Source organism: Rhineura floridana, chromosome 22, assembly GCF_030035675.1.
Source record: "Rhineura floridana isolate rRhiFlo1 chromosome 22, rRhiFlo1.hap2, whole genome shotgun sequence".
NCBI lineage: Eukaryota > Metazoa > Chordata > Lepidosauria > Squamata > Rhineuridae > Rhineura > Rhineura floridana.
In genome coordinates this window covers 7,056,497-7,127,769 of record NC_084501.1, presented here as the reverse complement: position 1 = coordinate 7,127,769, position 71,273 = coordinate 7,056,497, and the positions used below count along the sequence as shown (strand labels likewise).

Below are 71,273 nucleotides of genomic sequence, written 5' to 3'. Positions count from 1 at the left end.
ACCACGTTGTGAGCATTCCGACGTTTTATTCGCTGCATGGCGAGGTCGGGATGCCTCTCCTAATCTTCTTTGTTTATAGGTGGCTGGGCCGCTCCACACATGGTGATAATTCAGTTTGTTCCGAGTCTGACGAGTCAAATGTGAAAGTGGCTGTCCGACTCTTGCATTTTTCGCTGCTTGTATTTCGGAAGTGCTCCCTGCCCCCCCAAACTGTGGAACAGCCTCCCCAAGGAGAGGCTCGCCTGCCACCTTCTCTATCATCTTTCTCAAACACCTTTAAAAAAAAAAAAAAACCACACCTAGGCTTTTTGTTTTCATTTCGGGCTGTTTCATGCCGTCTCTGTTGTAACAAAAGCATGCGCGTGTTTTGATGTCTTTATTGCTTTTAGTTAATTTGTTATGCCGTATTTTTTTTAACATCGCTGCGCTTGCAAGACACCGAGAACATATTTATCGATGTATATAAATCTAATAAAGAATAATAATATTGACGGGTCACAGTCACGGTTCTTTCAGGAACAAACGCACAGATTTGGACGGGCCATATAGCTCAGCCGTGCGCAGAATCCGGTTGGCATGCAGAAGGTCCCGGCATCTCCAGGATGGGCTGGAGAGAACCCTGCCTGAAACCCTGGAGGGCCACTGCTGCCAGTCAGTGTAGGCAATACTGGGCTAGATGGACTGTGTATAAGGCAGCTTCCCAGCTCCCTTGAGAGGGGAAGGGAAGATTCCTCAGCCCGCCTCCCCACCCTGCGTTTCCCAGCCTTCACCACATGCTCTCCTCTTTCTCTCTCTACCCCCACGAAGGGACCATGCAGCTGCAGCCCCCCAACATCCCTCACGCCTGCCTGGCAGCTGTGGTCATCGTCTGCACCATGGGGGCGATGGACGTCTACCTGGTGGAGCAGAGCACCGGGGCTCGCCGCCTGGGCGTCGGTGCTCTCGCCCTGGCGGGGGACCTCTTCTTCCTGCTCGTGCTGCGCTACGCAACAGTGTGGATCGGTGGGGAGGTGCGGCCGGCCCAGCGCGGATATGCCACAGTGCTGTGGTTCCTCTTTGCCTTCGCCCTGGAGATCAAGCTCTACTTCATCTACCAGCACTATGCCACGGAGGGGAGGGCGCCCGACCCGCTGGCCCGGCGCACCCTGACCCTCCTGCTCTCCGTCTGCGTCCCTGCCCTTTACACGGTGCTGGGGGCCACTGAGCTGGTGCCCCAGGCCTCCGCCAGCTTCCGGAAGAAAGACGAACTACGTGGGCGTCTCTTTTGGGTGGTCCTGGACCTGCTGGACGTGTTGGAGATTCAGGCCAGCCTGTGGGAGCCGCAGCGGCGGGTGCTGCCCCTGTGGGCCGAGGGCCTGACCTTCTTCTACTGCTACGGCCTCCTGCTGGTCCTGCCCTGCGTCTCGCTGAATGAGCTGGGGGTGCAGGGAGCCCACCCTGGCACACTCTACCCGCTGCTGAGCCTGGCCAGCGTCAACGTGGCCACCATCTTCATTCGCGGCGGGCTGCTGCTCCTCTGCCACGACCAGCGCATCTCCTCCATCTTCATGGGAAAGAACTTCCTCGCCATTGCCCTGAAGTGCTGCGCGGCGCTGCAGCACCACAGAAGCACCCGGGCTGCAGGGGAAAGGGGCCACGGACACGATGCCGTAGGCAGTCACGGCCTCAGATGCACCCAGCCAACAGGGGAGCAGCTCTGCAGCTGCAACAGAGACCCAGGGGAGGCATGCCACAGACATGCTATGCCAGACCAGCCTTGTGGGTGTCCTCGGGCCTACAGATATACCACAGGTGACCAACCGCAGGGACACACGCGGGCGTCAGCCGAAGTCCCCTACGGACACCCGCAAGACACAGGTGAACAGTCCCAGTGGCACATCCAAACCACGAGCCGCCAGCTCCACAGACACTGCCACACTAAAAGCCAAGGGTCCCAGTGTTGCAGGCACGCTCCCCAACCCTCGCTAAGGACACCACCAGCCACTACTGGCCCTTCCACTTCCAGAGGACTCAGAACAGGCCATCACGTGCAACTAAAGTCTGTCTGGGGCGGTCCATGAGATACCTTTTCTGGGATGCTGCCTGGCAAATAGTCTCACCTGCCTCTTGCGTGCGCCCGCTGAGCTCTGTCTAGAGCAGAGGGCCAAAAGTGCCACAGGTGGATCACCAAGGGTGTCACAGCAGACCTTTGGGGAAGGGAAGGAGTTGCCTCCAGGTTGGGCATTTAACTGTCAAGAGAGCCACGCTTTGTCAACTCACTTTCTAGGGGCATCTGCATGATACCGTGATCAAAATGTCTTGTTCCCCTATTCAGCTTCCTTTTCTTTTACGGAGCACAGAAAATCCAATTTACAAAAACATTTTCTCAGGTGTAGATGACCCATCAAGCAGCTGTTCCAGCTTATGCAGCCAGTAATGACCTGTATAGATTGTGCTCTAAAAAATTCCTTCTCAGTGGTCCGTCTCTCCTCTCTAGGAATTATATTTGTTTCTCCTCCCCCCACCTCCCACTGGAGCAGGACAGCATGGGGGGGGAGTATTTAACCCTACACGCACACACACCATGGTCCAAATAACTACCTCCCCATAATATTTGAGACAGGGGGGAAATGGACTGATCATCTGGCCTACAGAATGTTATTTGGGGTTGTATCCAATGTTAGACATGACTAACTTAGGACCATTAATTTCACTGGGTCTACTCTGAGTACAGCTTAGTTGGATACAACTCTTGGATTCCAGAGGTCTGGAAGCAGAGCGACTATTCCACTTCTGGGTTAAAAGCAGGATAGCAACGACTGGGTGCTGCTAAATTGTCCACATCTGGAAGCACCCTTGGGCATCCAAGCTTAGCAGGGACGGAAGCACCATGCTCTGCTTCACCACACTGTGTTCTCCTCACAGTACAGAGCACATATATTTGGTTCACCTCTGCCTGGGAAGAAGCCAGCCCCTCTTGGCCATTGCTGCTGCTCTGACTGGTCCCAATGCAGAGAACTGAGGAACTACCAGGCCACCTCCAGTCCACTTATGTCAAGGGTTCCCACTTTGTTTCAGAGGTTTACCTGCACCCCACAAGTTCAGAATCAGCAGGATTAGTTTTGCTGCACGTCTTAGCAACCAACTCTTGGAGCATGTGCTATTTTGTACTGCAGAGGAAGTCTGGTAGAGGCAATGCTACTGCCTAGGAAATGGTGTTTATTTTTCTCAGTCCTGTAGCCAAGTTCATTTCCCTCTTCTCTTTTCAAAATTACTGAAAAGGCCCAATTCTTAAAAGGAAACCACCATCTCTGTGTCCCTTTTCCTGAGAAAAGGAGCTTAGCGAAATGACTAATCAAACTACGTGGGTGTGATTCCTCTTGTTTTGCCTACAACTGGATCAGGGTGGTATTTGAGTTGGGGGGGGTGTTAGCCCCAGAACATGTGAAGCAATAAAGAAGAGAGTGCCTCTAATCATGTCAAGAGTGTTTTTAACCACAATCAACCCCTACACACATCTAGGATTAGACAGTAGGACTATAGATTGTCTCAAGTTTCAAAAATTAGTTGCTGATTCCATGCATATTAAAATATATTAACAATGATGTGCTCTTCTGTGCCCTGAGTGGACCTGCTCACACAGAGTGTATCACTCATCTTTAGAACTTACTGCCACAGGACTGGTATGGGAAACGGGGGAAAAAGATTTAGAATAAATCTGGCATATGCATGCAAGCTAAAAATTAGGGAGTGGGGTTTCCAAGCTAGAGGATGCAGCTGCCAGGCAGATCTGAGCCCTGGTATTGAACTGCCCCTTTCCAACCAGCTAGCCATACCTTCGTTCCTTTCATTATGACAAATACCCATGAGAATCCTAACCAAATACAGAGAAGAAAACAGCACACAGAGACTTTTTTTTTAAAGGAGCTGACTCATACCCTAAATGTGTGGCCAGCTTGTAAATGAAATTTCCTCAATCATCTAGCTTCAAACTCCAATTCCAGCAGACCTCCCTTTCACCTAAGCCTCTCCCCATTCATACCTGCCCAAGGGCAGGCCCTAAGGGTGGCCCTGGAACAGCCTGCCCAGCTCGAATGATTGTCCGGATCACATTTCCAGGCTCCACCTTTTGTACCGCTTTGGCAGCTCGGGAGATCTTCGACATGGTAATTCAAGTCCTGGTTAGATCTGGATTGGAAAAGCAGAAGTTGATGATGATGATTAAAAAAGATTTCTAGACAATGTCATCCTTGGGAAGCTTACAAACATTCCACATACAAATCACACACACACACACATTTCACAGCTAAGGAACAACAACTATATGTAGTCCAGCATAAAGTAATCCAATCTCCCCCAACCTTGTATCCTCCAAATGTTTTGGACTACAACTCCCAACAGCCACAGCTAGCGTGACCAAGGGTCAGGAATGACGGGAGTTGTAATCTGAAACATCTAGAGGACTCCAGGTTGGGGAATGATGAAATAACCAAACAATCTAAAAACCGGCAGATTAAAACCAACATTCTGAAACAGCAGTGATATTTAACTAAAAGCCAACTAGAACAAGTGGCTCTCAAGCGATCAGTCACATATCCCTAGGAAGGGAGTCCCATAAGTGAGGGACCAGCAGAGGGGTATGGATAAGGAAGGAATTTAGTACAAATGGATCCTAGAAAATTGTAATCTTACAAGAGGGAGGTGAAACATATGCACAGAATATCTGAGAAGGAAAGAGTTAGGAGGCAGATTCAACCCCACGGAGAATGCAGTGTATAACTGAGAGAAGATGAGCTTGATTTGCATTAGTACTCAACCTCACAATACACACGGTTATAAAAGAGATAAACACATCACTGTGGATGTATACAATGCATTTCCCCCACCATCAAATAACCACAACAACCTCCCAAACACCTAGAACCTGTAGGAAGGTTTCCAGATCACACTTGAGCCCCATCACCTCACATTTCAGTGATTAACTACTGAGGAAAATACAAGAACCAGGAAACTGACAGGCAGTTGGGATAGGTGGGTGAAAGGAAATAGGTTGGATTAAAGCAGAAGCTGTAGGTAAGGCTGCTGGGCTTAGTGACTAAGGTTTTTGGAGGGATGGGAGCAAAGAAGAGGTAACTCTGCAGGAAGATGAGGTTATAAACCAAATTGATTCCTCTCAGAGAAGAAAGGGTTCACCACCAGATACATTTTCTGAGATGAGCTAGGGAACTTGGGGGTCCAGGCAAAGTTCCAGGAAATGCTGAGGACAGAGGTGGGAATTTATTCAATACCACATCTAGAAAAATTATCTCCCTACAGTTATTTATTTTATTTATAAATATATTTGTATATCACCATTTCATTTAAAAAAAAATCAAAGTGATTTACAACAAAAAAATCCATACAGTAAAAGTAACGGTCAGCTATCGTAAAATGACATTTAGGTATAATTAACCCAGAGCAACTACCAATTCCTGCTTCGCAAACACAGACTAGAATCTGGGCTTCAAGAGGAGAAAAATGTTTGTGGTGGTGTCCACCCATATAGTTTTTTTTACTCGTGATCATACAGAAAGACTCAGAAACACTCTGTTGTGAAACCACAGAGGAGTAGCTAACTGGTACCTTCCAGATGTAGATGGACTACAACTCCCAGCCCACATGGCCAATAGTCAAGAATGATGAGAGTTGTAGTCCAGCAACATCTGGAAGCCAACTTGGTACCCTTCAGAGTTTGTTGGACTCCACCTCCCAGCAGCAGCTGCCACCAGTATGGCCAGTGGTCAGGGATGATGGGAGTTGTAGTCCAGTGTGAGGCGTCCTTCCCTGGCTCTCCCTGTCAGGTTCCTACCTGCGCGTGGCTACTGCCTGTCACTAGGCACCACCAGGGACTCCACCAGTCCGGACCGCTCTCTCTTATGGTTTCTCTCCCCGCTCTAGCACACATCTCAACAGATCCCCCTGCTAGGCAACCACCAGTAACGTCCCAATACTAGTATTCCCAGAGACTCTGAATACTGGTATTGTTATTCTCTTCACCGCTGCCACCCTTTGTTACAGTTCCCCTTCAGCCTTGGTCATTACCTTACCCTCCCTTCTGGTCTGTGAAACCCCAGCCAAGGATCAGGCCTTTGGTAAACCAAATTAAGTATTTATTACAGATAACAAAGCTAACAAGATTAACAAGGTTTCTTCTTAAGGCACATAAGCATATGGTTTTACTCAATACTAATCCGAACTCCACCTCCCTCCTTCTCCACTCTCTCCTGTCAAACAACTCTCTAAACCCCACCAAGCAACCCACTCAGTTCTCTTCTCCCCCCTGATTCCACTCTCACTCTTCCTTTTATACGTTCAGCCATTTTAAACACTCAGCCAATCATCTAGCATTCTACTGCCCATTCACTCCCCCTCCTCTTTCACTACTTACCATATATCTTCTAAACAACCAACACTTACCATATATACATTAATATAGGAACATCACATCCAGCAACATCTGAAGCTCCACAGGTCCCCTGGTGTATCCTGTGCAAGACAGCTTCCTATAATATCCCTATTTAAATCCTCATTTCTTTCTTTGTTGTTAGGGGGAAGAGTCCAAGGGTAGAATATATGATTTGCATGCAGAAAGTTCAATCCCCGGCAGCGCCTCCAAGGAGGGCTACGAAAGACCCATCTGAAAACCTGGACAGCCGCTGCCAGTCAGTGTAGGCAATACTAGACTAGATGGACTAATGCTTTGCCATGGTATAAGGCAACTCCCCCCCCTTTTCTGCCCCACGAGCATCCTCTCCGACTCTCTTTGCCATTCCTCACCCAACTTACCTTCCAGTCGCTCAAAGCGTCTCTTCCGCCTTCCTGGGCGCAGCCATCTTGGGTCACGGCGGTCAAATGCGCACTGCCTGCTGGGAGGGTTCAGTTCCCGGCGAAGCTAAGCGGGGAAAAATGGCGCCCGTTCCCATAGCAACCAGGGAGCTCAGTGCTCAGTATAGAGATAAGAAAAAAGAAAAGAGGCACGAAACGTGACTTGCCACTTCCAGTTCTGATTTTGATTTAAAAAAAGGGAGGGGGGGAAATCCCCAGGGCGGAAATGAGAGTTGTCCATAGAAATCAACAGAAATTTTAAAGAAGGAAATTTGAGGAGCTAAAGTTAGTAGGTTGACTTTTTCTGCAACCTTAGAGGGTGTCTTGTATGGGGAATGTATGGCTGGAAACCCAGCAAATCAGCCTCAGCTCCCCTTCTGATCTGCCGCAGTGTCAATAGTGGACTGCACTGCAGGGCTGTTGTAAAGCTACTGTCAGCACGGCCTGCCCAAAAAAACTGTAATTGGAGTATATCAACAGTGGACTACAGTGTACAGGGCCAGGGTAAAGAGGTGCGTCTTCAGCATGTAACAAAAACTGAATTAATGAAGGTGCCAGGCGCACCTCTGCGGGGAGAGAATTCCACAGCAATGTGGGGTCGGAGGTCTGACAGCCCTGGGAAACACTGCAAGGTTGTTGTAAGCTACCCTTTCAGCCACAATCTCTTATAGAAGTAGAATACTACTGGCCTACCTTACAGAGCTGGTCTAAACCTCTCCTTTAGCCTCAGCCTGATCCACAACCAGGTGTAGTCGTCCAGAGTCTCGGGTGGTCTTAGGCCCCTTACTTTTTTGGGAGCAGGATCCCAACAGGATTCCTATGTCTCCAGCATCCTACAAGCCAATTAGCATGAAAGGGGGGTGTGTTAGCCACTGAGAAGAGTCTTCTAACATGCTTCCTTGTCCTTTGCTGCTGACTGGAGCCATTCAGAGTGAGTGAGTCAGCCACAGAGAAGACTCTTTTCAGTAGCTAATACTCCGCTTTCATGCTAATTGGCTGCTAGAGACATTTGTTGTTGTGGGAGAAGACATTAACAAGGTTTGCATTCTCAACTCATCAGCAAAAACGGGGGAGAAGAAGGGAGCATGGCTATGACTAACATGAAGGGAGCCTGCTTTTCTGAATTTGCCACTACACTACTGTCCACAACTGCCAACTTTTACAAGCCATTCCTAGGCCCCTTCCAACTTGTTGTGCCAGAACAATGGACTCAGTTTGCATTGACAGGGCAATTTTTTTAAATGTTGAAAAACATTTCAAAAAAATCAGTGGGCAATTTTTTTAAATGTTGAAAAACATTTCAAAAAAATCAGTGGGTGCATCCAGGTGACCTGTTTAGTAAGCATTCATTTTGAATTATTTGCAGGGAGGTTAGATGGCAAGAGCCAGTGTGGTGTAGTGGTTAAGGTGCTGGACAACGACCTGGGAGACCAGGGTTTGAATCCCCACATAACCATGAAGCTCACTGGGTGACCTTGGGCCAGTCACTGCCTCTCAGTCTCATGAAAACCCTATTCATAGGGTTGCTGTAAGTCGGAATCAACTTGAAGGCAGTACATTTACATTCAGATGGCGTTGTGCCAAAGCAACTGTTTTCCCACACTCCAGTGCATTCTCCCATGACTTTCCTTGCCACAAAAATCCCAACCTTTCAGGGTTTGTTGTGCAAGACCTCCAAGTTGTGCAATCTGGATTTGCTGGTATGTGATTGAATCCCACCCCAAAATAGTGAGTTGAGAAGCACTCTTTGCGATAAGGAAAGTCACGGGAAAATGCGCTGAAGTGTAGGAGAACGTTTGCGTAAGATACGTTCACGTGGTTTCCACTTAGCGGCCAAAAAGGTAAAGTGTTCTTTTTAGAAAGGTTGGATCTGAGCATGCCTGAAGCCTGTGCTTGCAGGGGATGGTTCCAAGATGGATTACAAACTGAGAACTGTGAAAAAAAACTATGAAATAAACCCAGTTATTGTTTGCATCTTACTGGTGTAGCCAACATATATTGGCGACAAAGGTAAACTGGATGCATGGGTCTCCTGGATTTCTTCACACATTGTGAGTAGCAGTGTGATAGGAAAATGGCTGTTTATGGACTTATGAAGGAGTTTGATGCTGATCAGGAGGACTGGGTGCTGTATACAGAGAGTATACTTTCGTTCCAGTACTTCATTACTAATTATATTAATGATGATAGCAAGAAGCGTGCTATTTTGCTGAGTGTTTGTGGAGCAAAGTCATATGGACTGATGAGGAGTTTGGTTGCTCCTGAAAATCCCAGTGCCAAATCCTTTGAGGACTTGACTGGGATTGTCTCAGATCACCACAACCCCAAGCAATCTGAAATTGTGCAGCGATTTCAGTTCAACAGTTTTTCACGCTCTCCTGGGATGTCTGTGGCAGTTTATGTAGCAGAACTGCGTCGCCTGTCAGAGCATTGTGAGTTTGGAGACACCTTGAATGCCATGCTGAGGGACCGGCTGGTCTGTGGCACCAATGATGAGAGGATTCAGAGGCGCTTATTGGCAGAATCCAGTTTAGACTTTTAATAAGCCCGGAAAATTGCACAAAGCGCGGAGGTTGCAGCTCAGCACGCTTTAGATTTACAGGCACTCTCTCAACGTCCAAGTGATGCCCAGGCACTTACTGCCACCATCCATAAATTATCCAGTACCACATTGGCTAAAAAGGACTGTTCAGGTAAAGAGAGAAACCACTTACATGGTGCAACACCCTGTTTTCGCTGTGGAGGGAAACATGATGGCCACCCATGCCCCCACAGAAGCAGCAAGTGCTGGTTTTGCCATCTTAGCCAAAAATGTGTCATAGAAAAAGGGCGCAGACAAAGGGGAAGGAAGTTAGCAAGAAGTAGATTCACCAGATGGCAAGCACGGTAGGGCCGCACTCATATGGCAGGTTACGTTCCAGACCCCCGCCGAAAAGCAAAACCTGCCGAAAAGCAGAACTCATTCAATAGAATGGCGCCCGACACCCGAAAAACGCCATAAAAGCGGAGCAAGCGCCGTATGAGTGGGGCCTTACTCTAATTGAAAGCTGCTGGATTAGCGGAACGCCGCAAAGCAGGGCCCTACTGTACAGGATAGCATAAGGGCACAGATGAAGTGTACACTATGTACAACATTGTTAGACAAGACTATAAAGAAAAACCACTGCAAGTGGATGTTATTGTTAATGGGAAAAGCATAACCATGGACGTGGACATAGGAGCTTCTGTGTCTATAATTAGTGAAGCCACGTAGAACTGTTTGTGGCCAAAGAATAAGGGGTCACAGTTGAGACCACTGAAAATGATGATATGCACATATATTGGTCAAGAAGTCCCAGTGAGAGGCAGTATTAATGTAGTACGCAGAAGAGACATTTCAATTGCCTTGTATTTTAGATGTATTGTACCAGTGAAAATACAAATAATTGTACTTCTGGGTTGTTGTTTTTTTAAATGAAACTTACTGGTAGAACAAACTGAGCATGCCCAGTTGCCAGGTAACAAGAGGGAGTGGAAATGTTAAATTATAGGGCGTGGTCTTTAGGAAACTGCATGATCGATGCTTCCCCTTAAGTGTGACTGGAAAACACCGTGTTTGCAGCTGGTGTTGAGCCCTTACTGTGGACGGTGCAAACAGAAAACGGAGGTAAAAACAGTGTCTTTAGCACAAAATTATGCTCCCGTGTGGCTAAGCCCGGAATCAAATTTCTCCCCCCACTCCTACCAAGAAATGCTTTCTCACCTTGGAGTCTTCGAATTGCTGCCTTGCTTTGCTGATCCCTGGAGAGGAGGAAAATCAGACTCTGGAAACTAGGGATGCAAGTGCAGGCACACCACAATTAAGGTTTCATTGCAATACCAGCGTTATGTCTCATAGTGTGCTGCCTCACCTCACCCCCTCCCTACATTTCCATGCTGACCAGGCTAGGATTCCAGGTTTCATATAGCTTGAGATCCTTCAGTTACTCATAGAATCATAGAAGAGTAGAGTTGGAGGGGACCTATAAGGCTATCGAGTCCAACCCCCTGCTCAATGCAAAGATCCAACTTAAAGTGTACCCGACAGATGGGCTGTCCAGCTGAAGTCACAGGGATTACCAGTTGTTTTGGTGGGTTGTATTCAATGCCAGCTATACTCAGAGTAGCCCCACTGAAATGAATTGACACTTAGGCCCATTAATTTCAGTGGGTCTAGAATCATAGAAGAGTAGAGTTGGAAGGGGCCTTTAAGGCCATCAAGTCCAACCCCCTGCTCAATGCAGGGATCCAAATTGAAGCATTCTCAACAGGTGCCTGTCCAGCCGCCTCTTGATGGTGTCCAGTGTTGGAGAGCCCACCACCTCCCAAGATCATTGGTTCCATTGTTGTATTGTTCTAACAGGTAGGAAGTTCTTCCTGAAGTTCAGCCGAAATCTGGCTTCCTGTAAGTTGAGCCCATTATTCTGTGTCCTGCACACTGGGTCTACTTGCAGGGCTCCTTCAGATGATCTGATTTGCTCGCACAAAGGTCACACAGAGGTTAGATTGTATCTGGACTCTACTGAGCATTCATTCTGATTTGTTTGCAGAGTGATTATATGACAATGAGCATTTATCCTGCATTCATCCCAATATGCTTGTGGGATGTTTATTTATTTTAATCTGTTTATAGCATTTATACATATCCTCCAAGGAGCTCAAGGTGGGTTCTCCCCGCTCATTTATCTTCACAACAACCCTGTCAGGTAAGTTAGGCTGACAGACAGCAGTCTCCCAGGCTTCATTTCATGCTCTTCTGTGCATTTCCTTATTGCTTCCTTAACCGCAAAAAAATTCTGTTCCTTTTTTTTCCAAGTGGATTTGTTGTGTTAGAGGAACAGAGAGCTTTAATCCCCTTTAATGGTGCAAAATTGATGATGCTACTGTAATTTTTCTGGTATGCGCTTGAATCCTTCCCACAAAATACTGACAGTCTGGAGGTCCTCTGAGGATAAAGGAGATGGATATATAGCCCACTGTATTGCTTTTGTCACTTTTCGTGATCATTGTTTGCTCTACGTTTCTTGTTGATATCCACTTGGGCTCAATTGAGGAAAAGCAGAATATATTGCCAAAATAAAGAAACAAATATGAAAGGTTCACTGCGAGCGGCATCAGAGGAGGCCCAACAGGAACATCAGCTGACCTCACAACTGCCTGATACTGAGTCAGACCATTGGTCCATGTGTTGGTCCCAGGCTATGGTCTGAAGGCACATGAGGCCAGCACCCTGCTGAAGCTAAGCAGGGTCAGGTCTGGTCAGTGCCCGGATGGGAGACCACCTGGGAACCATATGGAAGCCACCTTGGGTTTCAAACATGAAAAGAAAGACGGGGTATACATGAAATAAATAAATGTTGTTGGCATGGACTCTCCAATCAGCAGCAGCTCTGCAGGGTTTCAGCCCTACCTGGAGACATCCAGGACTTTTGCATACACAGGAAATGCTCTACCACTGAGCTACAGCCCTCAAGATCTAAGATAAGCAGCATTTTGTGCCAGCCATGTTGGCTCTATAACTTAAAGAGAGAAAGCTGATGGAATATCAGAAGGGGTCAGGTTCTCCTTTCAGGCCCAAAGCCAGGGTGGGTCTAGGGGGCCTCACACTCCTAAAATGTCCCTATATATTTATTTTTTTTTACAAAAAATGAATAAATTTATTACAGATTTCCATACACACATACACTTTTTTGGCTCCCCCCAAAACCTATAGGCCGGCTACGGGTCTTCACAGCACATCACCAAACACTTCACCAAAAAAAAGACAATGCAAGTTATATAAAGAAAAGATATAATATCCAATATCTCCTGACGTACTCTGCCAGTTTTGATATATTATAAAAGGAGTTCCATCGTCCCTAAGGCTGTGTGTGTACACACCATACCTTTAAAGCACATTAAACACCTCCCAAAGCATCCTGAGAACTGTAGTTTGTTAAGGGTGCTGGGAATTGCAGCTCTGTGAGGAGTAAACTACAATTCCCAGGACTCTTTGCGGGGGGGGCAATGTGCTTTGAATGTGCTTTAAATGGTGTGTACGCAGCCTGTGTTGATTGTCTCTCTCTCTCTTTTTTTTTAACCAGAGTCCTTTGGAGAAGATCATATTGTTTTACATGATCAAAGTGGCAGATTTGTCAGAGTTCTAACATTCATAGCAGGGGCTGAAACCTTTTGGAAGACACCATAAGAAGAGGCTTCTGGATCAGGCCACTGGCCCAACTAGGCCAGCATCCTGTTCTCACAGTGGCCAACCAGATGCCCGTCATGGGAAGCCCACAAGCAGGACCCCAGCACAAGAGCAACTCTCCCCACTTGTGATTCCCAGCAACTGGCATTCAGAAGTATGTTGCCGCTGAAAGTAGAGGGAAAACACAGCCATTGATAGCCAAAGGCATCCAAGTTGGCCGCCATCACTACCTCTTCTGGGAGTGAATTCCACAGTTTAACTATGTGCTGTATGAAGAATAACTTTCTTTTGCCTGTCCTGAATCTTCCAACATTCAGCTTCATTGGATAGGTCCGATCTCTACTACTGTGAGTCTACCTGGATATTGGAGGGCTTGGAGAACTTCTCTTGCAGCCTAAACCGATGTGTGCATAATTATATTACAGTGTTCTCTGAGCCAGTAGATGGCGCCCTGTTATCATGCCATAACTGATATCCCAAGGCAGTGGAAGATCCGGTGATGGAAGATGAAAATTCATCAGGAGGATGGATCACCTTCCTTATCAAGAAAGGCAGGAAGTGTCAGCTCTTCACTGAGACAGCAGTGTTGGTGGGGGTGCAGGCAGGGCTGGAGATTCCTTGGTAATTGCCAGGCCGTAAGTCCTCAGCCGGCAGCTTGGCTATAAATCTGCCAGGCTAGCAAGGAGGAAGCAAGATAAGGGCAGAGGCCGTTCAAAGCTTACGTGCCAAGCCAGAAATCCAGAAGAGACGTCAGTGAAGAGATCAGGGCCAGCTCCAAAGGGCGGCCAGGTGGGGCCCTGGCCAAGGGTCCAGTGGCCCACAGGGCCCCCTGAAGGGCCCCTCGTTATGGTGGTGGAGGACAGGATAAAAGGCTTCTAAGGTCATGATGAGTGATGTGGAGAGAGTTAATAATTCTAGCTCTCCTGCGAAGGAAGATCCTTGGAGAGGCGGAGCACCCGGTGCTATTTAGCCCAGTATTGCCTACGCAGACATAAAATGGAACAGACAGGCAGCAGACACACAATGGACATAAAGCAAAACAGTCATCTGTGATTGCTCTATGGGGAAGCTCCGTAGCAGAGCAGCTGCTTTGCATGCAGAAGGTCCCAGGTTCAGTCCCCAGCATCTCCACATACGGAGGGAAAGACTCCTTCCTGAAATGCTAGAGGGCTGCTGCCAGTCAGTGTAGGCAATACTGAGCTAGATGGACCAATGGTTTGACTTGGTCTAAGGCATGTTCTTTTAAGATGGGAAGGGACGGAAGTACGGGAGGAAAATGTGAAGTCCCACCTTCATTCAGGCTTATGGGAAGGGGGAGCCAAGGCATCTTCTACATCTATACCAGCTTCACTAGCTTCTTCCTCTCCTCTTTTCCTTCACAAACAGATCCTGCTCCTGCATTGGATATAGGAGTGTCCATGTGTGTGTATGAACTAGGACAAATTTGACAGGAAAAAGGGGGAAGGTTATGATGGGCACACAAGGACAACCCTGAACATAGAATCATAGAATGGTAGAGTTGGAAGGGTCCTATAAGGCCATCAAGTCCAACCCCCTGCTCAATGCAGGAATCCAAATCAAAGCATTCCGACAGATGGCTGTCCAGCTGCCTCTTGAAGGCCTCCAGTGTTGGAGAGCCCACTACCTCTCTAGGTCATTGGTTCCATTGTCGTATGGCTCTAAGAGTTAGGAAGTTTTTCCTGATAATAATTTGACATGAAGAAGTACTGAGTAACACACTCCAGGAAAGCCATACCTGAAGATGCCACTGGGGATTGAATCTGGGACCTTCTGCATAAGTTACAAGAAATCTCAAAAACAGCTAACAAGGCTATGAACTTGGGGCTGACTGACAACGACAAACTTGACACTTTAAAAACAGCAACTAAGGAGGTATAGAGATACAGGTAGCAGGACAGGAGATCAGGCACGTAGAGGCAACCTTCGTATCCCGGGATCTCAGAAAAAGAGGATGGGATAGATATGATCTCCTTTTTTGTGGACTGGCTTAACGCCTTTGATTTGGGTCTGGCACTTCAAGAGGGCACATAGAACTTTTGGGTGCTCATCCCAAACCTGATGGCCCACCAAGAGACATCGTCATGGAATCTGAATGGTATAAAATGAAAGAAAAAGTGTTCAAAGCATTGGCAAAATCTTCCAGAGATAACATATAATAATAGTGCTATTGATGTATTTCAAGATCCATGCTCTGACACTCTCCAAAGGAGGAAATCCTTTTAAGCCTTATACAGCAGCATTACAGGAGGCCGGAATCTGCTATAGTTGAGGGTTCTCCTTCAAAACGGTTGTCCTCTGTTGTAGAATATTCCTGATGGCAGGCATGACGAAGCAGGCAGAGAAACGTTTGCGTGACCTGTGGGTCGCTTATGCAAGAGATCGTTCCTGAGACAGACCAGATCTGGATCAGAACGTTGAGGAAGCTCAGTGGGAGTGCCAGAAAAGCAAAAAAAGATAAATGCAAGAAGAAACAAGCTGCTAATAACCTGGGAGCTGAAGCAGGATGCAGCACATGCGCATCTCCTACTCTGGAAAATACTGAAATAGTGAAATTATTGCAGCTTCACCATTTGATTCTACATACTATGAAAGTGAACATCTGATCAATGGCCTGTTAAGGCTATGTTGGACTCCTGTAGTGGGAAAAGACCTGTTACAATTAATGGTCCCCACTTATTCCCCTTTTCTCAAGGGTCCTGGGACAGTAGTCGGCAATGTCCATGGTGGCCTGCAGAAGTGTGGCTGTCCCCCCTTGCCTCTTGCTTGTTTTTTGTACGTGTTGACTCATGTCTTATCTAGTACACCATGGATGTTTACACTTCTGCTTACTTCCTATTAAGCCAAAGAGTATACTAGCTTATCCAGATATTCTGCTAATGAGGCAGTGTCAATGAATAACCTTAAAATAATTTATTTGAATGTCAACGGCCTGGGCTCCAATGTAAAACGTGCTAGAGTAACAGCAGTGCTCAAACAATTATTATTATTATTATTATTATTATTATTATTTCTGAGGTGGAACTGGATTGGAGAGCAATTACGTGTGGCAGGCACGTCAAAAGCCAGAGGAGTAGCAATTTTAATAGCCAAGAAGTGTCCTCTAGCAGTGAGTGACTTGCTATCAGATCCAGATGGTCGTTTTATTGCAGTGAAGTGCATTCTGGAGGGTGAAAAGTTTACGTTGTGTTCCCTTTATGCACCTAATAAGTTGGCCTTTTTGAGCACGATTCTGCCAAAGATTGTTGCCCTTGCCCATGGCCCCATAATAATTGGGGTGATATCAATTGTTGCCTGAATGAAAGGCTAGATCATAAGTCATCGGAACCAGAAAGACACCAAGGGTGTTGGCTTATAGAATTTATTTGCCTCCTTTGCCTTACTGGACTCCTGGAGAAGCTCTCACCATCAGATAGACTACACATTTTATTCATCTAGATTTAAATTGCATTCCAGACTTGATCACATATTCATCTCCAAAGGGTTGTGGGGGCAGGTCTTGAGAGGGGAAATTGGGATAATAACAGTATTGGATCACGCTTAACTAAAAAATCCTCCTTGAGGCAGATATTTTTCTGGAAGTACAGTTCAGATTTGCTCTCCAGGGCAAGTACCATAGTTAATTTAAGTGCTTACTAATTACTTCCAGGAGAATGCTACCCCCAACATTTATTTACATGCACTATGGAATGCTCTGAAAAATGTCACTAGAGGGGACTGTATTAAGGAAACCAGCTTTCTTAAAAGCGAATGACAGTGTGCTATTAATTCCATCCTTGATGATATAACTAAAGTGGACAGGGAATTGAAACCAACAGAGAACTAAATGGTAGGCCAAGCCTTACGTAATAAGCAAATGGAGTTACAAGACTTAGAGATGGGTAAAGGTTATGTGGCCATGGAAATGGAAAATTGATTTCTATTCTGCCCCGTGTTCGTCGCATGCAGCATTGTTTCTGTTCTGCTGCAGATTGGCTTCGGGCAAAAATGATGTTATTTGTCTCGCTATCTGCTGTGACAGAATTTTACATATGAATTAGTTTTACGCAATTCAGTACAGTATTCTACACCATTCATTTCAGTGCAAAGGAAACACAATGCAGATGTAGGGGGAGGGGAAGGACACGCCACCAACTACGTGTCGTTTGTGGTCTGGGGAAAACCCCCTACGAACTGTGAATACCAATCATGTGCGCTGGATTGATTTCCGTTCTGGACATGGGATGTGTTAGCAAAGATTGGCAATTTCCACTCCCCTTTCCGTTGGAAATTCTCCAACATCTCTACCCCACGTGCCCACTTGCTAAAAAAGCAGAACCAAACCCTCAAACACATACCCTTATTTCTAACAGCACAGTTTTTATTTTTATCATTATTATTATTATTGGTGTCCCATTCCTCCTTCAAGAAAGAAGTATTCTGCATTACAATGTCACAAGTTCTAGGACATGTTGAAAAGGGGGAGAAAATAACAGGATACTGGGAGTTGAATCCTGGCGAGTTCTGGAAGGGGGGGGGGAGGAAGAACGGGAAGGGTACAACATTAATGGCCAGCAGTGGGGAGGTGGGGGAGAGAGAGGGGTGCCGTGACACAGCTCCACATGGAGGCTGGAATGTGACAAGCGGGATGGAGGGGTGCAGGCATGCGCTGTGGATTTGGGGTGAAGAGCTGGAAGTGGCAGAGATAAGTACTTGGATGTACAAGCTGGGAAGGAGGAAGATGGCTGTGTACACACCATACATTTAAAGCATATGGTTTCTGCCAAGGAATCCTCGGAACCGTAGTTTGTTATGGGTGCTTGGAACTGTAGCTCTGTGGGGGATAAACTACAGCTCCCAGGACTCTTTCGGGGACACCGTGTGTTTTAAATGTGCTTTAGCACTACGGTGTATACTCAGCCGAAGATGGTTACATGCAAGAAGGGATGGAGAGCAGTGAACCGTTGTCACTGCCTTGTACCAACAAGGGATGGGGCCTGGATCTACTCAGATTCCCCCAACGTCCAGTAACCTTTCCCTCAGAAGCATGGGAGAAATGAGGCCATATCGAAACCCCCAGTTGGGTCTTTTTTTAAAAAAAAACAACACCTGGCTGGTTGTCGAGTGATGGACCCCACTTGGCCAAAGAGAGTTCCCACACTCAGCTGCAGGGCATCTGGAGGAAAGTCCCGCTCGCCCAGATCCCTGGGTCCTGAGTTTTTAATATGGCTAAACATAGCCCAAAATGCCAGGAAAGAGCAAGCGAGAGAGTCATCACTGAATTGGACTATACGATCACCCGCACCACTGTGCTGTGAAGAAGGTGGAAGACTAGGCCCACACTAGTATTGCAAAGGCTCATGGGACATCAAGAAGCTGCTGAAAGCTTCTCTTTAGGCCTCTTGCCCTCACCCTCCCTCGTCTTCCAGCTGCCATGGGGTAGTTCAGGCTGCCTTCAGAGGAGGGTGTCGGGGTGGTCGTAGGAGCCCCCGTGGCGGAAGAGGCCTGTGGAGGGCTGCCCTCCGCCGGTTCCTCAGGCTCTGCTTCCGCAGCAGGTAGCGGGAATACTGCACCTCGGGCATGACCAGTTTGAGGCACTGTTCATCCAAGGGAGCCCCCGAGCCTGGGAGATCATAGCCCACAATGTCCACCTTGGCGCTGGGCTGCCAGGGGCGGAGCTCTTTGTTCTTTATTTGCATGGCTGGGCGCATCAGGGGCTGGTCCCCAAAGCAGCGGTGCGCCAGGTGCTCACAGGCCTGGCGCAGAGAGCGCACCTCCTTCTGGATGCAGTCTTGGCCCACCTGGTTTAGTTTCCGCCAGAAGGTGGTGTTGAAGTGGTCATAGAGGTGGGCATCAAGGGCGTTCCAGGCACGGATCTCGGCTGCCACACGAGCCGAGGTGATGTTGAGCTTGGACTGTGGGCTACGCATGTTCAGCTTGACATAGAGGATGTCATCCAGGTCCCAGGCCAGCAGGCGGCGGAGGAGGACCAATGACTCATCAAAGTACTCAGCGAGCATCACCAGGGAGAAGATGCCCTCCACTTGGCGGATGAACTCGGGCAAATACGTGGGATCATTGGGGTTGTGCTCAGGGTCACCCCCCAAGTCATACACCAGGGTGTTGTGGGCGTACATGGCATACTTCTCATGGGGGCGGTAGTAGCGGCGAGGATTGTCAAGAAAGGCCTCCATGGACCCGTTGGGCACCCGCTTGAAGGCCGGGCAGTACTGATTATAGTAGCTGAAGAGCGACTCAAACATGGCCACCGGCTCGCGCAGAATGGTGACATAGACGGTGTCGTTGGGCATGAGGCGGTGGAGCTCATCACGGTTGAAGCGCAGGTGGTTGGCAATGAGCCGCGGTGGGAGGGTGTACGGGTGCACAAAGCGGGCCGAGAAGTTGCGGGGGTAGCAGAACTGGTGGTCGCAGGTGTGGTGGGGAAGGGCCACTGTCACGTTGTGCCGCTCAGCGAAGCGGAAGAGGAGGTTCTGCACCGTGGTGCTGGCCGTCTTGTGGGTCTTCAGGAAGGCCACGGCGGTGTGCTTGGGGCGCGGGGGCAGTGGGGGTGCGCAGCTGTAGGGGGGCAACTTTGGAAACCTACCGGGCACAGAAGCAAAAGGGTCCAGAGAAACCACACCCAACACATTGAGCTCACAGGCTGTCCCTAGCCTGCCCCCCATCCACTAACACAGCCTTTCCCAACCAGTGTGCCTCCAGATGTTGTTGGACCACAACTCCCATCAGCCTCAGCTAGCATTGCCAATGGTCGGGAAGATGGGAGTTGTAGTCCAACACATCTGGAGGCACACTGGTTGGGAAAGGCTGCACTAACACACCACCAGCCGCCCCCTTCTTTTTCTGTCACAAGTCCCACCCCTTTCCCCACTTATTTTCATTCCTCCCACCCTCCTCCCCACCCTGCCCCCATCACTAACTCCATCCCTTTGGACTCCTCGCCTTCACTTTTCTTACTGGACCACCCTCTCCCCTACCCAGCAATCTTAGTGTGCCCACAGCCCATTCCCACACCCTCTGCTCCCTTTCTTCTTCACCCTCTCTTTTTCTTCTTGTTAGTCTCACCCAAGGCTGGCGCCAAGGATCGGCATCATTGGTCACCTGCCAAGACCCATGCCCTAGTAGGGGCCCACTCCCAATCTCTTGGGCGTCTTTCTCCTTGCTGCCGATGCTTGCTCACCTTCCCTCTGAGTGAGTGAGTGAGAAGTAAGAGAGAGGAGGAGGAGGAGGAAGAGGAGGAGTGACCTCCCTATGCTTTGCTCTCAAAAGTATGCAAATGGGCAGCAGCAACCATGGCAAGGGAGTGCTCCAGGGCAGTGATCTTGAACCTTGGGTGCCCAGATGTTGCTGGACTACAACTCCCATCACCCCCAGCTTAGTCATGTTGGGACTAAAACACCAACGCTTGTAACAAGCAGGGATGGAAAGATCGGTCCATTTTGGTTCATTGTCTCAGTTTTCTCATTTTTCCAATGCTAAATTCACTTCTCCACATTTCTGCCGCAATTTGCTATTTTTTTAAAATCCTCATGAAAATTCTCTAGCATTTTCGTGCAAATTTCTCCTAATAAAGACATTTTTATAGGCATTTTGACTAACGTACATATTTCTGCAAGCAATTACTGGTCAGATGATGCATGATGCATTTTTGAAAGTTATTTTTACTCATATATTCATTTGTAGCACACTTTCCCCTAACTTACGCATTTTTGTAAACACAGGGTTGGCAAACTGCATTGCAAAATTCAAATAAGTGCAAATTTCAAAGGATGGGTATGTTAAGGTTCTCATATTGTTTCAGAGAGTGCAGAGTTGATCGATTTGGCTAGAAATGCGAACTGAATTGAATTTCCCATCCTTCCCTAAAAAGTAACCTGAACCAGTGTTTTTTTGTGTGATAGAATGAAAGGCAGCCAATTCTTCCCTCATTGATTCCTTAGTAACAACTTGTTTTTCCTCAGGCTTTACTTCCTCCCTCTTCCCTTTCTGTGTTAGTCATAGACAGTGCCTGTGAGCGCAAGCCTCATGGCTCTGCGATGGCCACATGTATGTCTTCAGTCAGAATGGCTTTATTTCCCAGGAGAAATAAACCTTAGGTTTCTTTATTCTTTCAACTGCCTTATCAGACTATTCATTTCTGCACTTTGCTGCAATAGATATCAAACTCCAAGAAGCCAATGATTAGGGGTGATGCGCAACATCTGGTGACCCAAAGTTGGAAACCATTGGTCTAGGGCTCACTCGCGGAGGGTGGGAAGAGCATCTCGCCCAAAGGCTCCCCCTAACACCTAGAACCAGTCCCCCACCCTTTTCACTTCCCCCAAGCCTTATTGCTCGGCCCTTACCAGCTGAGATGGGCACTCTGGTGCAGGAGCAACGTGACCGTGCTGAACACCAGGAGGAGGAGGAGGGCGGCCTTTTTGCGCGACATCATCTTGGGGCCAGAAAGGAGCGGCAGGCAGAGCACAGGCTATGCAGGGGGCCCTCTTCAGGCACAGGGCAGGTGCAAGTTCACCCCGGCCTGGGGACTCAGAGCAGGCAGCAGGCAGCGGCTTCCGGCCTCGCATAGGACGGAAAAACTGAGGAGAATCACAGCAGCCACTAATAAGTCATGCGTGTATTTATGCAGAGGAACCACTGCAGATCAGATGCGAGCACAAGTCATGCTTTTTTTGTGAACCACAATAAAATTCGACGCCATGCAATACATCCACTTCACAAATCCATCCCTCTGGATGTATGCAGCAGCTCTAAGGCAGCAATTCCCACACTTTTTCCTCCCACGGACCACTTGGAAACCTTTCGAGGGTCTTGGCAGACCACCTGATGATGTTTTTGCCTGTTGTAGCCATTGTAATGCGGTGTGTTAGATGGTGTATGACTTTGTCGGGAATTTCTTACTGCTTACAGATTGTGTTTCATTGTGTTACCATCTGAATGCCACAGAAGTAAAATAAAAGAAGCAATAAAAATACAATGAAAAATCAATATGAATCTTTAATGAAAAATCAGTATGAATATTTAAGGTGGACCTGCCATGGACCACCTGAATGAGGCTTGCGGACCACAGTTGGACTCTTAAGGGATTGGATGAGGCAGGTTATGCCAGCTCTCCTGCGGCCCTCAAACCCTTGTGCACACTCGCACCTTCCCATCTTGTTCACTAACGCCCCACACACACACTTTCTGGTGCGTAGGGGGCGTGCATGCTTCCTCTTCTCAATTCACAGAGGATGGAAGGGGGGGGGACACATTCTGCTTAGGCTCAGAGGCACTCTCACTAACACACACGGTAAATAAACGTTCCACATATCTGCAGGGACTAACTTTGGCATCAAACACAACGTTTGATTACGAACATGAAGCAGTATATAAATGCCTGAAATTATTAAAAACAAAAAACTGAGCCTCATGCCGCTTCCTCCCACTACAGTCCCCAAACAAACTCTGTCCTCCAAGCCCTGTTGTTGCCTCTTGCCCCCAGCTCCCCCCTTCAACCTAAAGCATGCTCCTTACACACGACTTTCCCCTAGGCTCCTAAACTATTATTTTCCCCTCATACATCTGTTCCCTTTGCACTAAGTGTGGAGGTATTAAGCTTCTGAACTCCCCCTCAAAAACAAAAAAACAAGCGAATTGAGGCTGAGTAACAATCCTCAGAGAGGGTTATCTGGGCATCTCTCACCGTAACCATTAAAGTAGGGCAGGGCCTTCAAAGCGAAAGGACATGGCATGCAGACAGTTCTCTGTTGAGAAGTAAACTGCCAGCTCAGTCCTCCGGGGCAGGGAGTGCGGAATCACAATCCACGGGTCTGGATCCATCAACTTACCTGGGTACAGCGATTCCAAAATGGATGACTTTTAAGGTCATCCAAGGCAAAAAAAAACCCTTTATCTTCCCACCTAGGCAAAGCACCTGTTCCCTTTCCCAGGTACAATTTCCCTGCCTTGCCTATGCTCAGCCCCCAGTTTCCAGCCTGCAGCGATTGCTTCCTCTCTCACCCTTGCTGTTGGCAGCTGAATGAAGGAGCATCCTGCAAACTGGGCACTCTCTCTTCCCCCCTCCCCACCTGCCCTGCCGAGGAAACCAGAGACAGCCACTGAGTTCACCTTTCTCTGCACGGCAGGAGATTAAATGTCCCAGCCTGTGTTGGGATCGTTCCCCCGGCTCTTTCCTGGACTGCTTCCAACTGCTCGCTCACACACGCGGAAGGACGGCACCAGGACTCCTCCTGGGACCCGGCCCGGCTATCACACTCCCTTGGTTGTTGGCTCACAGACCTTGGCCAAGAAGCCACCCAGGGCTGAACAAAGCGCTTGCCAACCTAGCATGCGCCAGATGTTTTGGACTACAACTCCCATCAGCCCCAGCCAGCCCAAAACATCTGGAGCAAATTTGGCTACACCCTGTCATCATCCAGATGTTTTGGGCTGGAGCTAATGGGAACTGTAGTCCAAAATATCTGGAGGGTGCCTGGTTGGCAAAGGCTTGTCCGTCGCTTGAAGGAATGAATCATTATCATTACCCAAAGGTCTCAAAGTATCTTATGACACATTTAACAACAGAGACATAATACATTGGGCGGCATTCAACTACCGTGTCCCATAAGCGCAAGGATTTCTGCTTGCACCAGTGGGGCTCCCCACCCACCCCATGTGTGCCCTGCACCCTCCACAAACCTGCCCCAGAGAAACCATGTTGTATAAGCAGGCACTGCAGAGAGTTAAAGTGAACGAGATAAGGAGACAGGCAGCAAAAGTTCACAGTTTCTGGCATCTGCTAGAAGGACAAAGAAGAAACAAAAAAAAGAATACAATGTCTTTGGGGGGGGGGGAAACAGACAAACAAACAAAAATTATCCCGCTCCAAGTTTGACACAGGAGGCAAAGTCGACCACAAACAGCTTAAATGAACCTAGAATGTCAGCCGAGGATGTTTCCACATGGGCCCTTTCATGGAGTATCTTACATTGGTTTTTTTTTCTCCCCCAATGGAGGTTCAGACTACATTGTCATCCATTTGTAGCCACCCTTTGCCTTTTCTTCCTTTGATCTGTTTTTTTTCTTTGGACACATCATGAGAAGACCTGATTCACTAGGAAAGACAATAATGCTGGGGAAAACAGCAGGGAGTAGAAAAAGAGGAAGGCCAAACAAGAGATGGATTGATTCCGTAAAGGAAGCCACAGACCTGAACGTACAAGATCTGAGCAGGGTAGTTCATGACAGATGCTATTGGAGGTTGCCGATTCATAGGGTCACCATAAGTCAAAATCAACTTGAAGACACGTAACAACAAAGTGGATATCCTAATAGGCACCAATTGAGTGCTCAGGAGGAACAGGAAGGCACAAAGAGGCTAAAGCAATGAAACTGAGGTTATCATACTTTGGACACATCATGAGAAGACCCGATTCACTAGGAAAGACAATAATGCTGGGGAAAACAGCAGGGAGTAGAAAAAGAGGAAGGCCAAACAAGAGATGGATTGATTCCGTAAAGGAAGCCACAGACCTGAACGTACAAGATCTAAGCAGGGTGGTTCATGACAGATGCTATTGGAGGTTGCTGATTCACAGGGTCACCATAAGTCGTAATCGACTTGAAGGCACATCACAACAACAACAACGTGGAAGGTCCAACTTTTATGAAAGATCCTGAAAAGCACACATTTGCACACACACAAAATCCCTCAGGTGTGGGTTTGTGTTTGGGCTTTTATTCCTCAGGTTTAAGTGGGTGTGGTTTTGACGCAGGCAGTGACGATACTGGAGGCTACCCCCTAACCTCCCCTCTTCTCTTCTGGTTGCTCCTCACCTGATCACACCTGAGCCATGTCATTTCAGCCTGCCTCTGTTACCGCTGGGCATACTTTCACCTTCCTGCTCTCTGCCACATTTCTTTCTGCAGAGCTCCTTTGCTCAGGACCTCCACATACCGGGGACCCGGGCAAGTTCTCACTAGCTACAAAAATTAGCTGGAGGTCTTCCAGAACTTTGGGATCTCTTTGTAATAAACCAACATAACAGTTATAATCTTTAGCGCAAGGAGGTATCTGCCAATTACACGTTACGTGTGTCCTTGAATGAAACACACAGTCCATCTTTGTTTGTTCTACTGTGTAAGGCGGTAGTCCCCAAACTCTCCCCGCCAATGCATTACTTGAACATTGCTGAGGGTCTTAGCAGACCACTTAATGATTTGTCTGCCTGCTGTAGCAGATGTAATGTGCTGCGCTAGGTGGTGTAAGATTTTTAATTGTATCTTTACAGCCATGCCATGGACCTGAATGAAGCTCACGGACCACTGGTGGTCCATGGATCACAGTTGGGGAACCTCTGGCGTAATGCAAATTACAGCACAGATGTAACAGTAGAAAACTTTAACAGTGGGAAAGTTCTTTTGCAGCAACCCAGAACTAAAAAATTAAGGGCAGGGCCTGCAGAATTCAAGTGTCATGATTTCAAAATCCAAAGAGGCTGCTCCATATGGAAAGGGCAAGACTACCACAGCGAAGACTAGCAAACAGTGAATCAGTATTACAACCCTCTCTACTTCTTCAGTCGTCACCCCTCGTAGACCACCTTCCTCTAGTCACCAATTTGTACATGTGTTAGAGGAAGGCTTACTTGCAGAGCATACTAGGGCCCACCGGATTAGAAAGGAAGGGCAGCTGGAAGAGTGAAGGGGAGGATTAGCCATGGCCAATCAGAATTTCAAGGTTCTGAAGTAGTGGAATTCTAGTAGGAATAATGATGATGAAGATGATTGTACACACATCTATGAAACCCCTGTGTTCATGCTCGCCAAACACTAGTAGTTGACATGTTTAACGTATGTTGATCTTGTCAGGGCGGGCTCGAGTAAATTGAATGATACGTATTTCCAGCAATAGTTAGATGAAGTTCTGTTTAAAAACAGGGCTGGCAGTTTAATCACTTTGCTTAGTTTGGTGTAGTGGTGGGAGTGTTGGACTACGACCTGGGAGACCCGGGTTCGAATCCCCACCCAGCCATGAAGCTCCCTGGGTGACCTTGGGCCAGTCACTGCCTCTCAGCCTCACAGGAAGGCAATGGTAAACCCCCTCTGAATACCGCTTACCATGAAAACCCTCTTCATAGGGTCGCCCATAAATCAGAATCAACTTGAAGGCAGTCCATTTCCATTTTTTAGTTTAATTATATGATTGATATATAGTGGTTGGAAAGTGAGTTGATTTTTTGTTGTCTAATCAGCTTTCATGTTCAAACAGGCTGAAGTTATACCTTTTTACTTGATTTTGACCAGTCATTTTATTTTCTGATGTCTAGAGGATATTATGTTCAATTGTTTAGTATGTTTATGATGATCTTTTCTTGTATTTTTGTAGTTGATTTTTAAGTGCAATGTTTATTTTGATAAGAGGATGTTCTGTTCAGTTTTTGTGTTTTATAGACTAGAAATTATTTAGGAGCTTTTGTATTTGCTGCTTAAGATTTTTTAACTTATGTTGCAAACTGCTTAGCATTTTGTTTAAATGTAAGCATATTAGAAACTGTCCAAATAAATAAATATTATGTGGGAATGACATGGGGAGTGGTGGAAGGGAATATTTTCTTCATTCTGAACAGATTGACTTGTGATCCACATACTGATGTGGATGGGAAATGGTTCAATCCGACAAAAACAGAAAAGTTTTAAAAAGTGGACAGTCCATTGCAGCTCCACAGCCAAGCAATGGCCAAGAAAGCTTACGTCTAGAAGTACTGTCAGAAACTATAGTATATAGTATATACTGATATACTAATTGCAACACGGTACAGAAGGACTTCCATTCATTTCCTTCGAGGTGGAACTACAGTAAAACAGGACCTCCTTTAGAGCTCTACAGAGTGGAAACTCCCTATCAAAGCAGTTCTAGTCAGATACTCAACTTGATAAAGATTGCAAGACTTGTGAACCCCACAACATATGGTCCGGTAACATATGGAGGGCATCATATTGCCTACTGCTGGCCTAAGTGACTGTGTATTCTGGAGTGCCTCCTGCACAGTGACTTCTCCTTGATTAGAGACAACTGATTGCTTTTCAGGCCAAGCAGAGTGTGGTCGAGTGCGAGTTGGTCTGCCGGCGTTGCGGCCTCCACCTTTGGGACGCCGCGGCTTCGAACGGCTCTGACCCGCTGCCGTTGTGCTGTGCTGTGGCCCGGGCTGTTGTGTTGCGCTCGGGCGGCTTGGGTGCTGCCGTTTCGCCGCTTGCTGGTTGCTGCTTGCTGCCGCTTGCTGTCGCCGCGGGGCATCTTTCACCGTTGAAGTCATTGCTCCTTCTTCGGGTCGCTGGCTCTTGGTCGCTGTGGCGTTGCTGCTTCGGGCTGCTGTCGTTGTGGGTGCCGTTGTTGCCGCTTGCGCTCTGCTCTGCCCTGTCATCCTTCGTGTGCTCTCCGCCTTGTTGCGTTGTCGATCATCATTGCTGTTCGTTGGTTGCTTGGTCGTCTCTACCATTATTGTCTTCGCTGTTCTGTTATCGGAGACGGAGTGGATCGCCGTTTGTTTTGGGACGCGAACGTCGATTTTTCCTATTTTGGGATATTGCTGCGGTTCTGCTCTTTCTGTCCCATCGCCATCGTATCATCAGTGTGTTGCTGCTATTACGCCCTCTTTAAGAACGGCCAGTGTTGTTAACATAGTTGCGGCACTGAGATTGCAACATTTTAACTCATTGCTGCCAGCTGGATGTAATGAATAGGCTTGAATGTGTTTTATGTTTTGTGAATGATTGAGCTGTTAATGTATGTGAGTCTTTAGTTGGAATTGCGTTGTAGTTTTAATATTGTTTGAGTGTATTGAGTGCATGTTTATTGTATTTTATTATTGATTAAGTGTGCTGATTATTTGGTATGAATGTGATTAGGTGTGTGTGTATTGGTGCTTTTATCTGTTTTAATATGTGCCTGGGAGAGAGTATTATACATCAATCGGGGAGACCTTCGGGGGGCCCAATTAGCGTAGTGACGGGTAATGGGAGGTATGGTGTTGTGAGGAGAGCAGGCCAGGTAAGGGGAACCCGTCCCAGACAAGTAGTGTCTGTGACCCGTTCCGGTTCTCCTCACATCCCCAGGACTGCTGGTTGTCCTATCAGTCAGCCTTCGGATCTCCATGTGCTGTTGTTAAACGCCAGGTCGGTACAGCATAAGATCTCCCTTGTTCATGATTTAATTGTGGACGAGGCGGCCGACCTGGCGTGCATAACCCAGACCTGGGTGGGTGATATGGGAGGAGTTGCCCTTTCCCAGCTCTGCCCACCTGGGTATACGGTTCAGCATTATGGTAGAGCCGAAGGTCGGGGAGGTGGGGTTGCTGTGGTCTATAGGAGTTCTTTCTCACTCACCAAGCACCCTGTACAGGTGACGACTGGTTTGGAGTGTCTCCACCTTGCGCTGGGCCAGAGAGACAGGTTGGGAATTTTGTTGGTGTACCGCCCACCCTGCTGCTCAACAAATTCCCTAACTGAGCTGACAGAGGTAGTCTCGGAGATACTGTTGCAGTCCCCTAGACTGTTGGTACTGGGGGACTTCAACGTTCATGCCGAGACTGCTTTATCTGGGGCGGCTCAGGACTTCATGGCGTCCATGACAACCATGGGGCTGTCTCAGTTTGTTACTGGCCCGACGCATGTGTCGGGACATACCCTTGATTTGATCTTCGCCACTGGACAGGGAGATGGTGATCTGGAGGTTGGGGTTTTTTCATCTACCCCATTGTCATGGACAGATCACCGCTTGCTGAGGTTTAGGCTTACGGCGACCCTTTCCCTCTGTAAGGGTGGGGGACCTATTAAATTGGTCCGCCCCCGGAGACTAATGGATCCTGAGGGTTTCCAAAGGGCTCTAGGGGATTTTCTGACTGAGAAGACTGGCGCTCCTGTTGAAGCCCTGGTTGAACTGTGGAATACGGAGATGACCCGGGCGGTTGACACGATCGCTCCCATGCGCCCCCTCCTATGCAGAGCTCATACAGCTCCATGGTATACCCCGGAGCTGAGAGCGATGAAGCAAGAGAGGAGGAGGCTTGAGTGCAGATGGAGGCGCACTCCTGACGAATGCAATTATGCCTTGGTAAGTGCCTGCTCTAAGCGATATACAGCAGCGGTGAGGGCAGCAAAAAAGAGTTATTTTGCTGTCAGTATTAAGGCATCACTCTCCCGCCCAGCGGAGCTTTTTAAAACTGTACGAGGGCTTTTACATCTTGGCCCTCGGAATACTATAGACTCATCTGTAGCCCGCTGTGATGAGTTCGCTGGACACTTCCAAAATAAGATCGCCTGCATTCGTCGGGACTTAGATTCCAATATTATAGCAGTTGGATCCAATGAAGCATCCAGATCACGGTCTTGTCCTCTTTTATTGGATGAGTTTCAGTTGGTGCAGCTTGAGGATGTTGACAAGATTCTTGGACTGGTGCGTGCGACCACGTCTGTGCTGGATCCTTGCCCCTCTTGGCTGGTGAAAGCTGGCAGGACCGGAACCGCCGGCTGGGCCAAGGAGGTAATCAATGCCTCTTTGCGAGAGGGAGTGGTCCCTGACTGCCTAAAAGCGGCGGTGGTGAGACCGCTCCTGAAAAAACCCTCCTTGGACCCAGATAACTTGAACAATTATAGACCTGTGGCGAATGTTCCGTTCCTGGGCAAGGTTCTGGAACGGGTGGTGGCCGGCCAGCTCCAGGGTCTCTTGGATGACACTGATTATCTCGATCCGTTTCAATCCGGTTTTAGGCCTGGGTTTGGTACCGAAACAGCCTTGGTCGCCCTGTATGATGACCTTTGTCGGGAGAGGGACAGGGGGAGTGTGACCCTGTTGATTCTCCTTGATCTCTTAGCTGCTTTTGATACCATCGACCATGGTATCCTTCTGGGAAGGCTCACGGAGTTGGGAGTTGGGGGTATTGCTTGGCAGTGGCTCCACTCCTACTTGGTGGGTCGTCAACAGAAGGTAGTGCTTGGGGAACACTGCTCGACACCCTGGACTCTCCATTGTGGAGTCCCACAGGGATCGGTACTGTCCCCCATGCTTTTCAACATCTATATGAAGCCGCTGGGTGCGGTCATCAGGAGTTTTGGAGTGTGTTGTCACCAGTACGCTGATGACACGCAACTCTATTTCTCCTTTTCATCTTCCTCAGGTGAGGCTGTTAACGTACTAAACCGTTGCCTGTCCGCGATAATGGATTGGATGGGAGCTAACAGACTGAAGCTTAATCCAGACAAGACCGAGACGCTGTTAGTGAGTGCCTTCTCTGCCCAGATGGTGGATGTTCACCCTGTTCTGGATGGGGTTACACTCCCCTTGAAAGAACAGGTTCGTAGCTTGGGAGTTCTCCTCGACTCTTCCCTGTCTCTTGAGGCTCAGGTAGCCTCAGTGGCACGGAATGCTTTTTACCATCTTCGATTGGTAGCCCAGCTACGTCCCTATCTGGACAGTGACGACCTCGCCTCAGTCGTTCATGCTCTGGTAACTTCTAGATTGGACTACTGCAATGCGCTCTACGTTGGGCTGCCCTTGAAGATAGTTCGGAAACTACAGTTAGTCCAGAATGCAGCGGCCAGATTGTTGACGCGGACCAGAAGGTCCGCTCATATAACACCTGTTCTGGCCCATCTGCACTGGCTTCCTATTTGTTTCCGGGCTAAATTCAAAGTGCTGGTTTTGACCTATAAAGCCTTACACGGCATGGGACCACAATACCTGGTAGAGCGCCTCTCCCAATATGAAACTACCCGTACACTGCGCTCAACATCTAAGGCCCTCCTCCGAGTTCCATCTCATCGAGAAGCTCGGAGGGTGGTGACTAGAAATAGGGCCTTTTCAGTTGTGGCTCCCGAACTATGGAATGGTCTCCCTGATGAGGTGCGCCTGGCGCCGACGCTGCTATCTTTTCGGCGCCAGGTGAAAACCTTTTATTTTAAAGTGTATTTTACAGTATCTTAGCATTATTTTGTATTTTTGACGTTGTTTGGTTCTTGTATTGTTTGTCTGTTTTTGGTTTTTGATTCATTGTACTTATTGTATTTATATATTGTACTTGTTTTTATTTTTATGTACACTGCCCAGAGAGCCTTCGGGCTTAGGGCGGTATATAAATTAAATTAAATAAATAAAATAAATAAACACACTGAACTAACAGAATTTTTAAAAAGTGGGAAAAGGCTTTATTTATTTAGTGAATTTATTTATTAAATTTATATTCTGCTGTTCCTCTCAAAGGAGCACAGGGCAACAAGCACATCTATGATTTAAAAAAAAACACGTGTGTAATTGTTTTTATAGATTTTAAAATGGTTTAAACACAATCAAACAGTTAAAACAAGTTTGAAAACAGGTGTAGCCAAGGTTGTGTACATTTACCTTTAAAGCACATTCAAAGCACATTTCTCTCCCCCCCCCCCCGAATCCTGTATTCTCTTAAGCGTGCTGGGAATTGTAGCTCTGTGAGGGATAAACTACAGTTCACAAGATTCTTTTGGGGGGGATCTGTTTTAAAAGTATGGTGTGTACACCGCCCTAATCATATGTCTGCATGAGACCCACTGAAACAGAAACATTTTCAGAAGGCATCTAAAAACGCACAGTGATGGCGCCTGCCTAATGTCAAGAGGCAGGGAGTTCTAAAGTACAGGTACTGCCACATTAAAGGAATGACATCGTACAAACACAGAATGAACAAGGGTGACACTTCTAGAAGTGCAAGTTCTGCAGATCAAAATGATTAAACTGGCATATCAGGTACGGCAATCCTTTAAATAAACTGGGCTTTGCGGATGTATGCACAGGTTTAGATTATCAAATAAAATGTGAAATAAATAAGGAACTAGATGCTAAACCAGTTCTGTGCACCAAGAAAGGTTCCTATAATTCTCAAAGAGAAAAATGATAGGGAACATAAAGCACAATGAAACACGTGTTAATGAGAGTAGAGAAACTCAAGGAATGGGAAAGTTCTATGGTGGTCACAGAGGAAAGGGGTGGGGGAGAATTCTGAATTGGTTTAGATCCAAGGAACTTAAATCAGGATATCATGAGAGTACACTGCAAACTTCAAACACCAGAGGATGTAAGTATTTTAGTGTACTGGATGCACAATCAGGATACACTGACAACTGAAGCTAGATGAGGACAGGAGCAAACTAACAACTTGTCAGCTGGTCATCTGGCTGTTGGTGCTTCATCCAAGTACCTTTGGGGATTTTCTCAGCCCAGAATTTTTTTCAAAGAAAGAAAAGAACCTGTGAAGCATTGGAAGGGTTTCAGGGCGTGAAAATCATTACAGATGACACTACAGTGCACAGCTCCACCTGAGAAGAACACGACCACAATGGGTGCAGAGAGTAAAATCTGAAATGAAATTAAAATAAGATGAAAAGCAGAACCAACTTTGGTCACGCACTGATTGGTGAAGGAAGAAAACCAGATCTAACAAAGTTGCGGCAAAAAAGGATGCTGAACTACTTACCCAGATTCTCTCCAGGACTGCCACAAGTGACTGCACTGCTGCTACTCAGGGAGGATGCTGAATGGGTTTGGAATGAATCCTATCCTTTGACAAACACAAGAAGTGAAAGAATTTGTAACAAGGATACTGGGACCTGTCCTTCAGTATTTTGAATGAGCAAAAGACAGCGCAAGAGGATGCATCACATTCTGGAACAGGAGCAGTCCTGAAAGAAGGGAACCCTGATACATATGAATAATGCTCAGTAATGACTCTGACACAGTGCAATTATGCACATATTGGAAAAAAACTGTGCAATTGTGACAGGTATGAGAAGTTATTATTATTTTATTAATAACTACAGTTATTGGTCACTTTTTTCACAACAGTGATCTAAAAGAAGTTCCATCAATAAATGTGTGGCAGAACCACAAGCCTCCCAAACACAGAATGAAGAAGCTTCTAGCTGAGGTTGCAAGGAATGAGTGCAATCCGTGCCTCCGATACCCATCTCACCAAGTCGGCCCAGAAGGATAGCATGGTCAATGGTATCAAAAGCCGCTGAGAGATCAAGTAAGAGTAATAGGGTCGCACTCACCCTGTCCTTCTCTCGATAAAGGTCATCCATCAGGGCAATCAAGGCCGATTTAGTCCCATAAGCAGGCCTGAACCCAGACTGGAACGGGTCAAGATAATCTGTTTCATCCAAGAGTACTTGCAATTGCTGCACCCCAACCCTCTCAATCACCTTCCCTAAGAACGGGGTATTTGCGACTAGTTGGTAATTAATGTCAATGATTTGGAAGGGCAATATACCATAATATGAGAAAGACAGTTAAATTGTTATTCGTTTTTCTGATAAGACATAAGAGTTTGCCTTTTTAAACAAAGGGGGATATAACGTATAGAACAAAGAGGGATGTATTCTCTCAGGCTACCAGAGGGGGCGGTAAAGTTCACACCACACTGTTGGAAAGAAAGTACCAGAAGGCTGAATAAAAGTTGTATGAAGACTAGATGGTTTTGGTCTGTTGGTAAGAAACCAGGCATTGGACAGATGAACACACCTGCCCTAACATCGCCATCACCACAGACACAAGCAGCCTTTGTGCAACGATAAGGGAGCAGAGAGAAATCAGAGCTGGGCAGATTAAACCAACTCTTGATGGAGGATTTATCTGTTCCTCCTGGTCACCAGCTGCCTTTTGCACAGCAAAATTTCCACCTGTGCCACTTCCTCTTCTATCAGAACATTTCTTTATTTCACCCAGGACTATACAGAATATTTCATAGAATCATAGAATAGTAGAGTTGGAAGAGGCCTACAAGGCCATCGAGTCCAACCCCCTGCTCAAATTTCAAATTTCCAGGAAGCAAATCTGAACCGAACTGTGTTTCTTCTCCCCCCAGAAGGCTTCAGTTTTCCAGCATCAGCCGTTATTAAGCCAACCAGGCAAGCTGAAATCAGGGTTGCATTTGAGATGGGCGTTACCAGCACTGATGGTTGCAGCAGTTATAGTTACACAGGAACAGTGGAAGTTAGCTGACTTATACCGAGTCGGGCCATTGGTTCATCTAGCCCAATATTGTCTAAAATCTAGGCCACATGTCATCTGATCAATGAGCACAAGCCTCAGAGGTTTGGGGGGGGGAATGTCTGTTCCCTCTCCCTCAATAAATCCATGCACAGTTAAAGAGAGAGTACCAGAGGACAAGGGAGGGTGATTTGGATGGTCAGTGCAGGGAAAAGCTAAAATCGGATTGCAAAATGCACCCCTTGTACCTCCCCTTCAGTGCCAACCTTGCCCGCTTTCCTCAACCCAATTCTAAGGTTCCTTCCAGACTGGTGTTTTGTTTTTTTTGTGGGTGTATTCTGCAACATTTCATTGAAACAAGAATAGTGCATCAGTCATGTATTTATACTGATCCATCCACACACAACCATGCTTTATTCATAGAATCATAGAATAGTAGAGTTGGAAGGGACCCATAAGGCCATCAAGTCCAACCCCCTGCTCAATGCAGGAATCCAACCTAAAGCATACCCAACAGGTCCAGCTGCCTCTTGAATCCCTCCAGCGTTGGAGAGCCCACCACCTCCCTATATCATTGGTTCCACTGTTGTACTGCTCTAACAATTAGGAAGCTTTTCCTGATATTCAGCCGAAATCTGCCTTCCTGTGACTTGAGCCCATTATTCGGTGTCCTGCACTCTGGGACGATCGAGAACAGATCCTGGCCCTCCTCTGTGTGACAGCCTTCCAAGTTAGTTGTTCTGTGATGCATCCCCAATGTTACTGCATTATTGCTAAAGCACAAATGAACCCGAAATGTTGGTGGTATGAAAAGTTACAGGATTTGAGGAAGGGCCATAGCTCAGTGGTGGAGCATCTGCCTTGCTTGCAGAAGGTCCTAAATTCAATCTCTGGCATTTCAAGGTAGAGCTAGGAAAGACTCCTGTCTGAAACCCTGGCCGGCCACTGCCAGTCAGTGTAGACAGTACTGAGATAAATGGACCCTATGGTCTGACTCAGTATAAGGCAGCTTTCTGTGTTCCTATGATTTCGGCAGGAAGTGACAGGGCATGCATCAATTGGAAATGAAGTAGTATGTCTGCCCTGAAAGTTTTGCAGGTGCAAGCGATATTGAAAGCGGGATTCTGTGTCAGTGCCCTGATGGCATCATCGTGAATGCACCACAAATCATCGTGAATGCACCACAGAAAAGGATGTGCCCCAAGTTCTGGTGATTCGTTATCCCGAATTTCCAGAACAGCTAGAAATTCAAAACGAAACCTCAAGACAGAAGGCAAAGGCAGCAGCTGTTCATTTACACATCAGTATTTACAAGCAGGAAAGTCTGTGCGGAGGAGGGGGGAGTTACTGGGCTGGAAAAAATCTTTCCAATTCCTGAACGCCAGTGCCAAATTTTAGAGCACCCAAGCAAGAGGAGTTTGGAATTTTTGTTTTTCCAAAGTTTCAAAGCAATCCCCACGCACTGTTCTTTGGGAGCACATTCTCCGTCGGGCTCAGAGGAGCTTATTGATTTCTTAAAAAGTCAACACCATGCATTATGGTTGTTGCCGCACAGGTCAGCCATTAGCTCCCCTGGTCCTGCAGATAGCAGAGTCAGGACCTGAAAGGCCCAGGTTCAAACCCCACCTTATGCAAGTCACTAATCCTCTCTCAGACTCAGTTCCTCCACCTAGAAAATGGGAGCGATTGGGGGGAGGGGGCTTCTCTCACAGGGTTCTTGCATGGGCGCAAACACAGGACTCTAAAAAGCACATCAAAAGTTTGAAAAAAATCATCATTGTTGCTAACATTATTAATCACCACCACTGTGACCTCCCAACCCCTTTGTTGTTGTTGTGATGTGCCTTCAAGTCGATTACGACTTATGGCGACCCTATGAATCAGCGACCTCCAAGAGCATCTGTTGTGAACCTTCCTGTTCAGATCTTGTAAGTTCAGGACTGTGGCTTCCTTTATGGAATCAATCCATCTCTTGTTTGGCCTTCCTCTTTTTCTACTCCGTTCTGTTTTTCCAAGCATTCTCGACTTTTCTACTAAATCATGTCTTCTCATTATGTATCCAAAGTATGATAACCTCAGTTTCATCATTTTAGCTTCTGGTGACAGTTCTGGTTTAATTTGTTCTGACACCCAATTATTTGTCTTTTTCGCAGTCCATGGTATGCGCAAAGCTCTCCGCCAACACCACATTTCAAATGAGTTGATTTTTCTCCCTAGCTAATCATCATTTGAGGCAGTGGCTTGACTTGCCCATTCAGGTGGAAACAAGGAGGACTGGCTACCTGCCCAGTCCCCAGAAGTATCCATTTCCCGCCATCCACCGGCTCCGCCGTGCCAGGTGACTTGGGCTCAGATTACTGCCAATGATTAAACAGGACAAGGTTCCAGCACAGGTGACCTGGTTTCAGAGTGCACTGTAAGAACCTGCTCACATTCACAACCCTGGGCCTCTCAATGAGGCCAGAGGAAGGTGACAGCGACTCAGGGTTGCCAGTGCCCATACATCAGCTCTAACCACTAGATCCCATTCTCCTCCTACCCAGGAGCGCAGGGCAAGGGTGGGGGACCCTGACTATTGGCCCTGCTGGCTGGGGTTGACAGAGCCCAGCAGGGCATTTTTAAAAGGAAGTGAATGAAGCTAACCAGACATCACAGTGTACAGGGAGAGAGATTTTGTTAAGACATTTTCCCGAAAGACTGGTGGTTTGAAATTACCCTAAGAATGATTATGTAATGTGCCCCTCTACTGTTTCTGTCCAATTTCCCTAGCATTTTATACCTCTAGTCCAGCCTTTCCCAACCAGTGTGCCTCCAGGTGTTGTTGGACCACAACTCACATCAGCCTCAGCCAGCATTGCCAACGGTCAGGAAAGATGGGAGTTGTGGTCCAACAACATCTGGAGGCACACTGGTTGGGAAAGGCTGCTCTAGTCAGTATTTCAGTTGCTTCGGATCAGAATTCTTGGCTGCTCTTGGCTCGTTGATGAAATTTTGTGTGACTATTTGTGCTCACTGGGTGACCAAAAGTTAGGACCAGACTTAAAAGTTAGCACTTCAGCATAAAGATATTACTTTAAAAATGCCTTGGAACCCAGCAACACCTGGATGGCCACAGGTTCCCCACACTTGGACTACAGGGATGCTTCTGAGCCTTATTTATTAGTCCAAGTTTAGTCCTCCATTTCTAGTTAGTAGACTCCATCACCACCCTGCCAGAGGCGGATTTCAAAACTAAGTGGGGATCCCACCCCCCGCTATAAGAAGCTTGCCAGGGCCTGTTTTAGCATGCTGTCTGAACTCAGGCTCATAGCTTGCTTCGCTCCGGGGCAAGCCACCAGCTGTAACCAAGGTTAGTTCCGCAGCTTGCAATTTCTCTGGAGCAAAAAACCCCGCAAGCCCAGGGTCTGGATGACATGCTACGCCAAGACGTACCTTAGCTCACAGTAGGGATGGGTGAGCATTTCGATTCAGTTCGCATTTCAAGCAGAATCGATCAAACGCACAACTTCTGAAACAACACAAGTACCGAAACCCAGCCACTCTTTCGAAATTCGCACTGATTAGAATTTGGGGGTGCAGTTCGCCAACTAAACATTTACAAAAGTGCATATATTAGGGGAAAGTGTGCATCAAAACAAACACATGAGTGAAAAGAACATGCCAAAAGGCATGAAATGATGAGAAATAGCTTGCAAAGATGTAACAGTTAGAGCCATACAGAACCAACTACCTAGAGCAGTAGTGAGCTCTCCGACACTGCAGGCATTCAAGAGGCAGCTGGACAGCCATCTGTCGGGAATGCTTTGATTTGGATTCCTGCATTGAGCAGGGGGTTGGACTGGATGGCCTTGTAGGCCCCTTCCAACTCTACTATTCTAGGATTCTAGATCTTTCCATCCCTAGTTGGCAGCAGCAGCAGAGCCAGAGGAGGGGCAAAGCGGCTGTGATCTCTCCCCTAGGAACCCGCACGTTTGTGCTAAGCCATAGTTTAGCTTAGCCTTGTGTGCAAAACTGAGGCTTTATACCAACCTTATGCCCTGCAGAGGTTTGGAACTACAACTCCCATGGGCCCCAGCCACCGTGGCCAATGGTCAGGGAAGATGGGAGTTGTTCAGCAACTATGCAGGCAACCATGATGTGATGGGAAAGACCCTTCGCTGCCTGAAACCCTGGAGAGCTGCTGCCTGCCAGAGCAGACAACACTGGGCTGGGTCGACAAATTCAATGACTGGCATACGACAGCAGCTTCCTATGTTCCTTGCCCCCAATTCTGAGTATTAAACCCAGGTACTTGCAAAGACTCCAGACTCACAACACCAGCTCACCACTTCTCAATCTGCACAAATCAAACTTTATCCATCAAAGCTAGCCACAATTCTCTCGTTTCTGCACTTGCAACCCCTAGAACAGTGGTCCCCAAACTTCCCCCCCCCTTAAAAATTGCCGAGGGTCTGGGTGGACCACTTAATGATTGTTTTCCCTGCCTGTTGTAGCAATTGTAATGTGCTAGATGCTGTATGGTTTTAAACTCTATTTTTTGATACGCTGCAGGCCAGCTGAATGAAACTCATGGACCACAGAGTTTGGGAACTCTTGCCCTAGAATAAGAGGTTGAAAGGCACCCTGAAAATCAAACCCTCTTATTCGCTTCCAATCTCAGACCCCATAGGAATTAGTTCAAGGCTGAATTTGGTTCCTGGTCCCCAATTCCTTATTTGTATGACAGTTCAAAGCAGCAGCTCAGTGGGTAGAAGCTTAAATGCCCCTCCCTGGACCCAAAACGAACTTTGACCTATCCCGTATCCTATGTCCATGATGGGGGGAGGGGTGCAGGATTGTTTCCCTCGAGATCCACAACAATTTACTACAATGAAAATCCATTGCTGGTTCCCCAGTCGCAAACTCTGCACAAGCCCTGAAGCACTCCCTTCTCAAAAATTATTTTTACCTGCTCCAGGGATGAAATGTTGGGACCACAAATAAGTTCTGGGGCTATAAGCTCTCTGAGTCCTGCCAGTCGTCATGACATCAACTGGGAATTTCCATATCAGCTATGAGCATTACTGAGAAGCTAAACTTGAATATCAGTGTTTTAATGCATTTTGTAAAAACTAAATTTGAGTATGGTAGTTGAAGCATAAAGGTAAATAATCCACATAACAACAGGGCTGTCACGTTATTGTTGTTGTTGGCTGGCAAGAGTGCCTTTCTCATTTGTACGGCAGGCAGAAATTCCACAGCTACAGCTTTCCCTGCCAGATCTTCTCCCTGCAAGGAAAACGCAGCACCCATCAAATGGCTGCCTGTTCTGCAGCTGTTAAAACAATGCTAAACTTTGCCAAGAACAAGGGGACTATCCTATGCAATTCTGAGTCTGTAGCACTGCCTTTTCCCCAAACAAGGACAAAACCCCTCTCCAGCCCCTTGGGAAGAGACAGCATTTGGGATGTAAACTCAGCAGCGGGATTTGGTTCTGTTGTTTCCCTTCCTTTTGCATGCTCCCAGCTCTCGGGAACAAGGATGCATTATCTATCTTTAGAAACCCCTTTGCCCCTACCCCAAGCCGCTTCTCACAGGAAATATATATATATTTCCCTCCCAGAGCAATGGGAAGCAACTTGCTTATTGTTTCCAACATGAATGAGACATCTCCCCCAGCTATGGATATAACCGGGGAGGCATAATTTCCTTCATTATACACCCTCCCATTAACACAGATCGCGGCCTGTCCTCTGGGATGGTGGCAGAGAACAAGTCTTTGCCTTCATCGCTGGGGCAGCCCTTCGAGGCATTTGCTGTCACATCCCCCTCTCTGCCTTTTCCTCTCTAGGCTGAACGTAGCCAGTACCTTCAAGCCTCCCTCGCAGGACTGGCTTTCCAAACCCGGGACCATCTTCACTGGCCTCCTCCAAACCCATTCCAGTTTGTCTACATTCTCTGTAAAATGCAGCCCCCAGAGCTGGACAGAGCGCTTGAGGACTTAAGTGCCCCTCCCTCCCGCAGCACCGTCAGAGATGCAAAAGGATGCAATTGTGGATGTGCAGTTAAAGTGGGCTCTGCAAAAATTCGCCCTGCAACAGATCTCAGGCTAGGGAATAGAGGGTGGGGGTTAAAGAGACCTTTGCTGTGTCTTTTCCATGCGAGGGAGGGAGTGAGAGGAGCCATTGCTGTTGGCTCCTCCACAATCCAAAACCCACAAATTACTTCCCAACCAGGGCTTTAAATATACCTATTATCCTGTCTCTGGCAATCGTAGGTGCTAATTAAGGATTCTGGGCTGCTGCAAGACCGAAACATTAATTATGCCAAAGGAATCTTTTTTAACTTTTAAAAAAACATATGTGATAGCAGGGATCAAAATAAACTCCAGGGCGGGGGGAAGTGCTCCCCTCCTAAGAGACACTCCCTTGATCCCCACTGCTAAGGCCCCAACACCAGGGGAAGTATGTCGTGGGAGAGGGTGACACAGCGTAGGGCCTTCTCGGTGGGGGTGCCCCAATTATTGGATTCCTTCCCAATGGATAACTGGCCCCAGCACGTTTGCATGGGCATTTGGGTGTTAGGCTGCTGTTGTAGTTGGTAGGGTTTTTTTTTTATTCTGTAAAATATTTTAATCCATATCATTTTAAGTGCTCCTGTTTGCTGGCTTGCTGTTACTGTTTTAAAGACTACTCTGACCCGCCGTGCAATGACCGGATGAAGGGTGCATTTAGAAAGGCTCTTCATATGGTGTAATGGTTAAGGTGTTGGACTACGACCTGGGAGACCAGGGTTCGAATCCCCACATAGCCATGAAGCTCATTGGGTGACCTTGGGCCAGTCACTGCCTCTCAGCCTCATGAAAACCCTATTCATAGGGTCGCCATAAGTCGGAATCGACTTGAAGGCAGTACATTTACATTTTTAAACAAATAAATAAGAGGTTCAAGCCCAGAAGCTGTTGTCAACATCAGAAAAGATGCATCAGGTAATTATAAATTAAAAGAGGGCCTTTTCTTCAGTGCTTATTATTCATTTATTAAATTTATATCCTGCCTTTCCTCCCGGTAGGAGCCCAATTAATTAATTAACCAAACGAACAACCTCCCAGTAGGAGCCCTATTAATGCTACTGATAGTATTTCCTGCCCACCTATCTAGGGTTTGAGAACTACATAAGAACATAACCTTAAGAACGTAAGAAGAGTAGACCAAAGGTCCACCTAGATCATCTGGAGGAATGCTGTTCATTGTCCCTCGTGTTAGAATCATAGAATCGTAGTGTTTTGACGAAGGACTTCCTGAATCTTCCACCATTCAGCTTCACTGAATGATCCCAAGAATCTAGTATTATGACAGACTGAGAAAAACTTCTCTTCATCCCCTTTCTCTATGCCAGATTCTTTTGCTTCCAAATATCGGCACCTCCCATTGTTGCTGAGCACTGGCTATGCTGGGCTGGGGCTGATGGGAATCATAGAATAGTAGAGTTGGAAGGGGCCTATAAGGCCATCAAGTCCAACCCCCTGCTGAATGCAGGAATCCAAATCAAAGCATTCCCGACAGATGGCTGTCCAGCTGCCTCTTGAATGCCTCCAGTGTCAGACAGCCCACTACCTCTCCAGGTCATTGGTTCCATTGTCGTATGGCTCTAACAGTTAGGAGGTTTTTCCTGATGTCCAGTCAAAATCTGGCTTCCTGCAACTTGAGCCCATTATTCCGTGTTCTGCACTCTGGGATGATCGAGAAGAGATCCCGGCCCTCCTCTATGTGACAACCTTTCATGTACTTGAAGAGTGCTATCATATCTCCCCTCAGTCTTCTCTTCTCCAGGCTAAACATGTCCAGTTCTTTCAGTCTCTCCTCATAGGACTTTGTTTCCAGTCCCCTGATCATCCTTGTTGCCCTCCTCTGAATCTGTTCCAATTTGTCTGCATCCTTCTTGGAGTTACAGTCCAACCTCTGGAGGACCACAGATTCCCCATATACACCATGCAATATTTTACACAACTCTATCATTTATTTATTGATGCATTTATTTGCATAGATGCAAATAATCTATGCATAGACCCAGGCTGTGGTCTGAAGGCACGTGAGGCCAGCACCCTGCTGAAGATAAGCAAGGTCAGGTCTGGTCAGCGCCTGGATGGGAGACCTCCTGGGAACCATAAGTAAGCCGCCTTGGGTTTCTATCATGAAAAGAAAGGCGGGCTATAAATGTAATAAATAAATAATAAAACTTATTTGTGATTATATTTATATCCCACCTTTCCTCTAAGGAGCTCAAGGTGGGCTCCTACTGGTAGAAAGGGCGGGATATAAATCTAATAAACAATAACAATAACAACAACAACAACAACAACAATAATAATGTGGCATCCAAACACATTCTCCCCCTGATTTTATCCTCACAACAACCTTGTGAGGGAGGTTAGGCTGAGAGTCAGCGACTGGCCCAAGGTCACCCAGTGAGCTTCATGGCCGAGTGGGGATTTGAACCCTGGTCTCCCAGGGCCCAGTCCGACGCTCTAACCACTACGCCACACTGGCTCTCAAGCTCCCCGCTACCTGCTTCCTCCCCTTTTTCTCTTAACTGAAAAGTCCCAAACATTGTCAAGACTTTCCCTAGAAGGGAGATTTTCCAGCCCCTCTGCCCCGTGAATATTTTGGCTGCCCATTTCAGCACCTTTCCCAGCTGTACAATATCCTTTTTGACATCTTCCGAGTGAGAAAGCCGGGCTTCAGCTCTGGCCCAGAATTAAAATTAAAATGAACTCTAGGTCAATTGAACGTGCCCTTTGCTAGCTCCCAGCTTGCAGGGACCCCAAATACATTAGGGTGCAGAGGAGAGCTGCCCTGGAGAATTCGGAGGGGACAGGACTAAAGATCCATGTTCACCCCCCTCCAAGCCACAAAAGCCTGGCTCCGCTGCGAGGGGGTTATTTATATCTCAGCCACATAACCAGCCTCTGACGAGAGCTGACTTTGTTGGGGGTACCAGATTTCAGGCATATCTTAACAGAGGCCTGACCGATACCATGCGGAGATAGGGGAGGAGAAGACAGATAACAAAAGAAAATTAATGCACAGAGCAAGCAGGCCAATTCCTTTCTTGTGCTGGACTGCTTAATGCTTCAGAGTCAGTGGTGGCTGGTGACCACCGGACCTGATGGGGCAACCGGGGGGGGGCATGATAGGCAAGGACAACTGGATTCGATTTATTCCCCATCCTTCTCTCTTGCAAAGATGCTTTGAGCAATGCAGTGGTACAATTTCTTAGCATCTGACTCAGAGGTTGGAAAGCTTTTTGGTCCCGCGAGCCAGAACTTTACCTGTCCCCATCCCCCACGGGCAAACTGTGACAGGTGGGTGGGACATCGTTATGATGCCAGATGACCGACACGTGGCTTGCCCTGCCCACCTGTAAAACTCCCAAGCGCCCACCAACCAGCTGGGGCTTTGCCAGCCCAATGCTCGGGGCTTCCCAAGCACCAAACACAAGGCTGGCAAAGCTATTTTCACCAGCAGGGATCGGCTGCACCTCTAACTGCCCCACACTGGACATGTGATGTCAGGTGGGCATGGGTTTGGGTGACACTGCGGGTCAGAAGTTCCCCTCTCCTGATCTAACTGATCAACCCTATGTGGTAGGTTAAGCCAGGATGCTCCTCCTCCAAATTCCCTCCCCAGCTGAAGGGTGGGACTTGCTGGCCATAACCAATGGCTGTGCTGTGCTTGTGAAGGGCTACGCTGTTCACAGCAGTGAATGGCCAGCAGAGGTGATGGACAGAAAAGACTCAAGGGAGTTTCCGAATGATTTTAAATTTATGAATGTGAAGGGCGGGGCGGGGAGAAGGGAGACACAGGACTGCTGGGCGACAGCTCTGGGGTTTGAAAAATAATACTGCTGGGGATCTGCCCCCTTGCCCTGGTAATCAGCCTCCCTTGCTCAGAGTTAGACTTAGAATCATAGAACTGTAGTGTTGGAAGGGGCCTATAAGGCCATCCAGTCCAACCCCCTGCTCAATGCAGGAATCCAACTCAAAGCATACCCAAGAGGTGGCTGTCCAGCTGCCTCTTGAATGCTTCTTGAGACAGACCTCTTGCTGCGGCTTTTACTTGGCCGTAGCTCAGTGGTACAGCATCTGCTTTGCATGAAAAGGGTTCCAGGTTCAATCCCCATCATCTCCATGGAGGGCTGGAAAAGGATCCTGTCTAAAATCCTGGAGGACTGCTGCGAGTCAAAGCAAGAGAATACCAGGCTTGATGAATAATGCTATGATTTGGATTCCTGCATTGAGCAGGGGGTTGGACTTGATGGCCTTATAGACCCCTTTCAACTCTACTATTCTATGATTCAATGGCCCTGCTGGAAGGTAGCTTCCAATATTCTATGAATTCTAGAGTGGGATCCTCCAGAATATATATATATATATTAACATTCATCCTGATCTGCTTATGCTGAGGTTAGCCTGTCGCTGCGCTTGGGTGGGATTCAGTCACATACTGGCAAGTTCAGGTTGCGCAGTTAGTTGCCTGGCAGGTCTTGCACAACAAAACTGCTTCTCCCAGGGGAAGGGCCGTAGCTCCGGGGTTGAGCAACTGCCTTGCACGCACCTAGGACAGCTCCTTAAAGGTCTGGACTAAAACCCACAGCAGATCCCACTGACGCAGAGCCACCACTGCCCAAAAGATTGGACTTTTTGCAGTAAGGAAAGCGATGCGGAAATCCACCGCAACATGCGGGATAACATTTGCTCTGAGGCAACATTGTCTAATCTCCCTGCAAACAGATCAAGACAATACTCAAGAAACAATGCTTGTCAGGAAATGCCCTCTGTTCGATCTTTGTTCTGTTTGAGGGGAGGTCATATGACAATAAGCATTCGTTCTGCACGGATTCTGATTTAGCGTCTTCCTGTTAACCATTCATCCCACATTTGTCAATGCATTGCCTCGTCACTTTCCTAACTGCAAAAAGCCTGTCCCCCTCGCCCAAAGGAGATTTGTTGCTGCACAGCAACACAGAGCTTTAATCCATTTTATTTGCACAAACCTGAATTTCTCGTATGTGCTTGAATCCTTCCTGCAAAACAGTGACAGTCTGGAGCCACCCTAAGGGAGTTTAGTGCAAACGAACTACCACTCTCACACTAGAGGCGGTGTGCTGTATCCAGAAGGCCCCAGGTTCAGTCAGCAGCATCTCTGCTTAAAAGGATCAGCCAGCAGACGATGGGACCCTTCTCTGACTGAGACCCTGCTAGTCAGAGTAGATAACACCGGCCTAAATGGACTCATTGTTCGACTGATGAGACAACTTCCTTCCCATGTCCCTATGAATCCAAACTGAACATAAATCGCTCGGAACCTGGGGGTTGCCAATCTTTTTTCCCTAGCAAGGTCCCCGATGAAACCCCTTTCATAACTACATGACAGGAAGAAATTCCACTGGTTTCACCTGACCATATCTCCACGCCAGCGGAATGCAGCAGCACCCATCAAATTGCTGCCTGTTCGACAGTTGTCAAGCAGCACAGGACTCCAGCAAAATAAGGCACCCATCCTACGCGATTTTGAGCCCGTACCATAGCTTTCCCTAAAAACAAGTACAATCTCAGAGTAGGCAAAGTTGGGTGAAGGGCACAAGCCCTCTGACCCTGGAACGAGGCAGCTCCTTATCTATGTTCCTAGATATAAGCAGAAAATCAAAAACTGAGAATGTTGTACAATGCTGAGAGGTTCACTGGGGAAAACTAAGCATCCTTTCCACAAAGAACAGGCACGTGGCTTATAAGGCCAGCTAAGCTTTGCTGAAAGGGGTCAAGTTATGCCCCCTTCCGGAGGCGGGTCTCCGGACTAATTTTATAAGGGTGGGTGGCCTGCTGATAAGCAGATAGGGATTGAGGCATGTGCAAGCCGGAGAGGGAGGTGGGGGGCCAAGTTATAGGAAGTTTGGGCGGCAGGCGCTGGAAGGGTGCTGCTAGCAGACCATGCCGGAATAGGGGAACACGGGACAGATGCATTATATCCATCCCATGTTCCGGGTCTGCTCAGAACCAGACGAAAACTGGGGGACGCAAGGTTCCTACCGACCTTCGACTGCTGTTATGTAATGCCAGGTCTGTGGCTCAGAAAACCTCGCTCATCCATGATATGATCTTGGATGGGCGCGCAGACCTGGCATGTATTACGGAAACTTGGCTGGACGAAGCCTCTGCTTCAATTCTTGAGGCCATGTGTCCGCCAGGTTTCCGTTACGCACAGCAGCCGAGGGTGGGAAGGCGGGGAGGGGGTGTGGCAGTCATCTATTGACAGTCCTTGGTTTTTGCCAGACCTCCCCTCCATAGGACTCAATTTGTTGATTGTATGTACTGGAGGTTGGGCCCGAAGGGCAGTTTAGGGATCTTGCTGGTGTACCGCCCACCCCGCTGCACGGCAGATTCCCTGGCCGAGGTGCTGGAGGTGGTCTCGGCTGTACGGGCATTGTCCCCAGAGCTGTTAGTGCTGGGTGACTTTAACGTGCATGCTGAGGCTGCTCTCATAGGAGCCCCTCGGGATTTCCTGGAAACCATGGCTTCCTGGGAACTGCACCTAAGTAATACTGGGCCCACCCATGTAGCCGGTCATGCTCTCGACCTAGTATTTGTCCTGGGAGAGGAGAGAAGTGGTCTGAAGTTGGGAGTGATTCTTGCCACTCCTGTGTCATGGTCAGACCACTACCTGGTAAATATGGACTTCTCGTTGCCATGCCCCCTCCGCAGGGGTGAAGGACCTATTAAAATGGTCCGCCCCAGAAGCCTGATGGATCCGGATGGATTCCTGACTGCGCTTGGGGAATTGGAACCTGCTGAAGGTCGCCCGGTCGAAACCCTGGTGAAGGAGTGGAACGTGGGGATCACCAGGGCATTAGACCGGGTGGCTCCGAAACGTCCTCTCCCCCTGAATAGAACTCAGCTAGCACCATGGTATACACCGCGGTTGCGTAGTCTGAGACAGGAGGTGAGACGACTAGAGCGCCGGTGGCGGAAATCCCGCTCCGAAGATGTCCGGACACAGGTTACAGCAGCAGTAGCTGCCTACCAAGTGGCAATAAAGGTAGGAAAGAAGACTTTCTTTGCTGCCTCTATTGCGTCTGCAGAGTGTTGTCCCAGGAGGCTGTTCCAGGTGGTCCGAAGCCTGGTCGGTCCAGTTGCTCAGGAACCCTTGGAACAGTCAAAGGCCTCCTGTGACTTATTAGCAAAACACTTCGCCGATAAAATCGAACACTTACGGAGCTCGATCCCGTGCGCCGTGGACACAGTGGATGAACCAGAGTTGGCCAGTTGCATGCCGGTAAATTGGGATCGGTTTCGGCTTCTCCCTTCTGAGGAAGTGGACAAGGTGCTTTCATCTGTGAAGCCAACCACTTGTCTTACTGATCCTTGCCCTTCGTGGCTCCTTGTGAGCTGCAGAGAGAAATTGGGCGAGGGGATCAAAGCGGTGGTAAACGCATCCTTGAAAGAGGGTGTGATGCCATCAGCCTTCAAGGAGGCAATTGTAAAGCCCATCTTAAAGAAGCCCTCCTTGGATCCCCAAGTGTTAGATAACTTCCGCCCAATTTCGAATCTACCATTTCTGGGCAAGGTCATTGAGCGAGTGGTGGCCAACCAGTTGTCAGCACACTTGGATGAAACGGATTATTTGGATCCATACCAATCGGGTTTCAGGACTGGTCACAGAACTGAAACAGCCTTGGTCGCTCTGGTAGATGATTTGAGGAGGGCATTAGATAGGGGAGAATCCACCTTTCTTGTCCTCCTCGATCTCTCAGCAGCTTTTGATACTGTCGACCACAGTATCCTTCTGCTTTGCCTGGAGGGATTGGGAATTGGAGGCACTATTTTACACTGTATTACAGTGGTTCCATTCCTTTCTCTCCGACAGGTACCAACAGGTAGCGTTGGGGGAGGAGGTATCAGACCCTTGGCCTCTCAATTGTGGTGTGCCACAGGGCTCTATCCTCTCTCCCATGCTATTTAACATCTATATGAAGCCGCTGGGGGCAATCATCAGGAGATTTGGGCTGCAGTGTCATCAATATGCGGATGACACTCAGCTCTATCTCTCGTTTAAATCTTCACCAGAGTTGGCTGTGGAGACCTTGTCCAAATGCCTGGAATCCATGAGTGGATGGATGGGAAGGAACAAGCTGAAGTTGAACCCTGATAAGACCGAGGTACTACTTGTGGGGGACAAGAGAAGGTTGGGTGACATTGACCTGAAGTTCAACGGGGTGAGTCTACCCCTAAAGGACCAGGTCCGCAGCCTTGGGGTTGTGCTTGATTCCAGGCTGTCCATGGAGGCTCAGATTTCGGCAGTGAGCCGGGCAGCCTGGTACCAACTACACCTCATACGAAGGCTGCAACCCTACCTTCCTGTTCACCAGCTCCCACTAGTGGTACACGCCCTGGTCACCTCTCGTTTGGACTACTGTAATGCGCTCTACGTGGGGTTACCCTTGAAAACGGTCCGGAAATTACAACTGATACAAAATGCGGCGGCTCGACTACTTACGAATAGTCGCCGCCGAGATCACATCACACCAGTGTTGTTCGGCCTACACTGGCTACCAGTTGTTTTCCGAGCCCAATTCAAGGTGTTGGTATTGACCTTTAAATCCCTACACGGTTTTGGCCCAGTTTATCTCACGGAGCGCCTTCAACGCCACCAATTATGCCGCCCGACAAGATCGGCCACACAGGGCCTTCTCTCAATCCTGCCAACAAAAACAGCCAGATTGGCGGGTACTAGAGAGAGGGGATTCTCAGTGGCGGCCCCCACTCTTTGGAACTCCCTCCCACAAGATCTCCGGCACGCCTCTTCCCTAAATGTATTTCGGAAAGCCTTAAAGACCTGGCTCTTCCAACAGGCCTTCGGGGTATCCGGGGAGGGTTAATTGTTATAACTGTAATGCCTCCTGCCCAGTTTTAATATTGTTGTTGCAGATGTATTGTTTTTATATTGTATTACTGTATTTTATTAATTGTATTTTAATGATTTTGTAAGTCGCCTAGAGTGGCCATCGGCCAGATAGGCGACGAAGAAATTAAATTTATTATTATTATTAAAAATAAATGAATAAATAAAATCCAAAAGTGGTATTCCAGAACCAATCACAGGGTGCATCTAGACTTGACAGAATAGGTCAGCCTTCATCAATATGGCGGCCTCCAGATGTTGTAGTCCAAAACATCTGGAGGGCCCAGGTTGGCAAAGGCTACAACTGGGGCTCCTCAGGCTCCAAACAGGGTGCTGGAAAGGTCAATCCTGACTCAAACACTCACCCCTGGATCTCAAAAAAATGGATTCCTTTCTCTTTTCTTGTCCTTTTTTAAAAGATTTAACATTTGATTTGAAGATAAATATATACAGCATAAACATCACAATGACAGCATCGGAAAAAAGAAGAGCACATTAAGTAAATGAGTAAATAAATAAATAAACAAAATATATCTTTATATACGGCCAAATAAAAACAGAGGAAGCATCAATTTCTATTGCCCGGGGGGGGGTGTCAATCACAGACTGGCAAATTCAGATCATGCAATTAAAGTGGATTTGGCACTTTTGCTTAACAAACCCGCCCCGCCCACCCCAAATTGGACATTTTGAGCCACATTTTGAAAAAACAAGGGTTTGTACCCAAGAAAGTCTTCACTCAGAGTAGACCCATTGGAATCTTTGGCCACAACTAGCTGACGCCCATGGATTTCAATGGGTCTACTCTGAATAGGACCTAAGTTGGTTACAACCCAAGACCTTTCAAGGATGATTTCTTCAGACATTCTGCTGTTTGGAAATGGATGCTGAGGTTAAGGCCTGGATTAAATTAAGCCTCGAACACACTGCTTGTTTGCAATCTGCCCTCCAGCACACATTTAAAGTGCATGCGACGTACGTTTAAAGCACATGACTTCCCCAAAGAATCCCGGGAACTGTAGCTTGTTACGGGTGCTGGGAATTGTAGCTTTGCGAAGGGAAACTACCGTTCCCAGGATTCTTTGGGGGGAGGGAGTCATGTGCTTTGAATATGCATTGAGTGTGCTCTAACTGTTGGAGTGGGTCTGCCCCGAGGGAAGGAATTAACAGTCCTAAAATTCCAGGTAAGAGAAAAAGTGCAGGGGAAGTATAGGGACAAGGCTGTAGCTCAGTGGTAGAGCACTCGCTTTGCATGCAGAAGGTCCCAAGTAGGGCTGGGAAAGACTCCTTGCTGAAACCGTGGAGAGCTGCTGCTAGTCAGTGACAACACTGAGCTGGCTGGACCAGTGGCACCTTCCCATGTCCCTATGCAAGGCAAGGCAAGGCAATGTCAGGCAAAACTCCATAGCCCAGTGATTTGGGGGCAAAGTTAGAGAAATATCCTAAATCGAACCCCCCGAGATGGATCTGTAGACACACAAACCGAACAGAAGCCACACAGACAAACCCAAAGGAACCACACAGCTTGGGGTGCAATCTGCACATCGACAGCCCTAGCATTGCCATGCGTAACCAAGAATCACTTGCCCGAGGTGTGCGAAATAATAACCCAGCCACTAGAAATATTAATCTGGCTGTGGGGAAATATTCATCCGTCTCTGGCCAAGAGGGGTGCCTGACCCAAATGGCATCCTTTCTGCCTGAGGGATTATGCGGCTCAATGCAAGGAGAGGAGAAAATAAAGCTTGCATGTCTGAAGGCAGAGACAGCTCCTGACTTATGCTGAGCCAAACGATAATCACCAGACCAGAAGAAATGGCCTCCTTTCAAGAGCCATCAGGGCTTCCGATGGGAGTCCTTCCCTGTGAGGAAAGGCTGCAGCGTTTGAGGCTTTTCGGTCGAGAGAAAAGGCGAGACAGCGGTGACGTGCTAGAAGTGTATAAAACGATGCTCGGTGTGCATAGGGAAAAGTTTTTCTCTCACACAACACTAGAACTCGTGCACCTCCAGCGAAGCTGAACATTGGAAGATGCGGGACAGACAAAAGAAAAGCCTTCTTCGGACAGCAGAGTTAAACTGTGGAACTCGCTTCCACAGGAGACGACGATGGCCACGGACTTGGATAGCTTTAAAAGTGGTTAGAGTGTTGGACTACGACCCGGGAGACCAAGGTTCGATTCCCCACACAGCCAAGAAGCTCCCTGGGTGACCTTGGGCTAGTCACTGCCTCTCAGCCTGAGAGGGAGGCTATGGTAAACCCCCTCTGAATACCGCTTCCCATGAAAACCCTATTCGTAGGGTTGCCATAAGTCAGTCAGTCAGTCAGTTTTATTGCCTAGCCATAGGCCATTGCAACATACAGAATCGCTGATCATTATATAAAACTACAGTTAAAACATTCTTTGGTAAATTTCAAGAGGTGTACAGGGCAAAACTTATCCCCTATGAATTACTCGACAATTGAGCCAGCTGTGCCGCACGGATCTTATGTGCAGTACAGGCAAAGAGAGTGACCCTGTGTGTAACCGCAGAATCTTTCCATAAGTTGGGATCGACTTGAAGGCCGTCCATTTCCATTTTTTCAGACACATCCATGGAGGATAAGGCTATCAAGGGCTACAAGCCATGACGGCCACGTTCTACTTCCACAAGTCGGAGGCAGCATTCTTCTGAACACCAGCTGCCGGAAGCTGCAGGAGGGGAGAGTTGCTCTTGTGCTCGGGTCGTGCTTAGGAGTTTCGCATCCAGTTGGCCACTCTGAGAACAGGATGCTGGCCCAGGTGGGCCATCAGCCTGATCCAGCAGGCTACGGCCCTTTCCCATTGAACCTGGGGCCTCCTGGTCTGGAATGACAGAGGGCATGGAGAATCTGCTATATGAAATTGACTTTTTTTACTTGACCTTATCATATCTACCAAACTATCCATCCACAAAGATCCTCCGTGGTGCAGTAAGCGGCGGTAACGCAGCCGAAGCTCTGCTCATGGCTGGAGTTCGATTCCAACGGAAGGAGGAAGTCGAATCTCCAGTAAAAGGGGTTGAGGTCTACTCAGTCTTCCATCCATCCGTGGTCGGTAAAATGAGTACCCGGCATATGCTGGGGGGTAAAGAAAGGCCGGGGATGGAACTGGCAATCCCACCCCATATATACGGCCTGCCTAGTAAACGTCGCAAGACGTCACCCTAAGAGTCGGAAACGACTCGCACTACAAGCGCGGGGACATCTTTACCTTTACCTTTATCCATCCAGACCTCTCTTTCCTTCCTCGCACAGAAAAAACCACAAAGCTCCCACTTCAGGGGCTGTCCACACTTCCATCGCAGACTGCCAAGGAGAGCGGCATCTGAACCATCCTCCAACACAGTAGCCAAAGGAGGACCCCTGGATCAGACCAAAGCCCACAGGAACGGAGGAACCTCCTGATGCTGAGTCAGACTACTGGACCATTTAGTTCAGCACTGCCTACACTGACTGGCAGCAGCTCTCTAGGGTCTCAGGCAGGAGTCCCTCCCAGCCTGACCTGGAGATGCCTTTGGGGACTGAACCCTTGGAAGTTCTGCAAGGAAGACAGATGCTCTGTCACTGAGCTATGGCCAACAGCGTACTGGCAAATTCAGAAGTGCAGGGTCCCTTCATCAGTCACACCATGCCCCCTACACACGCTCCTTTTTCCACTTTCCCTCACCTCCCTTGCTCTCTGTTATCTCCAGATCCACACTCTGCTACAACAGAGCCAATCAGCATGAAAGAGGAGGCTATGTGTCAGCTACTGAGAAGAGTCTTCTCCAGGGCTGACTCACCTCCTTTCAATCCAACTGGCTCCAGTCAGCACGGAAGGACAAGGACTCTTCCCACTGGCTAACATGTTCCCCTTTCACCAGGACTGGCTCACACATAAGGGCCTCGCTGGGGCCCTGCTCCCAAAAAAGTAAGGGGTCGATGACCCACTGTGACCCTGGACGACTACACCCCTGGTTATGGCCCTCCTATTTCCCACAGTGGTCAGCTGTGCCTCTGGGAAGCCTGCAAGCAAGGAAGGAAGCCGTCCTCTCCCGCTATTAGTCACCAGCAACTGGGGTTGCTTTCAGATGACCTGTTTATTGAGCATTCACCCTGCTTTGTTTGCAGGAACGTCAGATGCCACAGAGTCAAGCAATAGCTGTCGCTCGCTTCCAAGGGCATTTCGTAGAATAGTAGAGTTGGAAGGGGCCTCTAAGGCCATCAAGTCCAGCCCCCTGCTCACTGCAGGAATCCAAATCAGAGCATTCCCGACAGATGGCTGTCCAGCTGCCTCTGGAAGGCCCCCAGTGTCGGAGAGCCCACTACCTTGCTAGGTCATAGATTCCATTGTTGTATGGCTCTAACAGTTAGGAAGTTTTTCCTGATGTCCAGGCGACAAAAAAATGACTGAGGGATGCAGGTGGCTTAACCCAGCCATAACTCAGGGGCAGAGCATTTGCCTTCCAAGCAGAAGGTCCCAGGTTCGATACCCCGAAAGGCATCTCCACTAGGGCTGAGAATATCCTCTGTCTAAAAGCCTGGAGAGCCACGTGCATTGTTGACAATGCTGATCCAGATGGACCGACGGTCTGATTGTTTTAAGGCTGGTTCCTGCATTCCTATGTAAACCCACTTTAATCACACAATGTGAATTGGTCAGAACGTGATTGAATCCCACTGCAAAATGGCAACTATCTAGAAGCACCCTGAGCATTCAGTGACACGCTGCCCCTGAAACACAAAAGGGGGGGGCAGTTTTATTGCAACACCATTCAGAAAGCATTTCTTAGCGCTTCACCTGAATTTTGAAAGTCTGTTGGGTTTCAGAGCTTCCCTCTAGCTTAGCATTGCCTGCTTCAGCCTTTCCCAACCCGATGCCCGCCACATGTTTTGGGCTACAACTCCCATCTGCCGCAGCCATCGCCTACTCTGTCAGGCAGCAGTTCCCCAGGTTCTTCAGCACAGACAGGTCTTTTCCATAATCTGCTACCCGAGACTTTTATTTCATTTCGGGCATGTCTATGCCACTTAATCATTAGCACTCCTAAGTGGCACACTCCTCTGAACCACAGGCACTGCGAGCTGAACCTTGGCCCTCCCATATTCAAAACACGTCTTCTACCACTGAGCCAAGAGCCCCTCACTTAAGTGAAGAGGGAGAACACAACCACACCACGCACATACAGAATTTGTCGATCCCCGAGAGTCTCGAGGCCAACCTAGACAAGGCGACATCCACAATTGCATGGATGTCTTGTGTGCCTTAGGCAGAATCCAATCAATGATCCATCTACCTCAGTACTGTCTGCACTGACTGGCAGCAGCTGTCCAGAATTAAAAAACAACAACAAGCCAAAGACACAGGACCCCAAGCAACAATAAACTTATCGTGATAGGGAGTTAGACTTGATGGCCTTAGAGGCCCCTTCCAACTCTACTATTCTATGATTGCTAAGATGTCCAATGGAAGCCCGCAAGCATGACCTGAGTGCAACTGTAACTCTCCCACTCTTGGGATTCCAAGGACCTGGCATTCAGACTTCCGACGGTGGACGCAGAACATAAGACACCATGGCTAGCAGACACCGATAGCCTGATCCTCTGTGAGTTTAATGTTGTGATGTGCCTTCAAGTTGATTTCGACTTATGGTGACCCTATGAATTGGTGACCTCCAATAGCATCTGTTATAAACCACCCTGTTCAGATCTTGTAAGTTCAGGTCTGTGGCTTCCTTTATAGAATCAATGCATCTCGTTTGGTCTTCCTCTGTTCCTACTCCCTTCTGTTTTTCCCAGCATTATGGTCTTTTCTAGTGAATCATGTCTTCTCATGATGTGTCCAAAGTATGATTACCTCAGTTTCATCATTTTAGCGTCTAGTGATAGTTCTGATTTTATTTTTTCTAACACCCAATTGTTTGTCTTTTTTGCAGTCCATGGTATCCACAAAGCTCTCCTCCAACACCACATTACAAATTTTGATCTTCTCTTATCCGCTTTTTTCACTGTCCAACTTTCACATCCGTATATAGAGATTGGGAATACTATGGTCTGAATGATCCTGACTGTACTGTTCAGTGATAAATCTTTGCATTTGGGGACCTTTTCTAGTTCTCTCATAGCTGCCCTCCCCAGTCCTAGCCTTCTTCTGATTTCTTGACTATTGTCTCCATTTTGGTTAATGACCCTGCCAAGGTATTGATAATCCTCGACAAGTTCAATGTCCTCGTTATCAACTTTAAAGTTATATAATTCTTCTGTTGTCATTACTTTAGTCTTCTTGACGTTCAGCGGGAGTCCTGCTTTTGTGCTTTCCTCTTTAACTTTCATCAGCATTCATTTCAAATCATTACTGGTTTCTGCTGGTAGTGAATTTGTCTAATCCTCTTTCAAAGCCATCCAAGAACACGAACAACTGAACACGTGATCATATGCAACTGTGGATGTACAAAATTACAAAATATAAGTACTCCAAGCTGTGTCCACGATATTATGAAAAACACCCAAATAATTTCTCCAAATGATTCAGATAATGATTAACGAGATCTCCTGGACTGCATCTTGTTTCCTGCTGCTTCTTCATGCTGCCATCCATGAGTCATTCCCTAATCTGTTTCCAGTTTTCATATTAGGTTTGCATATTCTTGCATACGATTACCTGTGTAGTTGCTGACATTCTAATAATCTCTGGCATTTTACTGTCACTTGGGTCCCTGTGACCTTGCCTTTTTTGGTTACTTTTCCAGGGTTTCAGACAGGATTTCAGAGTGTTTCCAGCCCTACCAGGAGATGCCTTTGGGGACTGAACCTGCGGCCTTCTACATACCAAGAAGATGCTCTGCCACTGGGCTACAGCCCTTCCCTAAAGTAGAAGCCACCAGACAGCAGGCATCAAGACTGAGACCCTGAAAACCTTTTACCACCTGCCATGGTTCAGTAACAAGATCTAGGGCCTTTTCGGTGGTGGCCCCCGAATTATGGAATGCCCTCCCAGATGAGATACGCCTGGCGCCTTCCCTGTCATTTTTCAGGCGCCAGGTAAAAACCCACCTCTTCACCCAGGCATTTTAATGTATTTTATGCTTTTAATCTTACTTATTTTATTTCTAGTTTTCTTTTACTTTGTTTATATAATGTTTTATATTGTTTGCGCAATACACACTTGCTGTATTTTAAATATTGTGGTTTTATCATGTTGTACACCGCCCTGGGAGCTGCTAGCTATAGGGCGGTTTAGAAATGCAACTAAATAAATAAATAAAAATAAATGGTTCCAATCTGGATTAAGCCTCCTGCTCTTTGCATTAGAGGAAAACGGTGTAAACGGGAGCTATCCTTCCTATGCAAATAGCAGATCTGGGGAGGGTGACATATCCAGGACCATAGCAGGGAGAAAAGGGTTAAAAACCTCTATACACACACACAGACCAGGCTCCGGATCCAGATCTTGCTATTTACTTTATATTTTATTCTTGTTTTAAAAAACCACTAATGCTTATAATAACAGCTAGTATAACACAGTGGGGAGAGCCTGGCTGGGAGTCCAGAGTCTGTGAGTTCAAATCCCTGCTTGTGTCTCCTGGGTTTAAAAGGCCAGCTAAAGATCACCCCACAGGGAGTGGCTCAGGGGTTACGTGCCCTGCCACCTGTGCAGCCGTGGGCAAGCTGCAGAGTCCCAAGGAGCCCAGTTGCGGACAAGGAAGGGCTGGCTTGTGCAGCTGTGGCAAGATGAGCAGGCCCTAGCCATCTGGGGATGACTAGCCTCAGAGGGAGGCAATGGTAAACCCCCTCTGAATACCGCTTACCATGAAAACCCTATTCATAAGGTCACCATAAGTCGGGATCGACTTGAAGGCAGTCCATTTCCATTTAATGCTTATAATCACAATTTTTTAAAAAGGGGAAAATAAGTCAAATTTTTAATAAAATCTGTAGAATTACAAGAATCAACTGTAGCATAAACATCCTTGCCAAACCAGACTTCAAAACTGCATAAAATGCAATATATTTTAATTAAGCGGAAACCCTTGCTGCATTCAATTCAATTCAATGTCTGCCAATTTGCTTCAAAAATTATCATGTCTTTACTCTTTAAATCAGATATAATGAGGCCATATGGGAATTGGCTTTTTAAAAAAGCCATTTGTGCAACAGCTAGTACCATAAATGGCATCTCAAGCATTTTGGCTATTTTTTTTTTAAAGCAAAGTGTCTAGTCCTTAAGGCCAAGACAAAAACTCAGAAGCTGGTGGTGCAGGGAGCAAACAGTTATTAAGGCTGCAATCCAAGACACACTTACCTGGTAGTAAGTCCCATTGAACCCAAGCTTACCTCTGAGTAGACATGTATTGGATTTCAGCCTAAGGTCTTTAACGTTCTGCAAAACATTCACACCTATCAAAAGAACAACAAAAATTATGCAAACCAAACCAATGGATGCACATTTGTTTTAGCATACATTATTTCGAGGTGTCAGATACTCAATACAGGTTCCCACAGGGCACCTTATTTCAGATTTGTTCTGCAAAGATCCTGACATCTGCTGTTCTCCCAACACACCCCCGTGAGATCCAAGAGGTCTTGCTTGAAATGCCACAGATGACGGCCGAGGCACACACACTTACTTGGATTGCTACTTCTCTGGGGATTTCAAAGAGACACGCTGTGCACTGTTTCATCCACTTATCGGCCTCTGAGCATGTGCAGAGTGCCAAACACACACACACACACACACACACTGTCTGCCAGTCCCTTCTTTAAGGTTCCCTTTAAATCAGGAGAGAGGAATCTGTGGCTTTCCATAGATGCTGCTGGACTCCCGTGAGCCCCAGCCAACATGGCTGCTGGTCAGGGGATGATGAGAGCTGTAGACCCAGTAGCGTAACTAGCTTTTCATGTGCCTTGTGCAAGGTTTTATTTTTGGGCCCCTTAATTTTTTTTTTTTTTTGGAAAAATAATAACAACACAAATACGATATAACAATTGTTTATAAATAATTTTCATTTCAGCAAATCCATTTCAGGGCCCCCTTCGTCCTGGGCCCTGTGCCTGTGCACCTGCCTAGTTACGGCACTGTGTAGACCAACAACATTTGGGGGCGCGGCTCCCAAACTTTTTTTCCCCCACAGACTACTTGAATATTGCTGGTGGTCCAAGTGGACCACTTAATAATTTTTCTGCCTGTTGTAGCAATTGTAGTGCGCTGTGCTAGACGCCGGATGGTTTCAATTGCATTCTGTTGCCAAATTTCGCTTTTGCTGCGACAAAAATCAGGATTAAGTTTCAAAAACAGGCAAGGTCTTCAGATAAATCTTAGCTGGCCTGACCTGGGCCCTGTGTCCAAGGGTGTATGATGTAATTGTACTCACTGTCCTTAGTTTTAAACTGTTTCTTGTGTACTGTGCTTTTTAATTCATATTTTTAATACCTGTATTCTATATTTTTACGTTTTCCATTTGGATTTTATATTTTGTACTCTGTATATGACCCTGCGGTGGCCTATGGCCCTAAGCAATAAACTTGACTTGCATTCTGTTGCTTCTTTCATTTCCTATATTGCATTTTACTGCATTACAATTTGCATTCCACTGAGTTCAAATTGCAATGCAAGAACAATTAAAGAAGGAGTAAAAACACAATTAAAAAAACAATGTGAATTTTGCTAGGTTACCGCTTGAATGAAGCTTACAGACCACCAGTGGTCCACGGACCACAGTTTGGGAGCCCCTGATCTGGAGGGCCCACCGGCTCTCCTCCCCTGATTTAAAAGGTGCCTTAAAGGACTGACCGTGACAGCCAGGGTGTGTGGGTCTGTGTGGCACTCTGCACATGCTCAAAGGCTAAGCAGATACGATACAAAAATGTACAGTGCAGAAGAAATAAGCATGGCAAGAAGAAATCTCTCGTCCCCCACGAAGGCACAGCTGGGACCTGTGAGTCATGCCACAAAGAAAAGTGTTTTATACCTTGTGTTAACATGAGTAATAAATTGGAACCATACTGACAATTTGTCTCTCTGAATTTCTCCTCTAGATCTTTTTCCGTTTCTGGGTTAATTTCTCATCTAAAGCCAGTTGCCAGAGCCTGGCATGCCAATTATTGACAAGAGAGGTTTCTTAGATCTTTCCCATGGGAAGCTATCTCCAGTCTGGCACCTACAAGAAACTTAAGTCTCAGATCTTTATGTGACAAAGAGTTGAGGTAGGGCCATAGCTCAGTAGCAGAGCATCTGCTATTCATTTATTTACTTATTTATTTGATTTATATCCCGCCCTTCCTCCCAGCAGGAGCCCAGGGCGGCAAACAAAAACACCCTAAAACATCATAAAAACAGACTTTAAAAGATATTAAAACAAAACATCTTTAAAAACATTTTTAAAAAAGCTTTAAAAACATCTTCTTTATAAAAGGAGAAGTTTAAAAACGTATTAAAACCAATTCCAGCTACAGATGGAAAGATCTGTCAATTTCAGTTCTCTCCCTTTCTCATTTTTCCAATGTTAAATTCAGCTCTCTACATTTCTACAGCGATCTGCAATTTTTTTAAAAAAAAAAATCCTCATGAAAATTCACCATTTTAGTGAGAATTTCTACAAATAAACACATTTTTGTAGGCAGTTTTGACAAAGGTACACATCATTGCAAGCCGTTTCTCATTTCGTGCCTTTCTGCCTGTTATTTTCACTCACGTATTCATTTTTATGCACACTTTCCCCTAATATATGCATTTTTGTAAATGTTGTTTAGTTGGTGAGCAGCATCCCAAAATTCTAATAAATGCAAATTTTGAAGGATGGCTGTGTTACGCTTCTCATATTGTTTTGGAAAGTGTGAATTTGAGAAATTCTGCTTGAAATGCAAACTGAATCGAAATTCTTTCCCATCCCTAATTACAACACAGAGGCAGATTGGGATAAGGTCTCAACTTAAAAAGGCTTCTTGAAAGAGGAAGGTCTTCAGTAGTCACCAAAAATATAACAGAGATGGCACCTAATATTTAGGGGGAGGGAAGTCCAAAGGGTTGGTGCCTCAACGCTAAAGGTCTGCTTCCTATGTTGTGTGGAACGGACCTTCTGATAAGATGGTATCTGCAGGAGGCCCTCACCTGCAGAGGACAGTGATCAACTGGGTATATAAGGGATAAAACGGTCTTTTAGGTATCTTGGTCCCAAGCGTATACGGCTTTGTACACCAAAACTAGAACCTTGAACTTGGCCCGGTAGCAAATGGGCAGCCAGTGCTATTCTTTCTGCAGCAGGGTGACATGTTAGCGATACCCTGCCCCAGTGAGCAGTCTCGCCACCACATTTTGCACCAGCTGCAGCTTATCAAATCTATCTCTAAACATTTCGCCATCCCGGCGAGAGCTGACATTTGCTATTCTGAACACTGTAGCACAGGGGTTCCCCAACTGTGGTCCGTGGCCCACTAGCGGTCCAGAGCATCACACTCAAGTGGTCGGTGGCATGCCCACACTGAATACCCATACTGATTGTTTTGCTTGTATCGCTTCTTTTCCGTGTCACATTGCATTTGATCGCGTTACCATTTGAATTCCATGGAATGCAAATCGTACACGATACAAGGAATAACAGAGACAATGAAAAACACACTTAAAAAGTGTACGGCATCTAGCATAGTGCATGACAATTGCTACAACAGGCAGAAAAATCGTTAAGTGGTCCGTTAAGTAATTTTCAAGGTGTCCTGGGGGGGGGGGGAAATTTGGGAACCACTGCTGTGATGAAATCAACACAAGAATGTTCATGGGGATGTAACCTAGTGCCCAGCCTGGGGGGGGGGGAGTCAACTAACTTGCCCCTCCCAAGCAGTTAGTTCACAGCTTTGGCTTCTTTTCAACCCAAGGGCACTAGACCTCATGACTGTCCCCATTTACACACATCCACCCCACCGCCAGTTAACAGGGGGCCAACCCATCTGATTTTTTTCCTTCACGAGCCTCATTGCAGCTCTGGTTCATTTCAAGGAGGCTCATGTGGGAGCTCATTTCCTACTGGATCAGGCCCTACAGAGAAGACACACACACCCGTCACCCTTAATGGCAATCCCAAATCCATCAAATCAACTTGCAGCAAAGGGCAACGGTGGGCAGGGAGGGGAGCCTCTAAGCAGGTTTGTGTATAAATATATATAACCCTAAAGGGGGGGGGTCTTACCTCCCCCCCCACTCAAACCCGCCTTTCCGTCCCTGTGAATTCTACTCACAAATCTCCCCTAATAACTTATTTTGTATCGGTTATCTTCCAAAAAAACTTTATAGCTGGGAAGCCACATAATAATAATAATAATAATTAATAATAATAATAATAATAATAATGCACAGTCCCTTGAAATAAAATTCGCAGCTCCAATCTGAAGGACATTTACTTGAGAACAAGCCCCCCTTTCCCTCAAAGGACTAACTCGCAAGTAAGCAGATATAAAGGGGGGGGGGATATTTCAGTCTACAAGATCTCAAATTTGACCGATGCTTTATTTATTTTTTAAAAAGCCACCCAGCCTAGAGATCCATGGGTGCCTCCAGTTCAACCACATGCATTGGAAGCATTTGGCTAATTTTTCTAGAGAGGGAAGGGGGGCTTACTCCTTTCCGTCCCCTCTCTTCTCCCTTCCCCCTCCCCTCCCCATCACCTCTACCCCCAGAGGGAAAGATTCTCAACACCACCTTAGGTTCCCTGCCCGGGTCAGCCTGTTCTCACGTTCAGCCCCGCCAACTGAAACGCCTTTGTATGCAATCGCCTGTGCGCGCACACACACGGAGACCCCCTCCCTCCCGAAAGACCAGGAAAACCCCAGAAAAGGGAGAGAGAGAGGAGAAGGAAGGGGGCACGGCTGGAGGAGATTAAAGGGCTCAGGGAAAGGGGGGGTCGGAGCTGCGTGGGGGGGATTGGCCTCCACCCCCCCAGATTGGGGTTACCCCCCCTTCCCGACGCACCTGTCCCCCTCCCGGCTCCGGCTCCCCGGCGGCGGCGCGCTCCCGCTCCGGCGCTCAGCCTTTGAGAATGTCGCGGGGGGACCCGGCTCCGTCCACCCCCACCGCCGCCGCCGCATCGCCCGGCCCGGAGAAGCGGCCAAGGCCGGCGGCGGTGGCGGCAGAGGCAAACCAACGCCGCCCCCCCCCGATTGGGAGAGGGCGCACCGTTGCGCGCAGCCTACGAGCCGGCGGCGTCCAGGCGCAGCGCCATGATGCGTCTTGGGGAGGGGGAGGACGAGAGGTCCCTCCCCCTGCAAGCCCGGCTTGTGGGACGGCGGGGGGGGGGCGTGGAAAGAGGCCAAAGCTCGGGCAATGCGGGTTTTTTGCACCCCGGGCACGCGTCGCCGAAGGGGCCCGGTTTTCCACTGCGAGGATTTTGCGCGCTCGGGGAAAGCGCGTGTTCCGTTGGTCACGCGTGGGCGTGCCTGCTGCGCCGCCGCGGGTTGCAGCCCGCCGCAGCGTTTCTGGGAGCGCAAATCCATTGGAAGGAAGGGGCCTGGGTGCGCCATGCCTGTTGACGTCAATGGGTCTACCCGGCGCTTGGCTGACATTGGTTACAACCCCGTGTTATGTTGGTCACGCGCGAATGTGCCCGCACCGGGTTCATGCGGTTGATGGCGCGCAGCAGTTCCTTGGTCTTTTCCGGGTGTCATGAGTCACGCCTGTGGGCTTCTGCGCGGCAGCTGCGCTCCGTGCTTCCCCCCCCCCCCTTTGTATGTATATTTTCGGGAGGACATTGTGCTAGCCTTAGTTGCCAGTCTTCCGGGAGGAGCCCAGCTCAACAATGCCAAGGAGAGTTGCCTCCTTGTCACGCCACCCTGGCGTCTGTTAACAGTGCTTGAAACAGGAGAGGCAAAACCATCAAGGCAAGAGTGCTTCGGGGCACGTGCAGAGTTGGTTGTCCCTATAACCAATCCAGAACCTACTTCCAGTGCTGGAGCCCTGCAACAGTGAAGTGCAAAGCTAAGCAAGGTTGCCTCCTAGCTTGTACAGAGGGCTGCCTTTCAGACATAGCAGGGGGTCCAAACAAAAGACCAATGACTAGATGGTGCTAAACTCGCTCAAGGGTGGTGGTACTTGCGCAGATCCATTGGAATTAAGGGGCTTAGGTGCGTCGTGCCTATTGACCTTAGTGGGTCCACTCAGAGCATGACTGACACTGGTTACAACCCCGTGTTATGTTGGTCACGCGCGAATGTGCCTGCATCCTGAAAGGATGATGGGAGCTGTTCTTGGCGATCACTCGTGACCAAGCAAGATTGTCTTTCAAAATATAGTCTTTAACAATGGATCCGTCTGAGTCTGTATCCACCGCCGATGTACCAGACCATGACTAGGTGCTTCTGGATTTCACAGTCCTGCCCCCGTCGCCATTTGCCAATCACCATGGGACTTTTGTTATGGAAGACCCCTGTGCGTGAATTTGTTTTATGTGGGGAGATCGGTGCACCACGATCAACACACAATCTTGACAGAAAAAGGCTTTGATCCAATGGCATGGGTACTACCATGTAGTACAGCACCATCAGGAGCGCCACAGGTTCCCCACAGTGGCGGTGCGGGATCTCCAGGTTCCTTTGCAGTGCTGCAAAACGGTGAAGTGGGAGCGAGCAGACGGACATTGCTTGGAGGGACTTAGAGTTCAGTGGGTAGAGCACATGCTTGGCATGCAAAAGCCCCCCCAGTCCACTCCCCGGTATTTCCAATGAGAAGAATTTTATAGCAAGTGATGAGAAAGGCTCTTCTCTGCTTTTGGTCTGAGAGAGCTGCTGCCAGTTCAAGACCAGCGCCAGGCATGACTGGGCCCTTGGGCATCAGCCTGCTGCAGGACTGCAACCCCGGAGCCCAACACACGCACCCGATACAGGCGGCAGGAGGCTAATAAGCCCTCCTGTGCACCCCACCTACTTGTCCCATCAGTCTGAATGCCGTGCACGCATGGCCACCATCAGCCAAGATGGTGGCAGGGGCGTCAGCCCCTTAGGGAAGCTCTCGCTGCCATCTTGGGTGATGGCAGACATGCGCGCACAGCGTGCACGGCATTCACGCTGATGGGAGAAGTAGATGGGCCGTGCATGCGGACTTATTGAAGGACACACTGTCTGTACTGAGGGGTGTGTGTGCCTGGGAGCTCCTTCTATGTGACAGGCTTGGGTTGCAGGACAGGATGCTGCTGCAGATCACGAAACAGGAGTGCCACCCTCTCACCCTAAGGAGGGGCCCCTCTGGGCCACAAGGGCCCTCGCTAGGGCCCAACCTGGCCACCCTCTGGCACTGGACTTATGCCAGTTGTTGGAGCAGAGTGGGGGGAGGCGTGAGGAACAAGCAGCCAGCCAGCTGTTGTCAGACTCCAGCGCCCATCAGCCTCATCCAGAATGGCCAGTGGTCAGGGATGATGGGAGCTGGACGGACAAACTGTCTCACTTGGTCTAAGGGTTCGGATGTCTGGTCTGATGTTAGTCTGATGTTTCACAGAGGAACCATCGCTCAGTGGTGAACAGTGGAGGTTCATCCGTTAAGGCTCCTTCTGCGAGGAAGGGCGGGATAGAAATTTAATAATAATAGGGCAAATTTATTATTATTATTATTATTAATCTCCCACCTCTCCAAGGAGCTCAAGGGGGCATACAAACATGGTTCTTCCCCTCCCAGGTTTATCCTCACAACAGCCCTGCATGGTAGGTTAGGCTGAGAGGCAGCGTCTAGCCCAAAGTCATCCAATGAGCTTCACAGCGAAGCAGGGATTCAATCCCTGGTCTCCCAGGACCGAGTCCGACACTCTGACTGCTACACCATGCTGGCTCTTGGAAATGGCACTGCCTCCTTAACCCCAGTCTGCCCTCATCCAGCCCCCTACCTACCTGCCCTCTTACTTCCAACCAGCCCAGGGGATGGGATTGCCGGCCATCTTCCTCCTCTCAGTCTCTCAGTGTTGCCCTTTGTAGAACTCAGCAGGGAGGAGGAGGAGGAATGAGTTGGCTCCACCTCTCATTAGCTCTGGCTCCGCCTACTGTTGGGCTCCCTGTCCCAGTGGGCACCAACCTAAAAACTAAAAAAAGGAGGGGGACAGATTCCCCCCCCCTGTAATAAATTTAATTTCTTTTTGTAAAAAAAAAATGGGGAGCAGAAACAATTTAAGGGCACAGGACCCCATCGCTCCCGCTCCTCCATAGGCCTGCCGGTTGTTCTCCAAGACATTCCCTCTGTGATTCAGCTATATTGATATATTAATTGGATTTACTGATTTGTGATGTTAGTTTGTGCTTGTTTTACGGATGCAAGCGGATTGTTGTGTTTTCCGCTTTGATATTTGGCAGTGTAGACTCTGTTCGCAAGGAAGCGGATAAATCAGTGCAGTTTCATGCAGTGTTGCAGCTCTTGCCGCCATTCGCCGTCACTCAGCTTGTGCACGCAGATGGTCCAGGGGGCCCTTTCCCAGCCGCCCCTCCCACCCACCTGCTTTCAGCTTCAACCAGCCTGCAGCTGCTCAGCTAGTCAGATCTCACATTTCCCTTGCTGCCCTCTTCCCTTCCCAGAGGGGCTCACTGGAAATGCTTCTCAAAATGTTTTGAATTTGATCTTTTTATTATTTTGGTACTGAAAACCCACGCTGTAAGTGAGGAAAAACAAAACACGAAAATACAAAATACAATCATTCAAACCGTCAAGGTGTTACCACTGGTATAGAAAGCCCTTAATACCTTGGGAGCAGTTTACTTGCAGGACCGCCTTACCCCACATGTGCCCACGCGACCGCTTCGATCTGAGGATCTGTCACTGTCACCGGTGCCACATAACACTCGTTCCACACTTGTAAGAAATTTATCTTTTAGCGTGGCAGCACTTTGGAACTCCCTGCCTACTGACGTCAGACAGGTGCCTTGGCTGTACTTTTTTCGGCCCCTGCTTAAAACTTTTCTGTTGAGGCAAGTCTCTCCAGACGGGTAGGTGTTGATGTATTTTAATCTCTTTAAAACCTTGGACAGCTCCTTGAAAGTTTGGACTCAAACCCGGCACGGATTCACTGCCCCACTGACATCGGAGCCGCCAGTCTCCACTGAATAACAGCACACGCACACACAAAAAGATTTCCGTATTAGAAATGCATCTCCCTGCAGCTGCAGAAATAGCAACCGGAGTTTGAACAGGTTCATTTTTGGTCCTCCTGGGCCTTCTAGCCATGTCTGCTACAAATTAGGCAAGGAGCAAGTTAGCCGGACAAAATGCCTGGGCCTCAGCTTCCCTAAAGAATCACTGCCCCATTGGCACCACCATTCAGGCAGCAGCTCCTCTCACAGTGTCGCCTACAGTCCCTCTCCTGCAGCGACTTCTTACGAGGCTTCTAAAGGCAGGTAATAGGGTGGCTGGGAAGGTCCTCGCAGGATGTTACTCCCGTGATGTGATTATAGGCGCTGTGTGAATGTCTGCCCTGAATCTTCCAACATTCAGCTTCATTGCATGGGCTGAAGTTCTACTATGATGGGAAAGGGAGAAAAATGTCTCTCCATCCACTCTCTCCAAACCGTGCATCATTTTATACACCTCTTTCGTGAGTCTTCCCCTTTCTCTTAATTTTCCCCCCTTTAAACTACAAAGCCCCAAATGGTGTGACCTTGATTTCTTCATAGGGGACTTGCTTCACCGCCTTGATTGTTTTGGGTGCTGTTTTCGGCCCCTTTCCTAGCTCTACATTATCCTCCCCACACACCCTTCCTGAAGTTTGCCATTTTCTACTTCTCAACAGTAGCAGACCAAAGTTCTTAGCGCCTCTTCTGCCAGCACATTTTTTAGGGAATTATTGCAGGTGTTCAATTTGCAGGCAACCCTGCGGTTTCCTCCCTCCCTCCTTCTCTGTTTGTTTCTAAAGACCTTTTAGTTATTAAAAAAAGGATTTTGTTCAGTTGCAAAAGGTTCATAAAAGGGCAACCAAAATGATTAAGGGGATAAAGTGACCCTAAATACCTTAGGGTGCAATCCAATCCGGGTCTGCTCAGAAGTAAGCTCCATTGGGTTCAATGGGACTTACTCCCAGGTTAGTGTGTCTTGGATTGCAGCGTTAGTAACTGTTTGCTCCCTTCATCACCAGCTTCTGAGATTTCTTCTTGGCTATAATATTTTGGATGCCATGTATGGAATTAGCTATTGCATGAATGGCTTTTTTAAAAAGCCAATTGCCACGTTGACTCATGTTTGATTTAAAGAGAAAATTCAGGGATGTTTAGATAAAAAGGCAAATAGGGGGGACATGATAGAAATGTATAAAATTGTGCATGTCGTCGAGAAAGTGGATAGAGAGAAGTTTTCCTCCCTCTCTCATAACGCCAGAATTCATGGACATCCAGGCAAGCTGCATGTTGGAAGACCCAGGACGGACAAAAGAAAGAGCGCATGGTTAAACTCCCACAATTCCCTCCCACAAGAGGCAGCGATAGCCACCAACATGGATGGCTTTAAAAGCAGATTAGAGATATTCATGGAGGAGAAGGCCAACAGTGGCTGCAACTGGCCAGCAACTGGTACTCGGAAGCATACTGCTTCCAACAGTGGAGGCAGAGCAGTGCCATCATGGCTGGGAGCCACTGCGAATAACCTTATCCTCCATGAATTAGTCTTCATCTTTTCTTAGTTTTAGTGTATATTTATTAGCTGTCTGTACTGATGATTTTCATTGTATATTTTTGCTTTTTAATTCGCCGTTCACCACTTGGAGATATCTTCTATATTAAGCAATAGAGAAATGCCTTTAATGATGATGATAATAATAATAATAATAATAAAGCCTACTATCCATTGATTTCACTATGTCTGAATAGGATGTAGTCGGCTTCTACAAATCGACTTGCCCTAATCCATGTGCACAATCTGCTGGTTCCCTCCCTCAGGATCAGACTCCCTTTTGCTCAAGCAGGCTTTTTTCTTTTCCCAAGATGGGGAAAGTCTTGGAGAATGGAAGCAGGAAAGGCCGCTTCCCTGCCCCCTCCCCCTCCCCTTCAGCCTCGCCTTTGTCCCAACAGCTGGACCCCCATTGCGCGCCGGGGATGGGGGCTGACCTGACTGTGAGCCAGAGGGACAATCGCATGTTGGAACTTGAGAGATCCCCTTTGTTGGTTGGCATCTCCCTCCTCCTCCCCACTACCCCTTTCTCACTGCCTCCCCCCCCTTCTCTCCTCCCCCTCTCCTACCAGGGCGATGAGTGGAAGTATGAGCCACAAAGCAACGATTGTGCCAAGGCCCCGAGAGAGAGAGAGAGAGAGAGAGAGAGAGAGAGAGAGAGAGAGAGATGCTGGCCTTAAAAGCAGCCTGGGACAAGTCTGCCACTGATGGGAAACACCCACGCAGCTGACACACACAGCCGTAAAACCGGACAGGGGCACAGAGGCTGCAGCTGTGAGCCTGCCCCTATCGTAGCTCAGCACTCGTTTTCCTCCTAGCTTTGTGCATGGATTTTTTAAAAGCTGGTTCATAGCTCTTGCTGGGCCAGGACACCAGGCGGATGAGGATGGGGCAATTTCGAGGCGTTTGAGAGACCCTTGCTTCACATCTCCCCTCTGCCATCAACTCATTAAGTCAGGGTGGGGAACCTCAGGCGTGGGGCCCAAATGTGGCCCCCCAGGCGTCTCTGTCTGGCCCTTGAGACACTCCCCAGAGCACACCCCTTAGTAGGGATAGGCAAATCTGTCAGTTTCCATTTCTGTCCGTTTCTCTTTTTTTCCACTCAAAAGTCCAGTTCTTTACATTTCCAAACCAGCTTGTGATTAAAAAAAAAAAAAAAAAGTCCGCATGAAAATTCAGTAGCATTTTGGCACCGACTTTTCCCAATCTTTGTATGCAATGTTTACCCTATTTATTACATTTATAGCCCACCTTTCTTTCCGTGATAGAAACCCAAGGCGGCTTACATATGGCTCCCAGGCAGTCACCTATCTAGCGCTGACCAGACCTGTGCTGGCCTCATGTGCCTTCCTTCCTCTACATGACACATTTTTGTATGTTGGTTTCACTAATATATGTATTTTATGCACCCTTCACCTTAGCTTTTTTTTGTACACATTACAATTGGTTGGAGGCCTACACTACAAAGTTCAGAGCAGAGCAAATTTGGAAGGATGGCTGTCTCGCTTTGCATATTGTTTCAAAAAGCGTAGATTAGGTAGGTTCGCCTACAAATGTGGACTGAATCTCCCACCTCCCTACCCCTCCCGGCCCTCCTTCACACCCTCTTGAGTGGAGTGCTCCTGCCTGGCTGCAGTTTGTCCTTGAGTTCTGATCACGCCTTTTGCATGCCTGGGCGGAGGCTAGAGTGGTGTGTGTAAGCGTGTAATAAAACTAGCCTAGTGTACAAAATAAACAATTTGCATGCATTGCCCCACCTGCTTTTGCTTTTGGCCCCACCCACCACTGGTGGCCCTTGAAAGATTGCCCACAAGGGAATGTGGCCCTTGGGCTGAAAAAGGTTCCCCACCCCTGGTCTTTGGCATGATCCTATTATGTCTGCCACCTGCAGTAAATGGGATTGGTCTATGTTCCAAGACTGTCGTAAGGATTATGGAAATGTACAAAGGTTTCTGAACACTCTAAAAGCAGGTGAGCCAAGTGGCAAAGAGGACAGCTGCTGCACCTTTAATGGCTGTGTAGAAAAGGGAATTTATATGTAGCAGGGGATGGCTAACCTGGTGCTGATGGATTAGAACTCCCATAATCCCTGACCATTGGCCATACTGGCTGGAGCTGCTGGGAGTTGATTGGGAAAGGCTGCCTTATGTTATTGTTATAGGGTTGGATCCAGGCTAAGTTAATTGAACTTTGTTCCCATTGAAATCGTTGGGATTTTAATTTAATTTTGACTTACGCCTGGAACCAAGTCTCAATATTTATAATAGCGGAAAGTGCCTGAGATCTGCTACTCTCTTAAATTTGGATAAAATCAGAGCAGTTTTGAAAGGTGCAGTCCGCTACCTTGATTCAAAATGGTGTCCAAATGCATCCAAACATAGATAAAAACCTGCTCCTTCATCTCAGGAACCAGCATGCAAATTTTGCTTATGATTAGGCATGGGGAAGAAATGTGGTTCAGTTCATACTTAAAGGTGAACTGACTTCATTCACACTTCCCAAAACAATATGGAAAAACACAGCCGTCCTTCACAATTCGCACCTCTCTGAATGTTACAGTGCAGTTTTGCAGCCAAGTCATGTACACAAAAATGTGTTTACTAGAGTAAATTATGCACAAAAATGCAGGTATAGTTTGTGTCGTTTGTGAGTGGTGCCGAGAGTTGTCAGGAGACCTTTATTCCCCTTGCAGAGCTACAGGTTCCAGAGTGGTTCAATAGTCAGCCCCTCTTCCCAGAGAACTCTGGGAATTGCAGGCCTTTGAGGAGAATTGGCTGCCTGTATGTTTCCGAGCTCGATTCAAGGTGCTGGTTTTAACCTGTAAAGCCTTACACGGCTTGGGACCACAATACCTGATGGAACGCCTCTCCCGATACGAACCCACCCATACACTACGCTCAAGATCAAAAGCCCTCCTCCTGACACGGAGCCACCGCTGCCAACCAGATGCCACTGGGTAGCCCACAGGCAGGACCACAGCACAACAGCAACTCTACACAATTGGTGTTCAAACGCATGCTGCCTCCTCTAGCGGAGGTAGATCCACTGTTAAAGGAGGCTGTTCTGCGTGTCTCACTTATAGGAGAAGTACACTCTGGATGTGCAGAAGAGTACGCCTGCTTTGTGGTGGCACCCTAACTGGAATGCCCTCCCAGGGGAGGGACACCTGGAGCCTAAAACCATATTCTTTGGGGCACCAGGTTAAACCCTTATTTATTTGCCCAGGCATTTGATTGCTGTATTTTTAAAATCACTCCTATTCATCTCGATTTTGAACTATTTTATTATTTTCAAGTATTGTCTTGTGGGTTTTACATTTTTATGTACACTACCTTAAAATCCATTTTTGGATCAAGGGTGCAATGTACCAATTCTTAAAAGGCATAGGTGATCAGAGCAGGCTTGGAAGGGAAGCCCTCTGACTCCTGTTTCAGAGGTACCTGACTGGGGGGGGAAGGGAAGATGCCATGGTCCCAGGGTGACGTTCTGTGTGACTCTGCAGGACCAAGCATGTTTAGACATGATAGAAGTGTATAAAATTATGCATGGCATTGAGAAAGTGGATAGAGAAAAGTTCTTCTCCTTCTCTCATAATACTAGAACTCGTGGACATTCAAAGAAGCTGAATGTTGGAAGATTCAGGACAGACAAAAGGAAGTACTTCTTTA

The 71,273-nt window shown here is 47.7% G+C and overlaps 4 protein-coding genes across 5 annotated transcripts in view; 1 reads left to right on the top strand and 3 right to left on the bottom strand.

Annotated features, from left to right (window-relative positions):
- Nucleotides 1-3,441, top strand: part of LOC133374995 (transmembrane protein 121-like) — a 7,072-nt gene extending 3,631 nt beyond the window's left edge. The window contains exon 4 of the mRNA XM_061606416.1: nt 808-3,441. Coding sequence (XP_061462400.1) covers nt 813-2,060 — 1,248 coding nt within the window. The 5' untranslated portion in view covers nt 808-812 and the 3' untranslated portion in view covers nt 2,061-3,441. The remainder of the gene's footprint in view (nt 1-807) is intronic.
- Nucleotides 1-6,912, bottom strand: part of MRPL11 (mitochondrial ribosomal protein L11) — a 20,814-nt gene extending 13,902 nt beyond the window's left edge. Inside the window, exons 1-2 of one of the 2 annotated variants that reach the window (XM_061606417.1) lie at nt 6,805-6,912; nt 4,022-4,167 (exon numbers count right to left, since the gene is read on the bottom strand). In XM_061606417.1, coding sequence (XP_061462401.1) covers nt 4,022-4,144 — 123 coding nt within the window. In that variant the 5' untranslated portion in view covers nt 4,145-4,167; nt 6,805-6,912. Of the gene's footprint in view, nt 1-4,021; nt 4,168-6,435; nt 6,535-6,804 lie in introns of those variants that run through there. The other variant, XM_061606418.1, reaches the window with a different exon arrangement.
- Nucleotides 6,913-17,421: 10,509 nt separating this feature from the next.
- On the bottom strand, nt 17,422-55,349 carry GAL3ST3 (galactose-3-O-sulfotransferase 3). The gene is given in 4 exon segments (XM_061605867.1): nt 17,422-19,645; nt 21,409-21,516; nt 21,518-21,642; nt 55,269-55,349. Coding segments are annotated over 4 exon segments (1,455 nt in total). The 5' UTR covers nt 55,335-55,349; the 3' UTR covers nt 17,422-18,489.
- On the bottom strand, nt 39,025-62,543 carry LOC133375152 (activated CDC42 kinase 1-like). Its single transcript, XM_061606718.1, has 3 exons — nt 61,954-62,543; nt 57,330-57,392; nt 39,025-39,329 (listed from the first exon to the last, which is right to left on the bottom strand). Exons 1-2 carry the CDS (start codon nt 62,541-62,543, stop codon nt 57,368-57,370), a joined length of 615 nt encoding a protein of 204 aa, XP_061462702.1. The 3' UTR covers nt 39,025-39,329; nt 57,330-57,367.
- Between the last annotated feature and the right edge of the window lie 8,730 nt (nt 62,544-71,273).

Bases quoted from the DNA above. Each gene is read 5' to 3' on its own strand.
- LOC133375152 (XM_061606718.1), bottom strand. From the start codon at position 62,543: ATGTCAGCCAAGCGCCGGGTAGACCCATTGACGTCAACAGGCATGGCG. The intron at 57,393-61,953 runs GTGCGTCGGGAA...TTCTTTTGATAG, and splicing joins CGGAGCCGGGAGGGGGACAG to GTGTGAATGTTTTGCAGAAC.